The sequence below is a fragment of the Notothenia rossii genome, assembly GCF_949606895.1.
Source record: "Notothenia rossii genome assembly, chromosome: 7".
Lineage (NCBI taxonomy): Eukaryota > Metazoa > Chordata > Actinopteri > Perciformes > Nototheniidae > Notothenia > Notothenia rossii.
Genome location: NC_136905.1, coordinates 62027697 through 62099785, shown reverse-complemented (window position 1 = coordinate 62099785; position 72089 = coordinate 62027697). Strand labels below are relative to the sequence as shown.

The following is a 72089-nucleotide window of genomic DNA, read 5'->3' as shown; positions in this document are numbered from 1 at the left end:
ATAAAGGGAAACAGGCGTAGGAAGTGCCGTACGCTCTTCCCTCGCCGGTACGCAATGTTTTGTGAATCGGAACATTTCGGAACATTTCTGCACATATTTTTTTTCTTTGCACTACGTAAGCAACCTTCCCATGTGAATCCTATGCAAGGCGTTATAAATGAGGCCCCTGAACTGTTGAAACAACATCTGTCAAACTTCTGAACTGTTGAAACAACATCCACAATATTCATCTGGCTGCTACTTAAAAAGTATTTATCTATTTACCTAATATATCATACTTAAATTACTTGAATATACTCTTATTGCACAATTTCACTTTTTAAACTATTTTTCTTCTTGTATTTACTATTTACTTGCACTATATTTTTCTGTTTATCTGTGTTTTGTGTTGCACTGTTGGAGAAGCCTGTGACCCAAGATTTTCATCGACATAACTACACTGTAGCTATGTTCGTTTGACAAATAAAGAACCGAGAAAATGTCCCTATTAATAGAATACCATGAAGCTGGAGGTCAGGATTCAACCTAACCACTCCAGCACCAGCGACCCTTGGACTCCCCTCCACCAGTCGTAGTTTTATACCAGCAGATAAGGTTCCCTGCCAGTCACTTTGACCCCGGGGACATTGTGACATTTGGTGAGTAGAACAATGTCACAGCTGCTTACCTGACCTTTGGAAAAGGCTCATGCAACACCATGTGGAAGAACCGCAGAGATGCTCTTAACTGCATTTTGTGGCGATCTCTATCATGAACTCCATTCGTACGTTTGGTTGAAGATGTAATGATGTACATGAAAGTTTTTTTAACATCCCAGATATTGACTGTCTTAAACACCATCTGTAAAAATTAAAATACATGTGTGGGAGTAATATGAGTGAAGTTGTTAAAAATGTGTATTGAAAACATCTTGTGCCTCACACTTGAACAACATCTAACTATGTTGGGTTTGCTTTTTGTATCAAGGGGGGACGTTCATGTGTGCCTCAGCAGATGACTGAGCAGGAAAAAAAAGAGAATTATACTTTCCTGGAAATGACCAATATTAAAGAAGTCTAAGATACTAAGACAATAATTCTTTTGCTAACACTGCCACCCGGTGCACAGGGACATTACTACACTCATTAACATGAAAGGTAATAGCATTAAATACAAAAAACAGAAATGCTTTAATTATCCTAGGGGGAAATTGGGTTTTTGCAAGTTATTCCACTTAAGAATAACATTTAATTTAAAGAAATCAACATAAGAAGTCAGAATACGCAAAAGAAATGTGAAATAAAGATAGATAAATACATTGAAATGAAATGGTAAAAAAAAAAGAAAATATAGAAAAAAGGGAAAACATTTAATTCAAACACAAGAACTGAAGTGACAGCATTTTAAAAAAGTCAATACAAATAGAGAAATGAAAAAACAACGCAGCTACACTACACACAGTTTCTAAAGAAATAAGCAAGCAAAAAATTAAGTTTTACCTGCATCCAACCAAGCTCGCTCTAAGTTTGCCAGTATTTTTAGTCCAGCAGAGTTTACAGACACTGAATACTAATGGTATTATTGAGATGCAGAGCATGCCAGCAGCACTGTGCTGGGACCTCAGCCTCCATGCAGTGAGCCAGTACAAAGCCCAGAGATGTATGCACAAGCTCTGAACTAATGGCCTACAACATACACACACACACGATTTGTCTTTAAGGTTGTTAGGGCATCTTTAAGCTTAGCTATTCCTTTTATGCTGATTCACCCTGCTCTGAATACCAATAAAGCTCACCTGTTTGTCCTCCCCTTGGTATTTATTTTCATTACCGCTTCCAATCATACACGCAAGTGATTGAACATGTTCCTGTTAATCACTAATTTTCCTCCAATCATCACTTTGACACTCAAGCAATCTGAAAATAATTCTAACTCTCGTGTTATTGCAGATCTTTGATTGTGCTATCTATATGCAAATGACCTGGGACATGACAGAGCAGTCTTTTGTTGGGAAGACTGCATCAACAAACCTTTGTGACTCAACTGTATCTATTAAAAAAAGACAAGACACATATTCAATAAGATATAAAGAAACTTCCCGGGTCAAATAATTGGTTATTTGCACCAGCCTTGTATAACTGTAATAACAATATCCAGTCACAGACACAGTGTGTGTGTGTGTGTGTGTGTGTGTGTGTGTGTGTGTGTGTGTGTGTGTGTGTGTGTGTGTGTGTGTGTGTGTGTGTGTGTGTGTGTGTGTGTGTGTGTGTGTGTGTGTGTGTGTGTGTGTGTGTGTGTGTGTGTGTGTGTGTGTGTGTGTGTGTGTGTGTGTGTGTGTGTGTGTGGCTAAAACATAGCAGCCTTGGTCTCTATTCAGCTGTTCTAATGAAGCTTTGAGTGTTTTACAAATATAAAGCCTCCTATGTATAACTTATACAACCACAGTTGGGGGGAAATAGGTTTTAGATCACTCTCATATGATAGTTTTAGAATTCAAATCTCTGAGATGGTGTACCCTTAATAAATGTTAGAAAATGGGTTTTGCTTTGGACATCATTTGGCCTCCCAAAATGATTTGATTTTGGGACTTATTCTTCTATAATATAAATTACAGGAAATATTTACCGTCTGACATAGGATGTAACTTCCATGCTTCCCATTCATTGTCTATGCAGCTGTGCAATGCATCGTGATAGTGCCACGTAGCATTTCGAGGGATGGGGCATCACTTTGGCGATTTATATTGGTATTGAGTTATTAAGTTATAGGCTAATTTATGCAAAGGAGGCTTAATCCCACATCTGGAAACTCCTGAAAAACCGTACAGCACTTATCAATCAAAATATTTTCGAAACATACAGTAGGAGAAACAAGTATCCAAACGAGCCGCCATGTTGGTCCATTTTTAAACCTGGGACAGTACGATTAATAGTGCCCGTCCAATCAGGTGCATGGTGAAGCGCCAGGAGATGAAAATTCAGGTTTAAGTACATAAAAAAAGAATTGATAGTAATAAAGAACAGCTGTTTAAGCAATGCAAATGCTGCCTCCTCTGTTAAAACTGTAGGTAACTAAATCTTGACACTTCCAAATCCTCACATTTGAGTTAACAATGTTTATGTTTAAACTAATACATGTACCTACATATATATATTGGTGTTCTATCGCGTTTTTTCAGTTTGTGCAATTTTTTCCGCATTCAAATTTCCCAGCAAGCACTTCCTGGAACTCTTTCTCTCAATGGTTCTGGGCGCATCAATTAACTGTCCAATGCTGGTATGTTTCATGAACCCTCACCCCTAAAAGGCCTGTAGCCACGTAGCCTACCATGGGCGGCGCCAGAGATTTTCTGTTGGGGGTGCTGTGGGGTAGCTTGCCGCTTCATAGAGGTTGCTCAAACATGTAGGGTTTCCCATTAAGGTAGCTATATGGGCTACAGTGAAATGTTCCACTGCAACACTCCCCACACGCACATAGAGTAGGCTACACCCGTGACTCAGGGGCGGTTCTAGGGGGGCCAGGGGGGGCCAGTGCCCCCCTAACACTGACCTCTGACCCCCTGTGGCCCCCCTAAAAATGAAAAGTGAAAAAAATGAAAAATGTATGATTTATTACACGATTTATTGAATGGCGAAATAGGCGGAACTAACGTTATTCGTCATTCTAGTCGGACCCATTAGAGCGGTGCACTCAGGACCCATTAGAGCGGTGCACTCACTTTCACTTTCCGGCTGAAGCGCGCGAGAAACAAACACTTTTCATCTCGGATCATCAGAGGCTGTTGCATCCAAGAAAGACTGATTGAAACCTACTTTTCGAGAGACTACCACGATAATTGAAGGTGAGTTAAACTATTGTATCCCTGTAATCGTAGATGTAAAGTAGAGATGTAACTTTTCATTGCCTTTATTTTTATATCAATATGATATGGTGTTAATGCAAAAATTGTACTATAACTTAAGCTGAAGCTAACAGTAATAACTATAAGATATATCTGAAATAAATAAGTGTACTGAAACAAATACCAATAACTGTATTGCATTGTTTTCTTATGCGCAATTACTTCATACTGTCTAGTTCTCTTTTTCGTCCTGCATTTATTGTGCCCCCCTCAGAAAATAACTGGCCCCCCAGTGGCCCCCCCAGTCAAATTGGTCTAGAACCGACTGTTACAATGAAGGCTCGATAATCAGCTCACGGCATATAGGAAGGATGAATTCCTATTTTTTATAAGTGGGGGGCGAACCAGCCTCCTAAATTATTTAAGTTAAAAGCATCAATCTGGTGCACTTTGAGAGCAAAATTAAGAGATCCATGGATACAGCTCTCAACACCCATATGAAACAGAACAAACAGATTTCTTTATGGATATCTTACTAATCACTCCCCTTTTAAACTGTATTCTTATTTTACTATCATATAGTATTTCATAGGCCTACCTGTTTTTCATTTATGCTCTTATTGTTTTATAGCCTAACTATAATGAGCATATGAAGGTGTGCCTCGGAAATAGGCTTCTTGTTTACATTATGGTGATCAAACTGTTTTGAGACCCATTGAGATAACTTAGACTAAAGCTAATATATCTAAACACTGAGAGTCCTTTACCTCACTGAGCTGACGTTATCTGACAGGAGAGGACTTTCCTTTCACTTAGTTGTAGAAACAGCTTCTAATATCCGTTAGTGCAGCAACAACAATCTTGCTCTCTCTCTCTCTCTCTCTCTCTATCTCTCTCTCTCTCTCTCACTCTATCTCTCGCTGACTCGTGCGCTCTTGCCACACACACGGAGCCGAGCTTGAATGAGACACCCAGAAGTAGTCTACTTGTACTGTACTGTAGCATATCAATAATTTTTCAAATTATGAATTTCACATATATGTCTTGGGGTTGCTTAGCAGTTGCTAGGCCAATTGTTGGTGTTGCTGTAGCAACTGCAAGTTACCGCCTGGCGCCGCCCCTGTAGCCTACCAAAAGCTAACATTGAAACATTATGCAGAGATATCTTAATTGTTAATATCCTTGAACGTTGACATATATTCTTTGTTCCGAGCTAGTTGACTGATAGACAAAACGTAGGCCGTGTGCACACTAAAGCACTTGTGACAGTTTGATCCTTCAGTCTGAAATGTAAAATCGGGACAAAAATGACACTTTCTGCTCTATCAAAAAACTCTGGCTTCCCTTCAGCGAAAAAGAAAAAAAAAACACACCCCCAACTCTTATTTTTTACTTTCTCCAACTCTATAATTTGTCTTAAGTTCCTAACAGCTCTAAAGGCTGCTACACACCGGGCCGATTTTCGGCGTCGATAGATCGATAGATGTTTGGCCGTCGATGAGTGTCGTGTCGCCCTACTCAAATTGGTGTGTCCCACACGTCATGTCTTTTCGGCTGTGCCAACACCTTCCGCGGCCGATTCGACATGTTGAAAACGCTTCACTTCTGGAACCTGATGTTTGCAGGAAATAATCTAATAATCAACTAATTAGCATACACATAGAGGCAACCCAGTTTGAATGTTCCCAAGCAGGCAATCAGCAAAAATGAACATCATGAGACTCAGTGTGAGCTACATTGTTAAGAGATGAAAGAGTGTGGGGGCCTGAGGGCACGCAGATAACAAAACCAGAAGCAGCTGATCTGCAGAAGATTAAAGAGTGCGGTATAAGCACGGAGTATAAGATCCCTCTTTTAAATCCTTTCGCATATGGCATATTAATATGATGACAGCACAAGACTGACACACTTTGAAAAACACTGACAAGTATATTATGATTGTAATAACCTGTCTTTTTTTAAATAGCTCACATGATAGAACAAAGGTTTCACTTCCTCTCCATGTACTCAATTACGAACGGATTTTAGCCACTATTGCTTGATGGAGAAAATACACATTGTACTATGATTTTTGTCAGAATCATGAGGTTTCAATTATGTATCCATTAAGTTATTTTCATGTCTCTTCTTCAGGTTCAAATATGATTATAATATAAAGAGTGTATTGCAATGTATTGCCACTGTATTGGAACATGTAGTTCATAAAGGGCATATCAAATTTGTATTCTGTATTGATATGGTCAGAATATCATGGTAAATGGAAAATGTCCTGCAATTAAATTACGCTTTTATAGTCTTTACAACCCCCCAAACCCATTTACATATCAGCATTAACCCATTAACACCCAATTATAAAGAGGCAGAGGCTGTCATATAAGAGGCAACCTGCTCGGGAAACATTGACATGTTGACCGTAGGTGCTTGGGATCAAACCAATGACCTTCCAATTGGAGGACATCCATCTATCCACAAGTTGTGTGTTGACGTCTGAGCAATAAAAAACAACATATCTCCTTTGTGTCTTCCTTAAAAGCTTATGGAATCATCAAAGTCAGCAGAACGTCTTCCCAAATTGGGAAATGTGACCATCGAGGGAGCATGTGGATGAACCATTGGCCTTGGTGGACGTCAGCATTCCATTCATATTGCAGCAGTAAGCAGCGGAAAGCCACTCTGCCCTCCAACAAGTCCTCCGAGAGGGCACCAGCGTTCATTGCAGAGGCTCCTACACACCGTATTAAACCAAAGCATCACTGGGCTTTATACATCTCTGACCATCTTGCTGAGCTGGCCCCAATTCCCTTCATTACACAAAATCTGAGACCAAAGCAAATACACAAGTCCACAGTGTCCCTCTTTATCCTATTTACACAGCCTGACTCCTCCGGCTGGCTTACAGCTACTGAACTCTCTGGTCCAGTGGGGCTGACGGAGAAAACATGACCTACCAGCTGCCATGGATGCCTCTTATCTGGCCCCTCGTGTGCCCAGTGCTGCTCCGAACATGGCAGCTCCCAGATAATACTATCTGATAACCGTCTGGTTCAAATGGCCCCAACCTGAAGGTGAGCTCCAGCTGGGCCACACTCATGCACACATGCAGGAAACATGGCCTCATAGGAGGGCGGAGCATGGCGAGCATTCAGACACTTTTGGCATCTCATCTGCATGCCTGTATCACTGATTCATAGAAGTTAAAAGCATTTCCGTTCATCTCAGCCTTTTTTTATATGTTATGACAAATTGATGCCATAACATATGCTGCTGAAAATGCTGTTGCAGCTTTATGTAAACACATATTGGGAGGAAGTCTCTTAAATAAGCTGGAATACCATGCAGTGCCAACAGGAAGCAGTGATTAAATCAAGACAGCATGAGGCATGTCTGTTTAAGCAGTAATGTCACTAATGATGAAGAGTTGACTGAAAAGCTATTTATGTTCCACTTAGCTGTCAATATGCAAAGAAATCCCAAACTTTAAAAATATTGAAACATGTTCATTCCGCAAATGTAAACTTATGAAAAACTACTTTTAGCTCTGTCTGTATTTATTATTTTGTGAAGAACAATGTATACCATTTACTTCAAGTTTATTATAGAAGGACAAGTTGTTTTTTTCCATAATCCTGCTGACAGACTAAGTTTAAACCATTACCTCATTGGTGGTTGAATAAAAAAGACCTGAGTTATAACGGTTTTGGTCTTAAGGTAGGTAATAGGTTGGAATATTTCAATTAGACTCTTCATGGTTCTTGCCAAATGATGAATCGGCCAAAATAGAGGTTAGTGGAAACGTGCTATTGAATAATGTAACCCAAATTAAATAAATACATCTACATCTAATTCATTTAAACTAGAATTGGTTGATGGACTTTTTCCCTTTTTTTGCCTCAGCCAATCAATGACAAATCACCTACAAGTCTTTAACCCTCCTAATGTCTTCCCCCCCCCCCCCCCTTACTTTGGTGTTCGAGGTCAAATTTGACCGGTCCTGTTTTAACTGCTATTACATTAACACAAAAAACATTAATCATCACCACATTTCATTTAACACCCTTTCAAACTGTAAATATTGTATCAGACTACTGGTATACATGAAAAACTGCAGTAAATATACAAAGGACAGACACTGAACATGTATTGCGTGTGCCAGGTGTGATCCATGTGGGGGGGTGGGCACATAAGAGCGGGAAATGTATCAAATTGTTCTGTGTGTGTTTGTGTGTGTTGGTGTGATTCACATGGGGGATGGGCACATAAGGGGGGGGGGGGGGGGGGGGGGGACATCTAAAGTATGTGTGTGTGTTTTTTATCTGATCTGGCTGTTTACTAATTCATTTTCTTTATGGCGGTCATTTTTGACCGGGAACACCATGGGTGTTACAAAGTTGACTAAATAATCAAAAATTCAATGAAAGTGGTGATCCGCAATTTTATATATTCAAATTTCTACTGTGAAGGATATCATAAAGCCTTAATGCAATCGAATGTAAAACAAAAAATCAACAAATGATTGATGAAAGTAGTAAATCGGTCAGATTTGACCCGAAGACAACAGGAGGGTTAAAGCAAGAGTGATTATTCAAAGGCAGATCTAACATTTTGAAATACATTTCCTTTAAAATTCAGATCAGGATATGTCATATGTGTAATCATTAAGAGGTGAATACAGACCACATAAAGTAAGATACATGGTTCGCAAAGAGAAATATTTTATTGCCAGGAATTCAGAGGTGTTATTCTTTCATGAAGCATTCAGTGGCTGCTACGATACAAATAATGACAACAAATGCAAGGTTTTGGAACCGTGACATCCAATGAAGGACCTGGAGAGCAGGGCAAATGTTGTCCTCACCTCCTGACAGGCTGTGCAAGTATACAATAAAGATGTGGAGCAGGCAATTACGAGAGGAACTCATTCAGTAAATAACACTTTAGCTGCATCTCATTAACAGAGAAACAAACCACAAATAATGAACAACATTATTTTACTCAACATTTACCTCCAGGGATTTAAGCATGCCATATTCCATTTCAGATTTCATAATGGAAGAAGTTTAGATGTGATGGTAAATGAAACTGTTATTTTCGATCTCAAGTCTCAAGTCTTACCCTAAAATTGGAACACGTCAACTGATGGCAATTTGATAGGACCATTAAATAAACTTCACATCTTATTTATGAATGCATAATCAGAAATTCTCCATTGGGTGGACTTCTTTCCAACAACGACCAACAATTTTTCCAATGGGCTGTTTTTACATCAATCAATCAATCAATCAATCAATCAATCAATCAATCAATCAATCAATCAATGTTTATTTATATAGCCCAATATCACAAATGTTACATTTGTCTCAGTGGACTTGACAGTTTGTACAGAATATCAGTATGACAATACGACACCCTCTGTCCTTAGACCCTCACATTGTACAAGGAAAAACTTCCAGAGAAAACCCCACAGTTTAAAGGGAAAAATGGGAGAAACCTCAGGGAGAGCAACAGAGGAGGGATCCCTCTCCCAGGACGGACAGACGTGTAATAGATGACGTGTGTAAATCGAAGAGATAATACATTTTACAGCATAGGTAGAACAAATGTTTGGAAATGCATGTGTCTATAATAAGAAGATGAATCCACGAGGATGTCAACAATCCTGTGGGAGCCAACAGGGAAGTAGTATGATGAGAGTCAGGCAGGACCGTAGCGACAGGTCTACGACTCAAAGACTCATATTCCAGGACTCAAATCCAGAACTCAGGATAGAGGATCCAGGACACAGGATCCAGGACTCAGGATTCAGGGCTCAGATCCAGGACTCAAGATGCAAGATCCAGAACGCAGGACACATGACTCAGGACTCAGGACCACAGCAACAGGATCAGCCACGACTCAGTACCCCGGCGTATAGAGACACCAAAAAGAAATTTGGGGGAATCTTGGTTATTCGGAACATGAGAGTACACAGGTACAGACAGACAGAAGGAAGAGGTAAGGTGTCCCCCAACAGTCTAAGCCTATAGCAGCAAAACTAGGGGCTGAATCTAATCACAAATGTAGGGAGAATATCTCCTGAACTTCTCCACTCAGTCCACCAAGACATGAACAGTTGTGTAGAAGTCAAAGGCAAGGCACGGGCCGGTGCATCTCGGTCAAAGTAATCCCTAGCCATCTGAACTTTGACCCTAGGAGATAGAGGACAGAGGTGGAGAGGTGCAACGTGTCTATGTACTGTACATGCACTCCCTTAGGATAGGTTGAGGTAAAGGGGTAGCATCTAAAAGTAAGGAACAGAGGTGGAGAGGCACAACGTGTCTACATACATGCACTCCCTTAGGATAGGTTGAGGTAAAGGGGTAGCAAGTAAGAAGTAAGGAAACCCCATGAAAGCCCAACCCTAGCCCTAACAACTTCAGATTCAGAAAAAGGTCCAGTTATAGACACTTCAAGTAGTTGTTGGATCCCACTACTTTTTATTTCATATGTCCAGTGGCACTCAATTCCAAAATGCAATGGAGACAAAATACTGAACCTGGAACATGGACCAGAGAATACTGGAAGATCACTAAAAGCTAAAACTACATGCATACATAAGCGTGCTTTTCATTCATCCCTAGTGTTTTCTGGGAAATTATGCATGCAAATTCATCATGTATTTATGAGGCTTGTGGAGAGATTGTTTTTATGTCCGTACAAATAATTCACTACCATCAGAATGTGTTATTACTGTAAATGTCTCATGAGTCCTCAGGAATCAAATAACCTTAACTGGCCATATGAACCTACTTAGCTAAAACAGGACCACTTGGGCTACTTTAACAAATATAAGAACAATGTAAAGAATCAAATCTCGGAGGAATCCATTTAAAAAATATATCTTCATGTTAATGTAGTCATGTCAAAACAAAGTACGACGCACTTTGGCCTCAAGGCTTTGTATCAATTTTCCAGTAATATTTTTGCGCTCCAATAAAGGCACTTTGATGGTTTGAAGATAGATTTCCTTGGAGTTTTCTTTGCTGTTTTTGTGTCTACCCCTACCAAAAAAATGTTGGTGTTAAACTGAAAAGGATAGATGAAATCAAACTAAATTAAATTAAAAAAATATAGAAAAAGTATTGTAACAATACTTCCTCGTCATGAGGATTCTTTTTTTCAGTGTTCAGAATAAACATAACATAAACAATTTCATTAAAATGGAAAATGTAATGTTGTTAAAAAATAATAAATTAAATTTAAAAAATGGCATAAAAGAAACAAATATAAGTATATACAAAAAAGACTATAAATAAAGAAAAGCAAGCAGTTTATCTTAATTTAAAATAGAAGAGCTGTGCAGTTTGAAAAGTGATATTATTATGCTTAAATTAGGAATATTATCAGAGGAATGTTCAATGGTTTATTATATATATTCACACAATTGTGCATCTGTTTATTGCAGTGTATCGGTGGCCCAGGAGAGATTCAGATCATGCAGATGTGTTGCCATCATTACGTTTTCTACATTTGAGCATCAGTGTGTTGTCTGACACATCAGAGAGTGTCTCATGACAGACAGTGAGATTACGCTGCATAGCATTTGCATTCCATTTGCATTCCATCTGTGCATCCCATATCTGTGTTTCCACATGGCTGCAGATGGAGGATGGTGGGAGAGTGGGGGAGTGTGGGGTGAGACACTCCTCTGCTGGAGAACAGTTCTCACTGCAGGCATGTGATGGCTTTGTTACTTAATCAGAATCAGAATCAAGTTAATTGCCAGGTACGTCTACACATACAATACATTTGCTGTGGTGTCTGGTGGTGCAAACATATACAATCTGAGAAAATAAGTTGCAATAGTAGGTCAAAATATAACGATATTATGAATTAACCCGGGGAGAGATAATCCACCAATCACATTACTGCGGCTCATTCACTGTACAGGGCCGTTAGTTAACCGGGCCCTCCTGCAACATCTTGTTCATTTAATAAACTATGAATGTTTTATATCCATGTAACGGGAAGAAACTAATCTAACTGATCTTTTTTTTCTTTTTTTTTTACAATGCTAACGCTGAGCCTCTGAACTAGCAACGAGCGAAAAATGCTAACAGATGACTGCACCGAAATTCACTCACAAAACCTTATTATTTATCTTTGCTGCACATCTAACCCATCGTTTCACAATGTGAAGTGACACAGAATCGAGGGGTACCCTTCATTATCACTCAATTATACGAACTCTCGGAGATAATAATAAGAACAGACATCAAACATATGGCGCTAGGTAGCTAAAAACGCTAACATGGCTCACCTGTGTCGTAGTCTGGTCAAAAGTGGTCTTCAATGGCATTAAAACGATAAAAACGCTGCTGAAGTTAATCCATAGGTTAATCCAATGTGTTTCTGTCCCCTTGAAATGATTTCTGATAATACATAAGCAATAAACCTGCTTTTCGGTTTTGAGATGTCAGACCTAGAGACAGCTTCACTCTGGTGCAAAACTGCGTGCGCGAAGCCCCCACCTTTTTTGTTTTACCATGTGTGTGAGTGAGGAGATTCCCCTTCAATTCTATTGGCTCTAACGGTCAGAAAGAGATGTCAATCACCAAAATCGACCAATGGGTTCCAGAGAAACGGTAAAACCCCCATTTCCACCCAAATCACCTCAGAGGTGGGTTGCGTTCCGATAATCCAAAAATCAGCTCCTAAATTCTAACCCTATCTCCTATTCCTTGACCTCTGAGTGAAACGTCACGGGGTTAAGGGATAGTGGATAGGAGAATTCAAAAGGACTTAGGAGAAGAGACTGCGGTACTTTAGAGAATCCGAATGCACTTTCACTATCTGATGTGTTTATGATGCTCCAGCGGAAGTCATTGTGTGCGTCTGCTGCTGTGGTGAAACTATGGAAACTACAGTGTTCTATACAACGGACTACATGGAGGTTTAATAAGAACGAGGGACTCATCTAGAGACTCTGCACCGTACTCTGATGCTGTTATTTTATGCTTTATGAACTCGGACAACAGAGAAACATATTCTTCATGACCAAAGTTGTAATTGAAATAAAAAAGGAAAGTGACATTTAAATGCTCGTCACCCTCTCCCTCCGGTCCACATTAATACAAATGATCCCAATACGTATGATTGTATGAAAAGATCTTAAAATCAATACAAATGTATTTATTATAAACGTTAGTCCTTAACACCTATCACTGTGTACATCACCATTCAAACATCTTTTAAAAGTTGAACAAACCCCACACAGCTCAGTGAAATGTTGACTTTATTTGATCATTTCAGTAAAAACTAACATTCATATTTCTCTTTTTGATTATAATACCGATGAACGTTCAAAACAAAGAACTTACCACATACGTTTTAAAATGCTTAATAAGCACCGCAACTTTCATGATATAATTTCTCCGTCATAATCATTTGTTTCCGTGAACGGCCACTGTTGTGTGACGCAAATGCTGCGGCTGCAAGGCATTGTGGGGCAGCATTTTCTACTCTCCTTTCGGTAAGGGAGGTCCAGTGGTTCCTAAGCTAAAGGAGGTTATAAAGGAAGTTTGAAACCTCCTTTCCTTTCATTTGGAGAATTGGAACGGCACTTATCATGGCTGCCACTGACGTACTTCCGGGTCATTTCACTTGGTTAGGAAGGTTCCTAAGCTAAATGGACTATTGGAACGCAACCGTGGAGTTTTTTTTGCTAAACCTCTCTAAAAAGGTCAAATGTTACTTGTTTTGCATAAATCTTGATACTTATTATATGTTGTACTTTGGATTCCTAAAGCTTTTAGTCTACCTTACCATCATCCAAGGGTAGTTTTCACTATAAGTAAAAAATAATATTTGGGCGGACACTATAATTTACAGTTTTTTTACAATCTTCAATCTGAATTTTCTTTAAAATAAAAAACATCTATATTGATTCTGACTTTTCTACATCCAACTCACAGGTTTATCATTACTTTGAGAAGAAAGATTATTAATTTAACCCTTTTAGAAGGGAAGATATGGTCATTTGTTCTGGGAATGTCATTTTCGAGCCTGAGACCTGAAAAACAGGCTCAGGGCTAAACTGGTTAAGGGAAAATAAATCCTTTCAAGAGTTCATTTCTTATTTAGTCGGTAATATATTTATAGTAGAAAGTAAAATAACTGAAGTATTGACTGTATTTTTTATAAAAGAAGAACTGAAATTTGTCAGATTATGTTCTGAAATTCTTAAATTAATTAAGATTTACAGAGCAATGAATGTGATCTAATGAATATATTTAGAGATTAAAGAAAACATTTAGAAAATTGAACTACATTTTTAGATCCCTGAAATAAATACACATTCTTTCACGCCGTCTTATAAATGCAACATTCAGGAACTATTAACATCGTTAATCCTGCAAACAAACAGGAGAGGTATCATTCCAGACAGAAGGGTGCAACACAGGCTTTTTGAAAAGAGAGAGCACCTTGGAGCTGCGCTGACTGAGTGTGGAGGCACACACAGCTGCATTATGACTGAGTGCCTGACGGGGTCAAGTCAGTGCAGAGGCTGATAGTTTATATTCATCTCAGTGTTCCCACAGTGGGGATTCATCAATGGGATGATTGAAAGCTGATCATTTGTGCAGCTTTCTTTAGAAGGCTGAACTCAGAAATCAAACACACAAACATCAAATGCAAATTAATCCGAAGTGTCTCAAAGAAAGGTAATGATAGAGAGGATATTATTCTATGCTGGAGAAAGTTTGGACGGAAATGATTGAATTACTGAATTGTTTTAAAATATATATTAGGTGAATATATCATATTACAATGTGCACATTTGAACTACAATTGATATATTTATTGGATTTTTGTTTTCTATTTTTATATCTTTTATTTGACATTTTACTTTAACTTCTTATTAAAGTATTTTTTTGTTCATATCTATATATTTTATGTTTTTATCTGATATCATTTACTTTATTCTATTTTATTTTATTTGATCTCTTTATGGACATTTAATTTTAACTTCTTATGTTTGTATAATTATATTTCTTTGAATGTATCTTTTTATTGCACATTCTTACTTTGACCTCACTGTTGACATAAATATTTATATTATATATATTTTTGTATTCTTTTGTTGGATATTCTTAATTAAAATGATTATGTTTAAATAAATACAGTATGTGTATTTATGCTTTTTCCGTTTATTCTTAAATGGAGCAACTGTTACAAAACCCAAGTTTTTTGGTTCTGATTAAAAGCAACAATAAAATAACAATATCCAACTGCGCATAATAAATGTACTTATTAGTCTGAGGAGTTTCTGTTGTAAAACGCCAAAGTTTAATTTCTGCAGGTTTCCTTTGCCAACATTTATAAATGTGAGATGACTGCTGCAAGCAAAATTGAACTAATACGGGATAGAAATAGGACTTTCAGTTGGTAGCAACAGTACAGAAGGTTACAATTTCAAAAATAATGCTATGCATTCTGAAAGAAACTACATGTATGACCCTGCTGGGAAACAAGTATTATGTATTATTTCCTTTAATCCTTAGATCAAGTGTTATTCAATCACATTAAGTGTTAGGTTGCCAACTGTGTTCTATTGTTGTATTATTTCATTATTGATTAAAATAGTCGGAAGTAAACTGATGATTTATTCAATACAGGAAAAAACAATTGTGCCTGCAGCCTTTTTATAATGCATGATTCTATCAAAAGGCAGAAACAGAAAACATTCCCAGCACTCGGTCACAGGTGCTGGACAGGAAATAATCTCACTTTCAGGTCCTTCATCAGCCTGACACAAGTGGCTGTTATTATTGCAACCAACTTTAAACGATGTCCTAAGAACCATTTTTCATTTTTAATATTTTTTAAAGGATTTGAAGATATTGTTCTGGTACGAAAAAAACGAAGTTAGGACGTTTTTTGTAATGTGTTTTATTTGTATTTTTAAAAAACATTGTAAAAATTCAACATGAAAAATAAATATGGTTAAAAACACATATTGAAATACTGGTTGAGGGTGGCCTTATGTATTGCTTGCCGTGTAGTATATGACCACAGAGACAAATTACTTACTGAACGGATGATTCATCAATCGTGTGATCTTTCTTATAAATGCCACTGCTGTTTTGATTTAGTAATATCTAAATGCCAAAGCTTTATTTATAATGAAGCCAGTTAAAATAGTTCCAAATAATGTAAACATGCAGTTGTGTATAAAACGTTTTCATCTCTTAATACATATAATTCACTGTACAAGAGCAGAATTATGTGCAGAGTGCACACGAATGCATGCAAAGATGCACACCTTTTCACTACACTAGATATAAACAGTGTGAGTGTGTTAGGTGTGGATAGAATTAGCTATTCCTCTCTGCAGTAGCGTAAACAGCGTCTTCTTAAATCCCTGGTTAAACCTACTAATCCATAATCCCACTGGCTCCTTTAGTCTATGTGCAAGGCCTGTCCAACAACACACAGGTCCGGGTGTGATGCAGAGCGCAGTGTAGTTCTGAGGTTTGATTGGCTCCCCCATTGTTCTTCATATCTGGTTTGTTCATCGTCCAGCCTATAAAAATGAATGGAGAATGTTGTCAATAGCAATTAGGGAGGTGGCCAAGGTGAGTTTGTGTCACTTATAAACAGAAAGGGTGCATGACTGGGATTAGCTTGTGAAATGCCTGAAGTCAGTGAGTCACTGTGTTATGTAAGGTGGTGTGAAACTCATTAAAATTAGACACTGTTGGATCTCCTTAAAATAAGACACTTCCGCTTTTATACATTTTGTTGACAAAATCGTTCTTGATATAATCAAAATGTACAATAATGCATTATCGACAGACATGGAAACTGCAAAATCAGTACTGTAAAGAATGAAATGCGGGGACACATCTCTTTTATCCTTGTTCTATCGTCTTTACATTTGAAGACCATGTCATACTTCTGTCTAAATTAAGTACAGCGAAACTGTCCAATGTACTCTTATGTGCATAAAGCTAAAGATAACTTCCACCAGCCCCTTGATCGGCATCAAAAGTTCATGTAGTCATTACAATTACATGTGAACTCTGTGCATCAGAAATGTTTGAGGTAACTCAGCAATGTAACAGTGGGCTAGTGAAATCAACACTTTACCATAAAAAAAGTTAAATAAAACCACTACAAAAGATTGAATGAGAAGTTATATTTAAGGATTTAGGAAGTGTAACATATAAACATAAACACTTACCCCTGTGAGTTTAATGATGGCTCACTCCCACAAGTCTCAGCCACCGAGATGCCTGGGGATCTTGGTGGCTGATTCAGACTTGGCCTTCGGTCCGAATGGCTACGCCGGATAAAGGATCGAGGTCCTTGAGCAGACACAGGAAACCTCCCACGATTCTCAAAAGAACGTGAGAGAAAAGAAACCCTTGTAGAGGTCCACGCTTGAGGGGCATGAGGAACTGGACAAGGCTGGGCCTCAAACAGAGATGGGGATGAAGGGCCGAAGACAGAACGTGCATTACTGAGCATCCGACTACTAGTTAAATCTTCACTGCTGTTCTCCCTTGACCATCTTTGTACTTTTGGCGAAGCTGGTGGAGAAGGTGCTTTGAAAGGGTAGGAGGAGGATGAATTTGATTTGAAAAAGTTCTGCTTTGTTACAGGTGGGCTGGAAAGTCTTCCCTGTGATGATGGTGGTGTATAGAGATTCTTGTTTACAGGTGGGCTTGCTGAAGAAGGTGGAGTAGGTTGTCTTTTGACGTTATGGGGACTGGGAAGTCTTCGATGTACACTGCTTGTTGCAGAAGGTGTGGAGGGTAACATTCGCCCCCTAGACAAGGGTGGTGTTGCTGGTTGTTGGCTCCTTACCACTGTGTAAGGAGGCACTGTAGTGTTAGATTCAGGCACTGAAAGGTTGCCTCCATCTTGTATGTCGGCTGTTTCTTCTTGACTGGAAGATAGGTTTGTTGCTAAATAATTTTTTGACAATCCTTTTGAGTCTGAAGAGTTTCTTAGGTGTACGATCTTCCTCTCTTGCTGGTACAAGGAATCCTTTTCCTTTCCCGGGTCTGCTTCCATTTGGACATCTGGCTGGCTGAACTTTGACAAAGTAGATGCATCGGGTTGATCTGGTCTATCAACTGAAATTACCTTGGAAGTTTGTGGAAGGCCTCCTTTACTTGGCAGCACTGACTGAACAGAGGCCCTCAGTCGTTGTGATACTGGAACCCTTTTTAATAGAGGTGACTTACCGACTTTTGTAGCGCATTCATCGGATACACCAGATGATAGACTCTGGGCATGTTCAAAGGAATTGTCCATTAATACTTCCAGTGGAGGTGGAGGAAGACTATCCAGATCTAAATAATTGTTTTTCTCAAATGACCTGGAATCAGCTCTACAGCTGGTTATTCCGGTGCTCAGCACGGCTTCTACATTTCCTAAACCCGGTAACACAGGAACGCCACACTTCCTTACTCCTATGAGAGGCCCAAGACTTTTAGGAACTTCTAGATCCTCTATTCCTTGACTGAAGGTATCAATCAGTCTTTTCACTGACTTCCTGCCTCTGTAGAGTCCTGAAGGTGGCCGTGGTGATGCAGGAGGGCTAGGGGGTGGGGTGGCTTTTATAGGACCCTTAGATGTTTTCTTGTCCTTCATTTTATCATCTTCCACCGCACTTGTTGCCTCCAGTTTTTTACTGTTGCGCCTTGTAAGGACTGCTTTGTCATCAATTAGTTGGGAATTGCTGTTCTTATGTAGTGAGGGATGTTTGCGAGTTTTTGCTGGAGATTGTGCTGGTGAGGTTCCTTGATTTTGTTTCGGTGGGGCAGTCTTCATCTGTCCTCCTGGCTTGCTTTTACCCATTCTTTGCAACCTCTGATCTAAATCCTTTTGTGTCCTTTCTAGTTCAAGTAGAGTAGGATCTTCCGCTTTGCTCCGCAAGGATTCTTCTGATTGGGAACGTCGCTCTTTAGACACAGGGGTCTTTTTTACCGCTGCCTTCCGAGTAGGTGCTGTGGTTTGAGGCCTCCTCGGAGACCTTTCTTCGTCTGTCCACTGGCGTCTACTGGTTTTTGGGCTGCCAACTACCTTGATTTTGGCTCCAGCATTCTGCGATGGGACAAATTGTATCCTACCACTTATAGCATTTTTCATTCTTAAAGTCATTTCGACATTTTGAGGATTCTCTATTCGCTTTGGGGGTAGACGGCGTGGTTGTAGCTGTTCCCGGTTTAAAGGTGAAGAATTTGATCGCTTTCTAAACCCTACATCTACCATGCAGCTACCTATCTGTTCATCGTCATCATCATCATCATCATCATCATGATCATCATCATTGTCGTCATCCTCTCCAAAATCTAAAGAGACTGAACCTAGCAATGAGTCTCTTTTGTTATTAGCCATTATGGTACAAGCTGAACCCAGTGAGTTAAGTGATGTGAGGGAAACACTTGGACTTATTTGACTTCCAATCTTTTGCCTGGATGCTTCTTGCCTACTGTTCATGGAGCTGTATTCCATTGGGCTGACAGGAGTCATTCTATTTGTCCCGGATGACGCACAACTCTCTCGTCTAAGGCGTCTTTCAGATCCAGCAAGGGATTCACTCTCAGCCCCAATACCACTGTCCTCGCTAAAGAGAGCAGAATCCTCTGGCCCAGGCTTGCGCAGAGAGGCCATTTCAATATGAGACAAGACTCGCATTAGCCTGGTCTCTATTGTACGTTTAACTTTTAGTTTCTCCTCTAAAAGCTCTGAGACAGATGCAAAATATTCCACTGCCTCCTCCAAAGCAGACTCCGCAATACTACCAACAGTCTGGCTTACATTTTGCATTCTCTGTGTGGTGTACTGAAGCAGCTGCTGCAACAAATCCGGTGGGGGCTCAATATTAGCAGAACCAGACTTTGAAGGTGGGGAAGATGACAGGTTTTTAATTTGACTTGGCCAAGAAAGATGCTCTCCATTTTCTTTAAAAACTTGTTCTCCCTCATCTGCCATCTCCTCAAGACCCTGAATTATTTCCTCGTAGCGTAGAGCCATAAAAGCAACCATAGTCTGCACAGAAAGCTGAGTTTGGGTTGCTTCTTCCAAAAGTCCTAGCAGAAGATCATATTTGTTTATGCTAGGATTTAAAAAGGCATAAGCAGCTTGGTGAGCTTTTACCAAAGGTTCTGGGAAGTCCACTTTCTGTTCTGTAGGTGGTTTTTCCTTGTCTTTCTTTTTAAGCCCCTTAACACCTCTGGTATTTTTCTTTTGTTTCCTGGCAGGCTTTTTTTCTGCTGCATCCTGCTTGTCAACATTTTTGTCCTTTTTCTGTGAAACTGTGTTGTTGTCCATTCCTTGACTCCCCGCTTTATCCATGTTTACTGCTTCAGGGGCTGGCTCTGTCACATATCTCTTTTTTTGTGGTGTTATACGAGCTTCTTTCTGAAGTACCTGGGTTTGTCCAGCTGCCTTTCTCTCCTTTGTGTCCACATCTGTTGAACCAGTTGAATAACGCTTCTCTGCATCATCAAAGTGGGAATCTCTGGGGCTTTCTTGAGGTGCAGGGGGAAGCATTCTGCCCTTCCTCATGGGACCCAGAACCCCAAAATGGTTGCCTTTGGATGGTGAGCAGCCCATTTTGGATATCTTCAAATACAAGCCGATTTGTGTGTGTTTGATGAAACACCAACTCCGCACTGAAGTGAATGATGCAAAGAATAGCCAAGGTACTTAGCCACCTGCTGTGTCTGACATTTTCTGATGGCTGAGGTTGTCAAGTCCGACAAGATCCCTCTCCACTAGGATGCTACAAAAAATAAATATTGATACTTCCATTTTACAAATCTCTCCCACCTGTCAAATAGGCAAAATAAATCCAGAGCTCGATGGCCATTTTTATTAAAAAATCCATGAAGCGTGCTCTGAAACTCATCCTTCTCTGTCTTACAAAGGACACACAGCTGAACGGATTAGTGGGGCTTTCTGTGAACTCCTCAGCATGCGCATATGTCACATTATAGCATGTAAAACTCACCTACTGGTAAGACTATAAGCTCATTTGCTTAATTAGAGCTGGCCTCAGGTGGCTTTTTATAGCCTGCAAAACAATATCTCCCTCTTTAGTTCTAGGGCCATGCCAAAATAAATGTGAAAGTGTTTATTTTCAATTGCAGTGATATGCAGAAAACCGTTATGATGTAGAAAAACATATCACTGATGTTGTGTTTGACAATATATCTAAAGACATTTGGTGATGTGTTGGTTTGCTTTTAATTTATATATCTAGCATTTGTTCATCAAAACAGCAAGTAATCTGTAGAAGCTAAAATAAAATAAAATAAAAACATATAGTAACATTTCCTTTTGGGCCTTTTTATTTTTCAATCCCATCACACAAAGGAATTCAAATGAACAGGAAAAAAAGGAACAATTATTAAGAATATGAAAATAATAAAAAGATGTTTCATTGTCTACATTTTGGTTCTTTCTCTCCATGAAATGCATTTTCGTTTAAGGATAACAATAAAAATGTGCTTTCTCCATTTGCAGAGGCTGCTAACTTCTATCAGTGCTCATTAAACATACATTCAAATCCTTACAATTCCATGGCCTCTCTGTCGCTTCATTCTGTGCAGTAATATATCATTTACTGAAATATGAAACAAATATGATCAAATATAGACCAAACTAATCCAACCAAGTGTCAACTGTTAATTAATCTGAATGATTAACATTTCAATTAGAGAAAGATAAATACTGCGTTTTTCAATACACAATTATTGCAAATTATATACATTTGTTATTTTAGTTTTTATCTTCATCTGATTTGTGTCTTTATCTCATTCCTGTATTTTGTTTCATGTTCATTCATTTTAAACTTGTTTATGGGCTTATGGTTGAGGTAGTTTCGCCATTAATTTGACGTAGAAGAAGAAGGAGAGCTACGTGATTGGTTATCACGTCTCCGCGTGCAAGTGTCCTGCTGAACGATTGGCGCGCATCCTGAAGCGCGTTACCAAACTATCATCCTCTCTGGTCCCTTTGACAACTGAGGACCAATTTATTTCTCAGTTTAGCTTTTAAACGTTGTTAGCATATTCTCCTGTTCTCAGGGATATTATCTCTTGGCGCTACTCAGTTCTGCCCCGTTGTGTCACTCACACTGTTGTTAACACAGAAATCCGTCGACTTTTGATTAGTTTTCAAGTCAAGCTGACATAAGTTTATTACTAAAAATCTGCTCCATTCACTGACCCCAAAAGCAATAACCGCGAAGGTAAGGACTTTGATTAGGACATTTTAAGTTGTGTGTTTACCATTGAGACTGTCTTTGCCAAGGTTATTTTCCCAGAGAAAGTTCAGAAATAAAGTTTAACACGAGCTCAAGTTTGAATTAGCTTCCTTCAAGCTGGAAATTGTTAGCTTTTTTGCTAGGTGGCTGACAGCTAGCTTGATATGCATGTGGTGAACCTCGGGACCTTGGTTCAACCTACGTAATAATCAGTGGTGGAAAAAGTACTCTTAAGTCTTTACTTGAGTGAAAGTACTGATATCACACTTTAAAAATACTACATTTAAAGTAAAAGTACTGCATAAAGAGTCTTACTTAGTGAAATTATGTAAATTAAATTAGGAACATGTACTTAAAGTATTACGAGTAAAAGTACTCCAGGCAGGAAAAATACAATATATAATATGTTTATATTTTAAATCAAAAGCAGCCAAATAAATACTAGATTTTCTGTTAACCCACTCATGGCTAGTTACTTAAATATACTATGATGTTGGATGCTTTAATCTATACCAAATAATCATATTTTGAAAGTGTTATATACATTGCTTATCAAAATGTGAATTTGTAAAGTATGTGGTAAATACATCTGTCAAATAAATGTAGTGGAGTAAAAGTTCCAACATTTGCTTCAAAGATTTGGTAGGTATAAAGTACCTTAAACTGATAATACTTTGGTAAAAGTAAACAAAATGTGTACTTTATACAGGACTTGAAGAAATGTACTTTGTACCACTGTACCTAATACATAAAACATATCATAGAGTAAGCAAATAAAATGACAAACATTAAAGGTAAAACAATTTCACACATGTTAAAATGATGTTAAAGGGTGGATATGTTCAGGTGTAGTCTGTAATGACTGCAAAAAACAACAAGCACAATATGTATACTTATTAAAATAAAGAAACCATTTTAAAACATTGTTGTTTAACAGATAGAAGAAACTTTTTTTTGGTTTTTAGCGAAGAACCACTTTCATACTGTTCATTTTCAAATTTGTACCTCACCATAAACACCATACCACAGATGATCTGAACTAAAACATGATGAAGCACACAAGCCATTGGTGCCAGGCTACTCCATCAGTAACTGTCGGAGTCAAACCCAGCAGTACGAACCCTCTCCAAATCAGAAGAGGACTCCGTCTCAAAAGAACCAACGACCATGACGGCCAGGGCCCGCTGGGGAAAAGCCAGCCCAGCCAGCGGCGGGATGCCAACATGGTCATACCCCCAACTATTGTCATCCAACGGCAGGAAATGGCCTCTTTTTTTAAACTTCTTGGTAAATTAGCAGCCCAAATAAAAAACATATATTATTAATTCAGTGTTTTACTTTTAAACTGGAAATAATTAAGAATTGTAGGCATTTCGTATTGTTTTTCATTTTCAATTCTTTTCATTTTTTATATTAAAAAGATTATGATTTTTTTTTTACAGATGACAACGTGATCCATGATTTTCTGTTTATGGACTGTTGCTGTAAAATGGCTGACAAGGTACATTCTCATGTAAAAAAGTGTAAAAGTGACAAAATATCTGTATAGCTTTTAAGAGGCTTACAATTAACTGCCTACAACTTTTCTCCCTAATTCCTCAGTACCTTCTAGCCATGACATTTGTGTACTTCAAACGGGCTCACTTTACCATTCCTGAATACACCAGGAAGAATTTTTTCATTGCACTGTAAGTGTCAAAAGAAAAACCAACACAATTAGTTTTTTGATCTTGTTATTCTCATATAAAAGTGAACACGCTCACATGCTCCTTCTCTAGGTATCTTGCCAACACCATGGAGGAGGATGAAGAGGAGAGTAAATATGAGATTTTTCCATGGGCGCTGGGCAAGAACTGGAGGAAGCAGTTTCCTCGCTTCCTCAAGCAGCGAGACAAGCTGTGGGCTCGCGTGGAGTACAGAGCTGCCGTCAGCAGGCGCTGCTGCGAAGAGGTACACCAGTGTAATTGCCTGAGGAGAATGATAGATGGGCTTTCTCCGGGAATCTTTCAAGGGTCTTGTTTTTGCTGTGCAGTGCCATTTGTATAGCTTTGGTTTAAAGCCAGAAGCTCAATCTCAGTTTTTTCTGATGGAGCTGTATTTATGTTTTTGTGTCTCCCCATCTTTGTCCTTCAGGTGATGGCCATCGTGTCTGCTCACTGTGTGTGGAAGCGTGAGCGGTCAGAGCACCACAGCGGGGCCCAGCGGCAGTACGGGGACCGAGGCCTGACCCGGATCCCCCGCGGGCCCTCCTCCTCCCCGTTCTCCTGTGCCCTCTGTGACCGCAGCGCCAGGTTAGATCCAGGCCCAGGAGCCTCTTCTCCTTTCAAAGCGTCTTCTGCACAGTCCCCAAAGCCCGCCTTATCACACCCATTCACCATGGCTCTGAGTCTGGAGATCACCCCCCCCAGGGCGGCCGGCTCTCGCAGGAAGGCGATGGAGACGAAGGTCCAGGCGCAGCATTCCTTCTGCTGCTGTGCGGAGGAGGTTCCCAGTAGGTATTTATTTTCCCGAAAAGTGAAATGATAAGATAAACTAAAGCTAACCTGTTAAGCCCCAAGGTCCCCGCCGGCGGATTTTTTTTCAGGATACTGTGTCTCAGGGGATCTTAATATTTAAGAACCTATTAATGTGTTACACCAGATTAACGGAAATAATCTCAGCTAACTGACGATATAAACCATTTTTACCAAAACAAAACACAAGTCTCATAAGAAGCATCTAAATGACCCCTGAGCGAAAAATGCTAACGGACATTGGCTCAGAACTCAAGATAAAAGTACCCTTATTACTTATCGTAGCTGCACATACAAGATATCTGATTAAAGCTGAGGTTCCACAGATTATTTAGGTATATAGTATCATCACTGAGTGATCCGAATTTGCGACAGGGGAAGCAAACACTGACATCACAACACGTACCTTTACGTAGCTTCGAGGGAGATCGTCTCACCGTAGCTGTTAATCTGATCAAAAGACGGGTTCAATGGCATTAAAACGAGAAAAAACGCGGCTGAATCGGTTAATCTTTAGGTTGATAAAGTTCCTGGGCAATAATTTGAATTATTTATAATCCATAATTCAATTTTTATGTAAAAATCGCAGAGCAAATGTAGCTGCTAATGGTAGCCACCAGAGTGGCTGCTGCTTCCGGTCTTGGCTATGCAGCAGTATAATAAACACACATGACCAAATCAGGACTATGTGGGAGTTCCCCTCGATTTCATTGGCTCTGACGGTTAGAAAGAGATGTCACATGTCAAAATCCAGCAGGGGGAGCCAGAGATATGAAAAATCCACCCAAATGGCCCCAGAAAATGTTTTTTTTTGCTAAATCTGTCTAAAAATGTCAAATATCACTTGTTTTGCATCAATCTTGATACAGGGTACTTATTATATGTTGTACTTTGGATTCCTAAAGCTTTTAGTCTACTAACCCATCATCCAAGGTTAGTTTTCACTATAAGTACAAAATATTTTTTGGACGGACAATATAATTTACAGTTTTTTACCATGTTCAATCTGAATTTTCTTTAAAATAAAAAACATCGATATTGAATCTGACTTTCTACATCCAACTGACAGGTTTATCATTACTTTGAGAAAAAAGATTATTAATTTAACCCTTTTAGAAGGGAAGATATGGTCATTTGTTCTGGGAATGTTATTTTCGAGCCTGAAACCTGAAAAACAGGCTCGGGGTTTAACAGGCTAAGGATCTCGGGAACATTCTCAAATGTAAGAGTTTTCTCCCAAAATAATTGTACATTAAAAATAATTGCTGATTTTATATGTAATTTTCTAGGGTTTAGAAATTATTTATTTAATGGAGCTTGTGTATTGCATATCTAGACGAGTAAACTTACAATTTCTCAAATGAATCGTTTAAGAATGTAAAAAATAAATGTAAGAGATTACTGGTATACTAACTCACACATTTCAATTTACATGAGGGCTTTGGAGGGACACACATTTTGTGTAGATCACAATAACTAGTTATTCCTGGTGAGTCAATACAGGTGACTTCTCATCCGTCTGCTCTTGTCTCTCTAATTTTGGGAAGAAACGACTTTACACGCATGTGGCACTTCATAATTCTAAGGTAATACATACGTGTGTTTTTAAATAATGTATTAACCTAGACTTAAGTAGCTCATACATGTTTCATCAATCACTTTGCTCATGTTTAAAACGTTATGCAAATCTAAGTGGTCTCTGAAGAATTTAATAAGAATGAACTCATAATATTGCAACAGAAAAGTCAAAATATAGAATAAAGTCTTCATTTAAATAAAGATCGACTGTGGTGAGATATAGAGAATTGGCTGTACGCAGCTCTTTATCAGATGTGGAAAACTAACTATAAACACATAGATCATATTATTTAAACTTTTCACCCCTGACAAATGAAATGTGAGCGAGCTGGAGAAAGTCAAACTGGGAAAGATGGTGATTTAGTACGCACTGTATATACCATTTTATATTGCTTTAACATTGACTCCTAATACAATTTGAGGTTGATTTTGTTTCACTTCCTACCTTCTCTTTATTAGGAGTTGAGTCTTCCACCAACGACACCTCCATGGACTGGATCAGTGAGGAGTAGAGCCTCCGAGCCTCAGCATGCTGACCCTGCGCTTCTGTGTGTTGTTGTCTCTCCTCAATAATACTTTAACAATGAAGTAAAGGTCTAAATACCAAGTGTACCTCTAGTTTGTGTTTCTCTTTGAATGCAAACACTTTTTGAAGTGAAAGAAAGAAAGGAGCTAATGTCATCCCATGGTCACTCTCATGGAAACGTTCAAAAACACTGATGTATTGTAAATATTTGTTAGACCTTCACTGAGCTCTATATCTATATATTTATTTATTTATGTACTAAAGCACTTTGGGATTTTTTTTTGACCACCGCTTGTTTTTTACACAGATGTTAAATTAATTGGCAAAAGGAAAATAAGTGTGACATTTAGGATGAAAGTTAGCCACTGCATTCTGGGATTCTACCGGCTGTGTTTTTACTATTGTTGTGTGCCTGTTCAATAACCCAACACTGCCTCTTGAGTTCTCAATAAAGGCTTCAATTTGATATTTTCTGAGTCTTTATTACAAACTTATTTTATGCTCTAATGTTCAACATCAACGTCTCATAACATTTGTTTAGAAACAATAAAGCTTTTTACCAGTGGTGAGCTCAGTGGCGAATTACCATTTTAAAGCTTGTTTTTCCTCGACAATTCAGATTCAAAAGGTACTTTACACTCCACTGCACGTTTTAAAAACTAGTAATTTTGTAGGATCACACTAATTTAGAAAAAAAATAAACATTATTGTATAATATATTATGTGTTAGATCATCTTTGTTGATCCCTTGGTGGAATTCCCAAGCTACCCGCCTGTGTATAGCAATAAGAAGCTCCTCTAACCATTTTAAAGTGATTTATGATCTATTTTATTCTAACATTGGCCATTGTGCAAAATTAGTACTTTTACCTTTTTGTTATTTATGTGAATTGATGCAAATCCCTTTGTACTTTTATCAAGTGGTGGAAAGTGATTAAGTATATTTACTTAACTACTACTCTTGAAGTAAATCTGCTTTACTATATCCATTTATTTCCATTTTAGGCTACTTCACACTTCTACTCAACTATTTTTTGGCAGCAAATGTGTAATTTTCACTGATGACAACAGTTACTTTTGTAGGTTAATATTAATAATAAAAACATAATTAAACTATAATATGCCATTATTGATGGAGATACCTGATGTGGTATATAATCCTTTACCAGCTGCAAATTAAAATGATGTACACATGAATGCAACACTAATTATTATCCAGTGAAACAAGATACTCCAAAATGGCCACTTTGGATCATGAGTATTTTAAGATTTGGTCCTTACATTTATTTGAAAACTACCAACTTGAATGCAGGACATTTACTTGTAACAGAGTATTTGAACACTGCTGTATTATTATTAAGATCTGAGTACTTCTTCCACCTCTGCTTTTATTTCAGTAACATTTTAAATGCGGGATATATCCTTGTAACGGAATATTTCCGTAATGTGGAAATATGACTCTTACTTCAGTGAGTATTTAACCCATCTCTACATAGTCAGTTACTGTTTGTTTTTCACAGTGTACAGTGCATAATGATGTTCCATATACACACAGCCAATTAAATTTAAAAACATTTATTTTTAATTATGTACAGTTACACATTGGTTGATGTGTAAGGCCTGAGGTTCCTTACAGGCAGAGCAGCTACCGCTCACACTTCCTCAGTTTCACCAGGAAAGCTACAAATAAAAAAGACATTGAGAATTTATTTATATAATCAAACTGTTGGACTCAGACTAGAAATGTGAGTCACTGTGTGGCTGTACCTGTGTGGCTCATCTGTTCAGGATGAGGCCGGGCAATGTAAGGAAAACTCCCAAAGGCTGCTGGTTCCTCTGTGATCGTCTCCTCTGAAATATATCAGTAAAGAAAGGCTGAAAAAGATGATCCTTTATGACGAGCACATTGATCTTTGTGTCATATTATACAAACCTTTTTCTGTCTCCTCCCTCTGCTCTCCCTCCGGGACCGGGGCCTTCCTTACACAGTACTTCCCGTCTTTCTGCAGGGCCGGAGCCACCAGCCATTCTCGGACCGGGACCTCGATGATGCGTTCACAGAGCAGAGGGAGCGCCAAACACCGCAGCCCCTCCAGCAGGTCGATGACCTGAGTGATGCTGAGGTGCAGGGAGCGAACGTCAATGATTGGGAGACCATCATGAAAGGTTCAGGTTGGGTTTCACTGTCGTGTCACTAATCAAATTATTGCAAATTTATTTTTCATTCTGCCTTGAATCATGTCAAATTGAATGTAACTTAAATTAATTTACACATCTTACTTTAAGTAGGTTGTCAAATTGTACATGTTTTGCTATTCTTGTATAGTTAGAAGAGAACAAACACCATGCTCATGTCTGAGAGGAAAATATACATCCAGACTCAGCAGCTAGCTAGCTTAGCTTAGCACAGAGACTTAAAACAGATGGAAACAGCTAGCCTGGCCCTGTCGTCTACAGCGCACTAGTAAACAGCTTATATTTTGTTTTATTTGTAGTAAAGAGTGTAAAAACGACATATTGTGGATGGGTAATTGCATATTTTTACAAAATATATAAAACATTTAACAATATGTTATTGTTAACGGCTTCCAGTGGAGACCAAAACTTGGCAGTTTTACACTTAAAGGAAATGTAAGAGATTTAAAATGTTAGGTAGGGCATTTTACAGAAGCTGGCTGATTATGCTACCTTTGGACAGACTCATACAAGCCTTTTCCAGTCTTTGTGCTAAGCTAATATAACCCCATGGTGGCTGTAACTATATCTTCAGCCATATATTAACTACTATATCCTGTGTTATCAATCTTCTCATCCAACTCTCAGAAAGACAGCAATTCAACATATTTTCAAAAACGTTAAAAACTATTCTTTTACACAAAGAAGCAAATGCACTTTTGCCCTATCTTAGGTCTGGTTTTAAAGGAGAGAGTGAGACACTGGAGATACACACTTGGCGAGGTAGACGGCACACACAGCTCCAGTGTGCAGATGTGGAATCACAGTAGGTAGGACCAGGTGAGGGTTGGCCAAGTCAAGGGCAACCTGCAACAGACACAATGCAGGTGTCACAAAGTCTAATTCCAGGAGTGTTAGTACATATAATCAGGTGTTTCTGTACACTGACCGCATTGAACCCCTGGCCGGCGATGAGCGAGGAGGCTGTGCAGAGGTCGGCTCTGTGAAATTGGACGTTGTTGGGCCACTCCTCCCTTTGCCGCAGACTCCATGCTGTCCTCCAGCGGTTGTAGTTCAGCACCGCTCTCTTGTGGTGGTCCTCCCTGACCTCCACGCTCAGCACGCTGCCCTTATAGCCCACTGGGAGAAACAGAAACAAACAGGGGAAGGTCAATTCTGCTACAGTTCAATATAGCACACAGTGTTCCAGGAATTGCTCAAATAGTTTTCCTATATAATATTAATAATGACGAGTGTTGAGGTTATTCGTCATAGAGATGTCTGCCTTCTCTCCAATATAATGGAACTAGATGGCACTTGGCTTGTGGTGATCAAAGCGCCCAAAAAATACATTTGAAAAACGTAACTTAAATGTCTCTTCCCAGAAATCATGACCAGCTTACTCAAGAATATCCACAGACTTGGGTGAGGGCAGTTTTATATAGGAGCTATTTTCTTTCCCCTACTTAACGTATCACTGTGCAGAACAAACTGACATCTAATCAGCAATCTAAAGTTACACTTCAGCCAAAGATGATGCCATTAGTGTTTATATCTCATGCTCTGTTCCTTCTGTGCTGTAATACATTTAGTAACATGGCAGGTAAGAGGAAAAGTATCTACTTTTGATACTGGTGTGAACTGTCACTTAAAGGTAAGACACGTGCATGTAAATAGGGTCATTCTTTTCACAAATAGACATCATCATGAAACTTAACTTAAAATGTGATGTGTAAATATGCAAATAGGGCATTTTATCATTTGATATGTTCTAATTTCCACACATTTCCAGAACAGGACTTAATTGGAGATATCTGCCTTAGGAAACAACACATTTTGAGAAAACTTCCCTAAAACATATGTATTATAAAATGTTGCCGAACACTAAAGGTAAAAAGGGTAAAGATAACTGATAGATATCACAATGAAACTTGTTGGTAAACTGGTCTAAAAAGAAAAAACATGAATGCAAAATAGCCCAAGCTCTTAAATTAGATGACATGAAAATGTTGCCTGTGAAGTGAGATAAGACAGTATGATGGATGACCTGCTCTGGACAGGAACAGAGACATGGCCCCGGACCCAGATCCTGACTCCAACACGCAGTCTCCTTCTGAGACATCCATCATCATCATCATAGTAGCTGCATCCTGGGGAAAGAGAGAGAAAGAGACAAACCTGTAAGAAGAAAAGGTCAATACCACCTTGAGACACTCTGAAACAGGACTGCTAGGTGTGTACCTTAGGGTAGGCGATGGCAGGCCCCCTCTTCATGCACAGCACATAATCCTCCAGACTGGGCCTCCGTATGAGGAGGGGAATCCCCCTGCCCGTCTTCAGGAAGCGACCCGCGGGCTGCCCGGCTATGTCATCGTGCAGGATCATCCCCCAGTTGCTATTCAGACGTGCCCCCGCCTCAAGGCCAAACATCTTTTTGAACTCCACCCTGCTTTTCTTACGAAACTCGGCCACCAGCAGCTCCCCGAACACCAGCAAGCTCTCCCCAGGGAGGGTGGGTCGTATCGAACCTTTGTCCTCCTCCTGTTCGTCTGTCTCCATAGCTGTATCTGATGAATGATGGGTCTCTGAGTCCTCCTCTTTAGGGATAGCCTCATGTTCCTCTTGTGTGTGGATGTTTGCTTCTTCTTCTGGGTCTTCCTGGTTCTGCTCGTCCCTCAGCTGCATCACCTCGGGGCTCAGGGCTTCGTGGGGCATCAGGCTGCTGATCCTCTCCAGGGGGGACAGGGATCGCCTTTTGGACAATAAGGCTTGCCTGAAGGTCAGGTTGGAGCTCAGGGGTGAGGGGTCCGAGTCGTCTCCCTTGTTCTCGTTACAATTTACAAAGGCAGTTGAAAAAGTCCTTGTTTGCCTCCTGTTACATTTATGCAGTATGAATCTGCTACTGAGTTGTCTTTGACTGCTAATTCTCACCAGTCTGTGCATCAACAGGAGTCCAGCAAAGGGCATTTGCATAGCCATTACTTCAGATTATAGCAAAACCAATGAATCACAAGGAAAGGATATGTCTGGAGATGCCACCTAGAGGCAGATAAACACTAGAAAATGACATATGTAGTTGTTAAATAAATTATAAATGCATAATAAATTATAGATCAAAGTGATCCTGGTTGAAGTGCCACTTACTGCATTTACAGTAGAACCACCAACAATTCGTCTTCATTTATCCTATGCTCGGCTGTGTTTACTGCTCAAGGAGGTCACCATGCCGGAAAAGAAACGTGAAAAAAACGTCATAACTGAGCGACAGGTGTAGTAATTGAATTCCACCAGCAGATGGCGTTATTATACACAATTCATGTTCATAATGGTCCCAAAACTCTAATTGTTATTTCGTGTTCTGTCGTCATAATGGCCTAATGGAGCCACAGAACAGCAACGTCGACTTATTCATTAAACTGCCCAGTTTTAGGGTGTGAACCCGCAAACGGGCAAAAAGTGTAAAAAGGGTTCGTCTACATTAAGGTTGAAAACGTCATATAATGTTGATGCGTTCAAATGCTGTAATAAAAAAAGAAATGCTTGGGTTAAATACAATAACGTTGCAGACAGGGTTTGAAGTGATTAAAAAAATAATCAGAGGCTTGTTTGTATTGCTATCTACCTCGTTGATTTATCCAGAATAGCAATATACAATAAAAAGGTGCCTAGTTAATAAAATGCACTTAATGGACATTGCCATTCAGTAAACACTGAAAGGAACCTGTGGGAGCTTCATCAAAAACGAAACCACATTATTTGAATGTGACTGGTAACTTACATATAATATTAAAAAAATTTATAAATAAACACATCAATTATATTTATCAATTGATTGAGTAATATAATCCAACGTTTAACCATAACTGATAAAAGAGTGATTTATTTGTGTTTAAACTATAGGCCTACGTCGGAATGCAAATTATGGGTCCGGGGCTAAAAGAGCTTGTCAACAAAAACTATTGGTTTGGGATCATTTCAACTGATACAATGCATTTTAACAAAATAGTATCCCACCAGACTAATTAAATAAATATGCAGAGAAGGCATAATTTCCAAACTCTACTATATAATACCCTTTGTTTTATAGTTATTCAAAATCTAACAACTAGAGACCATCTATTATACGAGGAGGACATGAAGGCAGCATGAGTCCTGCTTGTTGTCTGGCAGCAGCCAATGGGAGGGGCGGTCCTTCTGACGTGCTAACGCGCATGTGCGTAGCAGTCCACACGTGGGGTCTGTGTAATCCACGCACGCAGACGCAAGCAGCGGCTCAGAAATGGCGGCCGATGTAGGTAGCTCTTCGCTGCAGTTACCCTGCGTATTTTCACCTAAATCACGACAATACTTAGCGTTGTGTGCCCAGGATGGCAGGCTTCGCATTTGGAACACAGATAGCAAAACACTTCACCAAGAATACGTGCCTTCAGCCCATTTGAGTGCCACCTGTATCTGCATAGCCTGGGGACCATGCCGGACAGTCAAGGTACGTGAGGCCCAAACACTTTCGTGTTAAAGTGCACGCAATAAGACGGGTGAAAGTGTCACTTTAAAAAAAAATATTCTCACAGAAAGCTTTGAACCTTCGCCAATGTGTTAACGCAGACGCATTCATTTTTCTGACACACATATAGCGTCGCCACGTTAGCAGTTAGCTAGCTTCCAACAGCTGCGCAGGACGCACATGTTAGTCCCACATGGTAGTGAAGAAAAGAAGGACAATGTCTTACTTTTTTATTTCAGTGCGAACTAACTCTTAGTAATACTTAAAGCAGCTCCATTAGTCTTACCAATTATTTTCTAAGCATATATAGACCTGTTAGTACTGCAAATAAACTCGTTATTGAAGTTAGCATTAGCCCACCAAAGCTCAGTAGCGTGTGCCACCATGACACTTCTGAGTGGAGAGGTTCACAAAGTGTTGCCTCTGTGGCAATTTATATAACCGTTTCACAAAAGTATATGTGTGTTGTTTATGACTAATAATTTGTATGCCAAGTAATTATGCTTTTTATAATACATGAAATGTGTTTATTGTATCCAGGATGTTTTACTCTAATTATGTCTACTACTCTCACTAGGTTGTTGAGTAACCTCATTTGATAGCACTAGCAGTATTTGCTTTTATCAGCTTTCAATGCATTTTTGATATAATATCAAAACAGTTATTGATGTAACAGACTGAGATTTAAATGCAAGTGAATTAATTTCAACCAAGTGATCCAAGCATGCACTATCTTTTTATAATACAAAATGTTTTGGTTGATGTTTAGGTAGTTATACATTACAATTATGCTGTGTTTTCAGGAGGGACCTCAGAGGAAGAAGAGGAAATCGGAGGCAGTGCAGGAGGAGAAGGCGGATCTGTTGGCTATGGGCACAGCAGCAGGCAGTGTGCTTATCTACAGTACAGCAAAGGGAGCACTGCACTGTACACTGGTGAGTGAGACTTAAAAAACATGTATCATGGCCTGTAAATTACTTTTTATGTTTTCCCCCTACTTTTCCAAGTACAAAAGTGTATTTTATTGCTGAAATGTTGTTGTGGCATGTGAAGGACCTTTTTAATCCAAGAAGTATTTTTTTGTATCAAAATATAGTTCTGTTAAAGCTGTGTTGACTCAAAAACAAAATTGTCATAATTTTCACCATGCCTAAGTGAAAAACAACAAATCAGAGCCAAGGAGACTGTAATGCAGTGCCAATGACTGCTAGTTTTAAAGCTAATCGGCTTTGATCAATTAAGTTAACATCATTTTATTTATCAACATTATGTTACTGCATTTTATTGGTTGAATGTTGACAAATATTTGAGCAAAAACCAAGCACTGGCTGGGGATATTTCTTTATTTAACAGCTTTATTTATTGTTCACTAGAATTTGAGCAATGTTGCTTAGTTTGACCTAGTTTGGCTTTCCTTTGGAGGATATGCATTTTTCAAATGTTACTAGGGATACAGAAGGAGTTAGAGAAAATATATTTTCCATAACTATTCAGGTTTAAGTACTACTGTCAGGATATAATGATAGCAAATCTGAGGCAAGGCTGTCTTTGAAAAAAGTTATCAATTGTAGCTTTTAAGTGAAAGCTATATTTATTCCTTTTATTTGTGTTTAGTTTGATAGGATACCTTGTTAACATCTAGTAACTACTGTTTTCTGTCCCTTGCAGGATGGAGGCCACAGTGGGGGAGTGAACTGTGTCCAGTGGCACCCTGAAGACGGTTTATTATACAGCGGCTCAGATGATACTAACATTGTAGAGTGGGACCTGCAGACGGGCAAGGCAAGAAGGTCAGTATTTGGTTTATAAGAAGATTATAGGAATTAGAAAAGGCCTTTCCTTAACGAAAGCCATTTGTGTGATTTTGCAACTAACCTGAAGGCTGTAATCATCAATTTACATGATTATTTAACTCAATTTGAATTGGCAGAAATGAGCAAATGCATACTAGGGCTGTACCCAAATATTTGTTCTTTGGAGTACTAGTCAGGTTTCAATTTCGTTATTTGTTTTTTCCCCGTTTATTTTTCAAATTGAATTTATTGAAAACTCCAATATCAACGTAAGAGCTTGTGCCTCTTCGGGGGGTGCTAACACTTAACCATAAACGTTATCGTTTACTTTCTCCGTCTTTATATGTATATATTACTTTTCTCCGTCACAAGCAACAACAACTTCCTGTCAACAGCGCGTGTTATTCTCCAAAGTTAATGTAAACTTGAATAATGTACTTCATTTGAATGTAATAATTATGTTGGTTGTTGTTTGTGGAAGCGCATCATGTCTTGAAAAATAAATCCGAACTTTTCGATCCGTTACGATTTATAAACTGAAGCAATATAAAAATGAGCCCCATTAACTGAGTTTTAAACATCACTTTAAATGGAAGATCACCATAGCCCTCACCCGATCGGTATCGGCCGATACTGATTTTGGCGATCGGCCCCAAAATTCCCGATTGGAGCATCCCTAATTATTAGTGATGCTCCAATCCATCGGTCACCGATCGATCAGTGCTCTCTAAACATGCCGATCGCATGACGTAGAATACATGACACTTTTCTCTGCGCGGCAACACAAGCTCGCCAAAATGGCTTCACCGGTCTGGCATTATTTTAAGGTGCCCGAAAAAGACAGTAACATCGCGGTATGCAACGAGTGTGAAGCAGAAATCCTGCAGCTCCGCTCGCTGTGACGGACTGGTGAGCGGAGCAACACACACAAGTGTTAGACCTAACACACTTTGCTATTTTATCTACCTCTGGAACAAGCTAAACTAGTTATAAATATATTTATTCCTCTCTGTCGGGTCACTCATTACTGGATCAGTGAGCTGCATGAGATGCTATCAGGAGAGAGAGAGAGAGAGAGGAAAAGAGCGCTTCCGCTAATTTCTCCCGTGATACTATCCAAAGTTAATGTAAACTTGAATAATGTACATAATTTGAATGTAATAATTATGTTGGTTGTTGTTTGTGGAAGCTCCAGTGAATGAGCCCCATTAACTGAGTTTTAAACATCACTTTAAATGAAAGTGATGTTTATATCTTCCATTTAGGCCCCGCCCACTCGATCGGTATCGGCCGATTCCGGCGATCGGCCCCGAAATTGGCGATCGGAGCATCCCTACTTATTATAATACTGGAGAAACTGTACCAACACCCAAATCAGGTTAAATCCATAGTTAACTGCAAGCTGGAGTTTATTTTCTAAACAGGTCCCTGGTTCACTTAACCAGAGGAGTAAGCTGCCATAATGCTGCATGCATTGTTCTCACATGCACTTTCCCAGTAAAGTTAAGACTCTACCTCATCTATTAGTTTGGCCGCTAGGACTGGGTGAAGTTCCTCTGTCCTGCCTGCCCTTTGCTGATTAAAGTGACGGGGGTTAACCCGGAGGTTAGCAACAACTTTAGCTCAGGCTAACTTAAGGTGGGCTAAACCTCTAGGGTGGACAATCTATTTCCATTTTATTGACAAGAAATTCCGTTTTCTCAGAAGTGAAACGGTTAACCGGTAAAGATGTGTGATGGTTAAACATGGCACTATTATTTTGTCAATGAGGAAAAGTGTTTTTTCAATCACAGGTATGAATATGTGCTGTCCAAAAAGCCAAATCAGAAGAGGCCAAAACTCCATCCCCTCCGTCCATCATGATGCAGAATATTTTATGGTCCCTGTCATGGACTTCTTTTGGGCAAGGACTAGTGTTGGACCGGGACCAGTATATCTTATTTTACCACTAGGTGTCACGCTTAACTTAGCAGCCTCATTCTTATCTTCCAGTGTAAAGTGTTTTTTCTGTTTTGTAGTGGTGATCAAAAATGGCAGAAATCAAAGGTGCAGAGTCCAGAATCTTTAGTTCTCTTTGAGACTAACTTGTAGTCCCCCCTCCCCAAAAAACACATACTTTTTTAGTAAAAAAGCATTATAATTGTAATGACATTGTTTTTACTTTTATCCTGATTCAAGGCAGTTGCTAACACAGGTGTGCATTCAAACAGGACAAAACACTTGCTTTAATGAACTGACTCTTTACTCACAAACTGAAATACACCAACAAGCCGTAACATTGAAGGCCCCACCATCATGCGTTTATCACTGTATTTCATCATAAACACCTTTCCTCTGTGATATAGTGGCAGCCCAGTTAGTGGGTAAAATCATGAGCCGTAATGTCACCATGAATGCTCACGACAGCCCATTTTTGGTCCTCAAAATGCTTTTGGAGAATGGTGGTAGTGTCTTTCCACATTTCTTACTGCAATCAGGTGGAGTGCAGTAGTAAATTGTATGCTGTTGAATGCAGCTGTACGATTTCAGTCCATTCACCTTGATATAAAAAAGAAAAACACAGATTACAAAACTCAATAGAGGATACTGGAGTTCAAAACAGGTGATGTTGATTAAAATAAATGGAATCCCTTAAAGATGCTGTGAGAGTAAAAATAAACACAGGCACCAAGAGTCCTCATGGTGTCTTTATTTGTTTACTCAGCAAGTGGAAGGCGGACCGTGCAGCAGTGACCAGTTTGAGCGTGAGCCCTGATGGAAAACTGCTACTGTCAGCAGGTCAGATCATCAAGATGTGGGACCTGGACACCAAGGAGATTTACAGGGTGAGTGCCAGCTGATCTACTTCATAGTTATTGATTTATTCGACTAGGCTCAAATATTATGGGCTTTCAGAAGTTACTCTTACAATTGAAAAATCCCAACCTAATGTAGTTAAAGTAAAACAATATGATTATAAATAGGAATCCATGGTATCTGTTCATCTTTATTTTCCTTACCTTTATAAATGTCTGGCCTAATCCAATTACATAACAATTTCTTGTAGTGAATTTGCCATTCACTACAAGAAATTGTTATGTGCCATTAAATGTATTATTATTATTATTATTATTATTATTTTTAAACACTGGAAATAACGGATTATAAGGGACAATGAGAAAATCCTACTGGCTGTTGGTACTTAAAATCTGAGGTGGGAAATTGTTTAGGTGCCTCAAGAGGCTTTGGAAAAATGTGCTTATTCAAAGTTAGTGTGATGGGCTTAAAGGCACTTCATAATTTTAAAACTAAATATACTTTTGTTTCCCCTGCACTAAATGTAAATGAAAACAGAAGGACATTGTGATCGGCCATTTTGTTATGAAATGTGTAATCCTAAATCACTAATTATTGGGTCTGGGGTCGGATATTTTCAGCAGGGGTGATTAAATTGTCCTGCTCTGCCATTGTTCCCTCTGCAGAAGTTCACAGGCCACTCCTCTGCGGTGACGACCCTACGTTTTGCCACCACACGACCTCCAGACAGCAACGGTCTCTACTTCCTGTCCGGTGCTGCACACGAACGGCTGCTCAGTGTTTGGTGAGCACTCAAAGAATACCCAGAGCCCTATTTCCATTTTGTAGTCAGTGATGCCGTTTCACCTGACATCTTTTGAAATATATTGCCGTAGTCTGCTTTTGCAGTGTGTATTTCCTCGAACTCACCGGAAGTTGTCTAATTTCAGGCAAGTACGGCAAGATGGAAAGGACAAGAACTCAGTGGTTTCCTTCACACTGACGGACGAGCCGCAACACATCGACCTCGTCCAGTCCAACAACAAGGAAGAGGTCAGAGTGGACAAATAACATTTAATTAATTTGGAAAAATGTATTCTGAAAAGAAGCCTTGCATGAGACGACAGGATAAAGTCTGGACATTGGCTATTAAAAAACATAATTGGTATTGACTAATATGTTAAGTATGTCCAAAAAATACACATTTTATACTTAAGGGAGAAAACATTGGAACTAAAGTTAAAAAAAGAGTTTAGTGCTACAATTAAAACTGGACTAGAGTTGTGAACTAAATCTGAATGATACAATTTGACTAAAACTAATAAGCATGGCCTTCTAAAGAATAAGGCTATATGTGACCCGCTCTATCAAAATCAGTCGAAGTCGCAACGGCTCATTTCAAAATAAATGTGGATTTGTGTAAAAAGATAGTTGTTCGGGTGTTTTGTTTGATTTTTAAACTTTCAGAATATTAAACTTGTTTCGGCAAATTCAGATGATAAAAACAACTTTGAAGCTTGTAATGGCATAATTACAAGCGGAGAACGGAGTGACTTGAAGTCACAACAGGCATAACAACAGCCGGTGTTTCTCGTGAGTGTTTTCCCCGGGAAACAAACGCAATACACATACACACACACTCGCGAGCGTCCCCCAGACCAGTAATCCAAACGGAAATATTTTCCATCCGGACTATTTTTATCATTTGCTCCACTAATAATCAGATCGATGGATTCCAGAGAAGAGGAAACTTTGAAGGCCTTTTTCTCAAAATGATGACTCTGTGACAGTCATTATATAATGTGACATATTTCGCTTAATATATGGAGCACAACAACAATCCTGATATCATTACAAAGCTAGGAATCTCCTCTTTCCAACAGTGTATACAACTCAAAATGTGTCTTCAGGTCAATGCGACTGATTTCGATGGAGCAGGTTATATATATATGCTGCCAAAACTAACGCTGCACTACATGTAGACTAGGATTGTAACCATTACATTTATTTGAAAAGAGCTTGAGATTTATGCTCTTGCTTCAAGCTCTGCTAAAGTGTTCCTCCCTGTGGTGTAATTATGTTGGAGCTATGCAGACACATTTATGGCCTGTTAAGCAACCTATTTACTTTATCCAAATGTTTGTTTATTTGTTCTACACAGGCGGTGAGGCTGGCAGTGGTGTGTAAGGATGGGCAGCTGCATCTGTTTGAGCACTTTTTAAATGGGTAAGCCCTTAAAGCAATGTATACAGAACTAGGCATCATATGGCAGCGCAAGGTAACTGTATGAAACATTCAAGCCCCTAGGAAAGCAATTACCTTTTCGTTTTTTAGAGACATTTTGCATTCTACTCGTACCAACTTTTTTTCTGTCCATACTATAAACCAAACATTTAAATAAAGCAAGCTGGCGCAGTCTAACGCTTTAAACCTGTATATTTTTGATGCACAACCACTTTAAATAATATCTTCACTTGCTCACATTGGGTGTGTTTGCTCCCTAATGGCTGTTCAGGGACATTACGCTGCCAACATGAGTCAGATCAGGAAGCATTTACGTCTCTCCTTCTAAATATGTGTTGAATACAAAATGTAATTGAACAGATTGTAATCAACATCGTATACTAGCCGCACTCAAGGCCTGTTAAACGTCTGTCCCCACAGTCCCTGTAAGAAGCCGCTGTCGCCCTCGTGTTCAGTTCAGATGTCTGACACAAAGGACTCACCTGTGCCAATCCCACTGCTGGCTGCCGCCCTGACCGCCGACAAACTGTCCGTGCAGCTGGCCTACGGGAACCACCTGCAGCCGGTGATGGAGAGAGTGGTGAGCACACAGGAGACTTTGTTTTAATCATCATCATCTTTGGTATCTTCCTAGAAATGTTGGCCGGTCGAACTGTTTGCTTACCTGCCATGCTTTGCCCTCCCAGGAGATCAACACCGCAGAGAGACACATCTGTTTGACCCGGGATGTTCAGACCAGCTTGTCCCTTACCATGGAGACCAGCGTATCCAAGGTAACAATCAAGTCTTCCTTTTCATTATGAGTCAAGAAGACCAAGCTAACCTGGGCATGATCTCCAGACCTTTTAATGGTCTATTTTCAACCCTGTGACTGAAGATGAAAAGCTGAGATTCTGTTTTGTGTTCCAGGTGAAGACCCCTATTGTCAACAACAAGAGCAAAGTGCTGGTGCCAGGGCTCCCTGGCCACCAGGCCCCAGTCAAAGGAACATCAGAGAAGAGGAAAAAAGACACAGACACCAAAGAGGTGGGTCCAGTATTCAGTGCCCCTTTCTCACTCTGCTGGTTTTATGGCTCTGCCTCCAAACAAATAAACACATCACATGTCACTTGTTAGACGCTTTTATCCAAAGCGACTTACATACTCGATACTGTGGACAATCCCCACAGGATTAATTTGGGGTGAAGTGTCTCAGGGACACAACGACATGAAATGGGGTTTGAACCTCAAACACAATTTTTGAACCAAAATACGTCTTAATATGTGACCAAAGGGGCACTGTTTTAACTGTAACATCAGTGTTCTTCGGCACTATGTCTTCATTGGTTCACTCTTTTTCACATCTTGAACATGTTCATTTCTGACTTGTTTTAGTTTTCTTCAAAATGATAGCAAATAAAGTCTCACTCGGACAGTATCAGGATATTATGATGAGGAATTTCAAAATTAAAGTCAAACTTGGCTGTGATCCCTCTATACTCTTATTTGAACAAAAACATCATATTGGAACAATTACACACAATTACGGGTTAAATCAATCCATTATATTTAGGAGAAAATATCAAGACATACATCATAGCCTTAACATATCGATAATCATGATCGCAAAGCACTACCACTTAGTAACAACTCACTCATTCATCCTAAGCATATGGCGCGTTCACACCGCAATACTTTTCCCACTTTAGTTCATGAGAACTCTTTAGTTCTCTTGAACAGAGTACAGATCGCGTTCACACCGGAAATTAATTCCTGGGGGTAGATTAGGCAAATGAAGCCGCTGACGTCACTTTTTCTTCTGCTTTGGGTTTACTGGTCCCAGCAGCTTCCACTGAAGCCTTCCGAGTAAATCGCCAGAACGCCGACACCTCCTCATCTCCACTGCTCCCATGTTTTCTTTTGTGTTGCCATAAGTTAGTCTCTCTGCGTTTCTGCGCTGGGCTAATGCTAATAATGCTAATGCGAGGATAATAAAATGGCGGCTTCACAAAACTTTGGGAGTTTTACGGGGCGTGGTTTGCAATCCGCCCAGCCAATCAGACATAGGAACCTTTTTCTCCCACGAAAGTTCCTGCTCTCTAGCAGGGACTGAAAAGGGGGTCAAAAGGTTCTCATGAACTAATTTAGTTCCTGCATGGGCTTTTTGGTGTCAACGCAAATATATCGTAGTTCTTGTGAACTATTGTGGGAAAAGTACTCCGGTGTGAACGCGGCTATAGTATTTTATTTCTGCATGTTTTCAACTAGTATTGTGTTGTTGGTGTTAAACCTGGGAAAGTCAATACATTAAGCGTGTGTTGAGATTCCTGTTAATCTAATACATCTCTGTTCTCCTACAGATTTCAATAGTAGAGCGACTCGGTGAGATCGATCTGTCTACAGTCCCCAGCGAGAAGGGGGCCCCTAAAGGGACGGCCTCTCTACAGACAGACAACTTTGCAGTGCTGCTGGTGCAGGGCCTGGAGAGCAACGACGCCAGCATCCTAAATGTAAGAGTCTGAAGTCAAACACGGGTTTTGAGAAATGGAAATACCAAAGTGAATGCCTTATGTTGTTTTCCCCTCAGATTTGTCCTCATTTGCCTTTCAGAAGGTTATAGAGACCATCTGTACCACCAACGCTAAGATGATTTGAATTTGGAATTTGTTTAACTCGATCACAAATAGATATTTTTACACCAAGGCTGATTGTTTAGTATTCAGAGTTCAAACTTGTACAAGCTTCTACAATTTCCTGGATGTTCAGCTCATCTCCGTTCAAACACAAGCCTCTACTTTAAATGTGTCAAATCTTCTTTCCTCTACCACAGAAAGTTTTTCAGACTCGTAAAGAGATGGTGATCAAGAAAACGGTTGCTCGGTTACCCCTCCCTGCTGTTTTACCCTTGGTGGAGGAGGTGAGGTTTAATTTTCTTTCACATTCCTTTTTGACACATGCCAAGGCTTTTTTATCCTGTCTTCAGCCTTAACCTGCCCAGATCTTCTGTCCCCATCACCATTTTTTAAGTGGAGCTGTTAACTCTGCTATGATTCACTGCAGTTTTTATAATCGGCTCTGTATCTCCTCTCCTGTAGCTCACAAAGAGGCTCCAAGGGCACCCTTTCACGTAAGTTGGCGCCTGACAGATCAACTGTCAGCATTTAATTGGTTTCAGTTGACAGTGTTTGACCAATGCAAACCTCGCTGTTTGTGCTGCTGCTTTTTAACTTATCCATAAAAAACAATGAGCCCCATCATGTGGATATACACAATCATGCAGTTCTGGGCCCCACTTGACAGCTTATGAATGTGTTCCTTCCTATAGGGCCGTTCTAATGGTGCGGTGGCTCAAGGCTGTGCTCATGCACCACACATCATACCTGGCATCGGTGAGTCCGCTTTCCTGGCATCACATTATGTCTGTAATGCTTATGTGCAGCCACCAGGCCCAAGATTGTTGCGTTTTCTTTGGTGCAGGGATGCGTACCTTTTTGAAAAACAACCCAGGAATTAGCATTGCAGGGCTCCCTCGATAAAAAGCCAATCAAATATTTGTATTGGAATATAGCAGAAAATGAGCTCCTTGACTAACAAACGTTTATTATAACCAGGGGTGCACATATCTGGTACGCATGCGCGGCAAACATCTGAAATGCGTACCGTCACTTGTGTCACTAAGGGCATTTGCGTACCGGCGGACTTGTGAAGCATTTCCAGAAGGCGCTTCGATCACTGGAAGACAGAGCCGGTCACCGTGCGCACAGACGGGGCTGGTGTTAACGTCGGTGTGTACAACAGAATTGTGCTACAAATTCCACTAGTGCCCACCTCCCGTCGACGTTCAATACATAACACACTTAAGGCTTTCCCCCACCTGATCACTGCATAATGTGACTCCCTTTAACCTGTTTAGCCCGAGAGCCCCCTGTACAGGGGGCGGCGGTGTCTTTTTTCACGACACTGTGTCTCAGGGCTTCTTAATATTTATAAACCTATTAATGTTTCATTAACTCAGCTAACTGACAATACCAATCATTTTTACCGAAACAAAACACAAGTCTCACAAGAAGCGTCTAAATTAGCCCTGAGCGGAAAAATGCTGTCGCACTTAGCACAGAACTCAAGGTAAAAATACCCTTATTACTTACCGTAACTGCACATACAAGATATCGGATTAAAGATGAGATTCCACAGATTATATAGGTATTGGTATCATCACCGAGCATTACGGAGCATTCACGGGGGATCGTCTCACCGTATCTATTATTCTGATCAAAAGTCGTGTTCAATGGCATTAAAACGATAAAAAACACTGCTGAAGGTTAATCCAATGTGTCTTTGTCACTTTGAAATGATTACTGATAATCCATCATTCCATTTTTTTGTCAAACTGAGATTTCATATTAGCTGCTAATGGTAGCCACCAGAGTATCACAGCTTCTTGTTCCGGGGCATTCTGGCTGCGCATCACTCTATTCACCAATGGGTAATGTTTAGATGGATTTTAGGAACTTCCCCTCGATTCTATTGGCTCCAACTGTGAAAAAGAGGTGTCAATCATCAAAATCGAACGAGGGGGGGCCAGAGATGTAGAAAATGCACCCAAATGACCCCAGAAGTGTTTTTTTCTAAATCTCTCTAAAAAGGTCAAATATCACTTGTTTTGCATCAATCTTGATACAGGGCACTCATTATATGTTGTAGTTTGGATTCCTAAAGCTTTTAGTCTACTATCCCATCATTCAAGGGTGGTTTTCACTATAGGTAATGTTTTATTTCTTTTGGACGGACACTATAATTTACTTTTTATTTTACTATGTTCAATCTGAATTTACTTTAAAATAAAAAAAAATCTTTATTGATTCTGACTTTTCTACATTCAACTCACAGGTTATCATTGCTTTGAGAAAAAAGATTATTAATTTACCCCTTTTTAGAAGGGAAGATATGGTCATTTGTTCTGGGTAGGGATGCTCCGATCGATATCGGCCGATATTCACTCTCGGTCAATCGATCGGTGCTCTCTATAAATGCCGATCACATGGCGTAAAATACATGACACTTTTCTCTGTGCGCGGCAACACAAGCTCGCCAAAATGGCTTCACCGGTCTGGCATTATTTTAAGGTGTCCGAAAAAGACAATAAAATAGCGGTATGCAACGAGTGTGAAGCAGAAATCCTGCAGCTCCGCCCGCTGTGACGGACCGGTGAGCGGAGCAACACACACAAGAGTTAGACCTAACACACTTAGCTATTTTATCTACCTCTGGAACAAGCTAAACTAGTTATAAATATATTTATTCATCACTGTCGGGTCACTCATTACTGGATCAGTGAGCTGCATGAGATACTGACAGGCTGTCAGGGGAGAGAGAGAGAGAGAGGGATAGAGAGCGCTTCTGCTCATTTCTCCCGTGTTATGATTAAAGTTAATGTAAACTTGAATAATGTACTTCATTTGAATGTAATAATTATGTTGGTTGTTTGTGGAAGCGCCAGTGAATGAGCCCCATTAACTGAGTTTTAAACATCACTTCAAATGGAAGATCCCCATAGCCCCCACCCACCCCCTCGATCAGATCGGCGATCGTTATCGGCCGATTCTGGCGATCGCCCCCAAAATTAGCGATCGGAGCATCTCTAGTTCTGGGAATGTCATTTTCGAGCCTGAGACCTGAACAACAGGCTGAGGGCTTAACAGGTTAAAAGTTTGATGTAGGAGTTGAGCTCGACACATCACACGGTTCTTGTTGAGTTTTCTGCTGCCGAAATGTTTTTAACTGACTGGTCCATCTGTTATCCCAACAGCTGCCAGACCTGGTTACCCAGCTTGGAGTGCTTTATCACATGATCGAGAGCAGAGTGAAGATGTTCCACAAGCTGACCAAGCTGCACGGGAAACTCTATCTCCTCATGACACAGGTAGGTGTCGACATTTACAGAGACAACAGCCGTTTCTTTGCTTTTAAATGACTCAGGGATGTTTAAGGTGTGAATTCAGAGGTAGGGAAGGCTTTGATTCCCTTTTCGATGATAATGTAGTTCCCAGTATCAGAACTCAACTCCACAGTCTGATGTCCTGTTAGAGACCCCTGATCAAAACATTTAGACCTCGCCCAATAACGATTGAGTGCCGACTAACCAATGCACCTTCTCCTTCCTCCCCTTAGGGGAAATTAACAGGGTCATTGTCCCATGTATAAAGTTCGACCAACAAGCTTGACAAATGTTACAAAATCTACGCATATTATTGGACTTTCTATCGACCCTTTGCACAAGGTTTATTTCAATATATAACTGACTCAAGGTATTTATTTCTAACCTCGAGTTAAGACTTGTGCTTCCACCCCAGCACTCTGGTGCCTCAGTCCCACAAGGACAATAACTTTGAAAATGCAAAGTTGATTCTGTAGCCTTGTGCTAAAAGTTTTTCAGTGCCCATTGCCTGGACTGGAACAATCTGTTGATGAAAGTGGACAGGATTATTTTTCTATGCCCCTTACATCTGCATCACAACCAAAATGCACCTGTGGATTTTACAAAGACGAGAACCTACAGGGATTATTATCAGTTTGCATAATGCATGGTTGACAGCGTCTGACCTTGTTGAGAAGGCAGGTGAAAAGTCATGCTTCATTAGAAACACACAATGATTCAAGGACATTTGGATGTATATTGTATTGTCACTGTCCAATTCCATAATATACACTGAGCTGCAGTGCTGGGTAAAGGTGCATTCTAACACATCTTGAAAACAAAGTGCATTTTGCACTAGTGCTGAGTAAAAAAAAAGGTCTACAATTCTTTGAATCTCTAATGGCAATCTTCCCTTTTACCACTAGGTGGCGACAAGTGACAGCAGCAACACAGTGACAGAGGTTGACCACACAGCTAAGCTGGTGTATGAAGAAGGTGAGTGTTTCTGTTGTGTCCCTTGTTCTCTTCACTCTTGACTTGTGTTCCCAGCAGCCCTTGGTCTTTAAAACCTTCCTTAAGCCTCAGTCAATGATGCTTCAGTGTGACTGAAATGAAAGGATCATCTAATTTAAGAGTGGCTTTCAGATGCAAAGTGACTACTTAAAACTTGATGCAGAGCAATAGGTCAAAAATAATGGCCAGTGTTTCCCACACATAGACTATACTTGGGTGGGCCGCCCAGTAGGGGGGTGCAACCACTAATCGACTTAATCGATTAAAATCGATTACCAAATGAGTTGCCAACTAATTCAGTCGTCGATTCGTTGGTGACGTCATCACGTGTTTTATGCGCCGTTAAGCTCCAACGTTATTGGTGTTTTTATCGGTATTGGAGACATTTAAAAAATATATGTCATGTATTATTGCTACAAAAATATTATATCGCAGTCTTAGTGTCGCCAACTCGTTTATAATATGCAAAAAGACAAACAAATGCGTCTGTGCGTCCTGTCTGTGTGGTAGGGGGCGGGGCTTTTGATGTGACAGTGTTTCCCCTAGGTTTACTGCCTTGGAAGGGTGCTGCTCGGGTACCTCCCCAAAAAATATTTCAAGGCACCCCAATTTTTTTTATCCTCTGGAGCAGAGAGGAGCTGTGGATTATTGATATCGTACAGTAACAAAGTATTTGTACATTACAAAGTAATAAAGTACAGTGTTACACTGTGCTGTATTACTTTTATTCAAACTGTATTCCCTTCGTATCATGTAGCCTACACTTCTTCCTTTCATTGATACATTTAAAGAGCAACTTGCAGGTTAGAGACACCTGTGAATACATTTGTAGGAAAATGATGAATACACTAGATTTTCCCAAAAATATACAGAAATATACACTACAGTGACATCTGGCGTCGTTTTAGTAAGACATTTTCACTTCCGCATAAAAAAGCCCCCATGTTGCGAGAGCGGCCGGTCTAACGTATGAATAAACATGGATCACAATGCTAGTTTTGACACAGAAGAGGTTGAAAATATATATTCGAATGCATATGATTATAATTATGAGCCTGCTAGGCGACCAAGAGACCAGGAGCAGCCAAGGATTAGAACAAATAACGGCCATCGGAGAGAAATGGAGCTTTGGTGTGTGGAGAACCAGTGGAGAACAGAGCAACTGTCTTGGTGAGTGACCGGCGTTAGCATGTTAGCTAACGTCAGTCACATCACAACATTGTAAAGGGAGAGAGATGTAATACGGTTTCTTGATAAAGCTGTGGAGACTGAGTATGTGCTGCAGGGAGGTGGATGCACAACGCACCCAGGAACGAACGCTAGCTCCGGTCCTTCTCCCGTGAGGGAAACTGTGCACTCGATGCCCTGACAGGCTTGTGTTTGTGCAACCTGCACAAACAAAAGCTCACCATGATTACAAATGGTGAAATGCAATGTAAAATTACCGAAAAAATACCAGCTCACTAAATCACAACCGCTCAAATCAACTACAAACTACTACCGCGGATTGGGCAGAGAACGAGTCCGAGAAAGTTAACTCCTCCATGTGACGTAATATGACGCGTTTGACGTATGACGTAAAAAAAAAAGCAGTTTTTAGTAGCAGAGCTCAAAACGGCTCCTTTGCCTCTGAATTCCTGCCCTTATGTCTTGTAAAACATATCAAATCCTGCATTAACATTTTTAATGGTAATTTTCAGGCAAGGTTAAGCATAAATGTAGTAAAAAAACAAAACCTGCAAGTTGCTCTTTAAATCACCTGACTACAGCATATAACATACCTGCTGCAACCCTGTGCTGCTGCTGCTTCTCTCTGCCTCATCCTCTATTGCTGGAGGCAGCTCCACCTCATCTGATCTCTGATATGAAAGCAATCGTGTTATGATCATATTGAGCTATTGGTGTGAGTCTAACATTAAACAAGCAGTCTGCTTGTCATACATTGCTGACGATACATTTTAAGAGGCAATTTGTTGAGTCACTGCCGCTAAATGCCGGTAGCATCAAGCTATCAAATCCTGCATTAGCCTCACATCAACAGGTGTAGACAGAACATCCAATTATCCTGAGCTAATTTACTGAATAAACCAACTCACATCTCCTGTCTTTTTTTTCACCCAACTCATTAGACTATTCTTCTGCTGGCGTTTCATTGTTGTTTTCTGTCAAATTCAATACCTTAGTTCAAACCGCGGTACCTGCTCACAATCTGTGAGCTATTTTTAGAATGCGCACGCTACGTTTGTTGTCACGTTCGTGCGCGTCCACCTGGGCAGGCTGGTGTTTCCTTCTCCCGTGACGATAACGGCTTGCGGTTAAAAAATTATAATAAAGGAATTTGAAACTGGGGGGGGGGGGGGTGCAGACACAAGCGGGCAGACAGCAGAGCTTGGGGCAATAATGCAGAAGGAGAATGTGAATACGCAAAGCAGTGGACACTGAAACATGCACATTGGATAAATAACATAGGCGTTTAGTTTATTTAATAAAAGAGCACATGTGAAAAGTGACCGTAGATAGATTACTTCAGTTGCAATTTGGTGCTATATATTGTTTTTTTTAAATAAAAAAACAAACAAAAAAACACCTTGAATTTCAGGCAGGGCGCAGCGCCCCGCCAAGACAATGGAAGGGGAAACACTGTGTGAAATATTATTTATTTAATTTAAATAAAAAGCAATGTTAATTTTGTTCAAAAATGTGTTTAGTTAATTTAATAATATATGTATTTTTGAATCAAGTATTCATCTTTATTGTCTTCATTGTTAGTTTCCACATGCCTAAAACAACCTCAAGCTAAATCTAAAAGTTGATGGCTAAATAAGAGCGTTTGAGAAATTGTGCAAGGCATACGGTAATAGTCCGAATAATCCATTAATCGTTTCATTAATCGATAGATTAATCGATTATCAAATTATTCGTTTGTTGCAGCCCTACCGCCCAGGTATATTAACGGCTGCCCAAGTATATTTCGCAACCCATTTATTTTAATTTTTTTAATTCGTCCGTGACCAAGACGTCATCTGCGATCGATTAACTTGTGGACAATGATCCCTCGCTCTACGCCTCCTGTACCCACTCCCGGACTGGCCATCGGGAGGACCGGGGGGTTGCCGATGGCCTGGCCTGTTAAGTGGCCTGCCTCACACAGGGTGACTGGCTGTCTGCATGATGTGGTCTGCCGACATGGCCACTGTCATACAGATCATAAATCAAAGCCTTAATTGGTCTCTGTGTGTCATTCAAGCTCGGGATAACCTCAGGTGAGGCAAAGGACTCTCTGAGTGCCTAGTTAACTTAGTCAAAGTTCTCAGTGGGTCTCAAACGGTTTGGTCACCATTTATGTAAGCACATATTTCCATTTGAGAGGGTAGTGATTAGTAAAATATGCATAAATAAAAAGTTAACTAGGTGAAAAAAGGTAAGATACACTTTAAAAACTTGTTGAGAGCTAAAACTAGTCTTTGCTGCTGCCTCAAAGAGGAGCAGGGAGGAGACGAGAGAGACAGGAGAGGCTGGTTCAGGAGCGCATACACACTCACGACTATAAATGAACCAAAAATAAATAAACAAGTTTCGGTGTTTTTTCATATTTGAAATGGGATGTTATGGCCATGATTTTATGATAATGTATACATTTCTGTTTCAAATAGGTGTTTCTCTTTATTTCACCCTCAAAATGCACCAGATTGATGCATTTAACTCCCAACATTTAAATAAAATCTTACCAGGGGAGCATGCCCCCTGCCCCCCCTAGAAGATTTGAGGTCCACCCCCACTTAAAATCACATTGATAGGTTCCTAAATACATTTACAATTTTTTTTTAAATAGTAACCTATGTTTATGTGTGTGTAGTAGATTTAAACTATAGGGCTATCACTACGGGCCCTGCCTGTACCTGTTGGCTCTGCCATCGCGTGAAGGGTCTTCTAACAAGCGACCAACAGAAAGGTTAATGTTGTTGCACGTCACCTCAACCCCCCCCCCGCTACCACCGACCCCCCAAGTATATTTCAGATCTGTGGGAAACACTGATGGCACACTTAGTTTTATGATTATTTTTGGCCTGTATCATTTTGTAACCGAAGCAGACGTTAGCCAGTCGCTCTTGCTGATGCACCGCACGCAAACATGACTACTGTTGCCTGGCAACCCGACCTGCAGCGTTTCCGACCCCCCCCCTTGAGCGGAACAACAAGGCCCTGCTCTGTTCACTCTCATTTCTCATTACCGCACTGTATAAGACGCTTTATGGACCACGTCGACAATTGGCTTTCATGAAATTAAGCCACGCTTTGAGGTCCAATACTCCTGTCAGCGGGCCAGGATGTAAAGGTTTCAACAAAAAAAGTTCATGGAAGGAGCTGATGAACATGAGGCTGCTGCTGGGCTTATCGCGGGTCCAGTGAGGGAATCTGACAGGGAGTTGTCAGTATAGTCAGTCAATGAGTGTGATTTAAATTCAGGTACAAACAACACTTAATGCGCTCTAATAGTACAGGTTGTTGCATGTGTAGGTAGCATGATTCTCACACTGATGTGCCATGCATGAGCCGGAACAATTAGAGTAGCTGCGGAAACATCTGTCTGAATACAGGATTAGAATTAGGCCTCAAAGCTAATGGGGCTCCCAGATAGGAAATTGGACATGTTACAGAGAAACTAATTGTCTGCGAGTGCTCGTAAAGCCTTGCTACTCATTATGAAAATTCTCCGTGTGTCAAGCTTGGTCCTTTTTAAATTTGACGGAACAGCGCCTGAAAAGTCTTGAATTTGATGTTTAAGGAGCATGCTGCAACGCCTCTTTTTTTTTTACTCCAAATCTCATTAAGTTGATGGGTATCTTACAATAAAGGAAAAGGCTCTACGGTTGACATGTTTCATCCCTATTGTAGTCCTGCCACTTGACTTTGAAATGAAAGTCTGTACATTTTATGTTGGTGAAATGCATCTTGAATTGTCAATTAGCCAGCTTGATGTAATTTCTAAGGAAGAAAAAAAGAAGAAAAAAATCTCAACTGCTTTGAGTGTTCACATAAGCGAGCGGTCTCTGTTCATTATGTAGTGTTCAGCTTTATTCTCCATGTCCTCTTGCATGCGTAAACTAAAATCTTGTTTTGTATATTTATTATTAAACAATTTCATTGAATAAACAACAATTTAATGCTATCAAATGTTTCTTAGCCTGGAAGATAACGTTTAAGACTAACAAGAGTCAAACACAACCACTGACTGTTGGTACTCAAAATCTTCTCATTGAGTTGTAAGGTGTAGGCTTCAGAAGCTTTTTCTTTTTTTTGTAAGTATTTGATATGCATTTCTGCAAATTGAGTAATTGTGAAGGGTGGAAAAAAAGTGTTCTTTAAAATAAAGTGTATTTGCATGTTTTTTTTTTTTTTGCTGGCACAAAAAGTGAACAAATACCATCTGCACATTGGCATCAGAATTGATGTCCCCGTTATTGTATTCAAATGCAAATATCTGCCATCTCTCGCATGATATTTATATACAAGTGAAAGCCCATAAGGCTTTTTGTTTTCTCATGTTGAGGTTGTACCAGCCTTGATGTAGTGAAGACAGTTTTACAGCAAATGGATTTGTTTCTTTACAGAATCATCTGACGAGGATGAGGCCTCTGGTGACGAAGCTCTTCGTGATGACGAGGACTCTGATGTAAGTCACTCAGATCTTACAAGTGTCTATAAAGACTGTTAATGTTCACACCCAAACTGCAGCAGTTATCAGGCTATGCATTTTAAAATGAGCACTAAGCACTAATTTGTTGTGGTCCTTCTCAGAACTGGGAAGAGGACGAGGTGCTGGAGCAGAAGATGGAGGAGGAACAAGTAGACGAGGAAGAGGGCGACCCCGACATCAGGAGAGACTCCAAAGAGAACGGAGAGGAAGACATGGAGCACGGGAACGAGAGCGAAGAGGAGTGAGGCGCGGAACAAGAAACACACGATCATACACAAACGGACCTGAAAGCGTTATATATATACTTTCATTTTATTTTCTTCGATTTTATTATCTGAACCAAATGTGGTTTTACAAAAAATAAATCAAGGGACACGTGGGGTTGCAACGTGGGTGGCCCAGACCCCCAGCCCCCTTCCACCTCCCTGTCTTTTCATCAGAGGAACAGATGCAGCAGAAACATTCTGCAGAATGATAATTGATGAGTTCCCTCAGTCTGCATCCCAGCTCTGACACCTTAGCGTTCATAGAGACGGAAAATATGACTTGCTGGCGTTCCATTTTGCCTAAACTGCATTCCAAATTTTATGTTATGTATTAAATAGTTATTAGAGTATATTGTATGAGCAGCTTTACAGTAGAAAAGACGGATGTGTTGATTCTAAGAACTCTGGAACCCGCCTTACTGACTCGAATACAGCGCAAGGTGCAGCTGGGATGCAGGCTGTTTGTTGCACAGAAGACTGCTACATCTGTATGTACAGTGAAGTGTTTGTACGAGCTCTTCCCTCTACACTTAACCCCCCTCCCCAGAAATGCTTGGGATTAAATGAACTCCTGTAAAGTCTCTTGTTTATTTTTTTAATTCCGGATTTGTTGCAGCATCTTGTTTTAAATGTGTTCTGTTTGTACGTATGATACCCGGGCATGTCCACTGCCCTGGACCCTTAGTCAGAGACGGCAAAGTAAAAGAAAATGTGAACGTGTGCAAATAAATAGGTGAATAAATGGGTTTTCAAATGGCTCGCTCTGTCTGATGAAGGTGGGGTGGCTTCAGTGAGAGGTAAGAGAAGGCTCTATTCTCATTTTCTGGGGGTTTTAACTTTCTCCAGTGTGTTTTATAGGTTTTTGCATTTAAATGGTTTGCAAAGTTTTGAATCCCAAAGTTCCCTCCAGAGGGAAACTTCTCCATTGGAACCTAGTGACGTCACACTCGGGCTTATATTGGCTAGAGTGATAGGCTAAGTGGCCGGAAACCTAAAAGCAGTTGACCAATCACAACAGCCGTTCAGCCAACCAATCTGAGCAGACTGGGCTCTGGTTTCAGACAGGTTGGAAAGAGGTGCTGCAGGACAGGCAGTATGAGACAAATAAAGAGCTTTTTGAACATTAAAGCATGAAGACATGTCACAGTAGAGACACTACATACTGATATGAACCTGAAAATTAGCAAAGTAGGGCCCTTTTAAAAGTAATTCAGTCTGCCTGTTAAATGCGTAGGAATAACCAAGTGAAATTGCTGGCTTTTATTCACATGCAGTAGGTGATATGGATACATACACATCTAGTGTAATTTAATTGTATTGATATATTTTGTGGCAGTATATTTTCCGAATATTAAATTTATAAACTACTGGAGAATGTTTTTGGCTTATCCAGTCAAATATTGCATTGATGTTAAAATCAAATAATGCACACGCACCTAATGGTACCCAGTAAATTACAGGGATTAACGGTTGATACCTTTATATTGTCTCACAGTATATTGTCCAAGCTTGCTAAGACTCCCATAAGATTTCAATAACAATTTTTCCTGAGCTGTAAACATGCAGCAAGAACATGAGACTTGCCTCAGTTGGGAACAATCTGTTGTCTTCCATTGAAGTATTTTCTTTGTAAACCCCAAAAGAAACAGTGGGAACTACAATTGCCCAAGTAAATTACTTCAAATTATTTGAAATGAGCGTCAGTGTAATCAGCACTGCTGTGTTAAACATTGCTCTTTAAATTGAAGCATCAAAATGTCTGCTTTGAAAAAAGTCCATTATTGGTGGGAGTAGAAAAAGAGTATTACATACAGGGGTTTAAGATGAGACTCTACAGGCAAAGACATTGCTTTTTATGTAATGGTACATTTTGAGACGGGCTATTTTGCTTTAATAACTTGTCTTCTTTCAGACTAGTGAAAAGAGAACGCCCAAAATACACTTGGAGGGGTTTAATTATACACTTTGGTTTCGTGTGGCTGTAGATTTCTCAAAAAATGACCAAAAGTTAGAATTCAATTCCTAGTTCAAATAATATGTAATAAAATGATTGTCTTGATGTAAGTAATAAACTGGGGAAGTTTTATAGTGGTCTATTAGTTATATTTTTGCTATTCCTCTGGCGTCTTGTAGAATGTATGGAACTGTACAATACACCTGCAGAACAGTAGAGGCTGGTTTCCTCATAAGGAGAAATCTACACATCAGTAGCACTTGGACCAAATTCATTTTCTGGAATTTTTATTTTTATTTTGAAAAGGCTTCTGACGTTATTTTCAGATTTATGGGGTGATAAAAAGAGGTAAATCCAAAATTACCTCTGGAAAAACCTTTGACTCTAAAATCTCAACAAAACATGTCTTTATCCAACGTTCAGATTTCCGTACTGGAAATGCACATAAATACAACTCCTCGTTTAATTATTAAACAATAAATTGAGAAGTAATGAAGGATAATTTTCTTAATGTAAGGGTAACTTCAAATCATCATTTTGTTGTAGTTGACTGTTTGTGTTCACGCCTGCCTTATAATTTTACCTCGTAAGTTCTTGTTAACGTACCTGTCTGTACAATATCAGAATTTAATTTGGAAAATTGAGTGAATTAATGCCTGGTAGGGGAAGAGGACATTGTTCAGTCCTGCAGCACCACTTTGTCATTAAGCTTGACAAGACAGGTGGGAAGCTCTGCATGCCAAGCAAAGTGCCTCTCCGGTTCTGTCCATTGTATACAGTGTAGGACGACTATCCTACATGCACTCACCTGCTGATCCTAGTTCTTCTCTTGAGGAGCCTGGGCTGCATACCAACCATCCATCAAAGGACATGAGTGCTACACAGAATACGGGAAAGTGCACTAGTGTCTTGGACATCTTTTCCGCGTTCAGTAGCACTTGTTTACTCAGAAAGCTATCTTGGACATGAGTGAAGGGCATGTATGATTGAGCTTTGATTTAAATAGAAAATAGCTGTTTCTCTGCTGCTCACATCCAGGCTTTCTACAGTGCACACAGCATCATCCATGATGGAGGCATATGTTCTTACTACTAGTGGAGGTCCACAACTGTGAGAAAAAGACCTTTTGTTCAGTTAATAATGATCTACTCACTTCTAACAATAGTAGAGATCAGGGTTATTTCCATTACATTCAGTTTAATAAAGTAAGGTTGGCAATTACACAAAGGAGTAGGTCTTGTTCAATATGGACAGACAATTACCCAACAATAGCAGAGACAGAAAAACAGGGAAATCAGGGTTTTTTCTATTAAATTCAGTTTAATTGAAAAAGGTTGGCATTTACACAAAGGAGTAGGTCTTGTTCAAAATGGATAACAACGGTGTCAGCAATGATAATAATGAATAATTCCGCATAAATTACTGGACTGTTTTTGCCTTGAACATTTCCTAAATGTTGCATCCCTATGTTACTTCTTGTTAAATATGTTTTAGCAACTACCAAGATAATTCATATTGCTAATTACATGACATATCATTGCTTGACGTGAACACAAACACGGCACATTTTATGTATCAGTGAGTTTTCTTCACTCATCAGCTATCGGTTTAACGGTGATAAGCCTCTGGGCGCAACGGCTAATATTTTGGGGTTTTCCGGTGTAGCTAGCAGATATACAGGTTTAGTTTTTTTTTCTGTACACTCATTGTTCAGAGTCCTTTTAGCAACTAGAGTTTTGATTAGTGGAGTTGAGAGGCAAAGTCAACTACCAGATTTTCACAAGTAGCCAGTATCTATAGCTTTAGCTAATATGGCGCTATTAAAAACCATTGCAAATGTGCACTTCCTCTTCTCGATATTGGCTGTTTAGCAGCATACAACCATAGCTTGCTCAAACATGACCTGTAGGACTATGAAAACATGAATGCTTCGTTATAAAAGTATTGTTGTCATCCATTTACAAGCTAATTTGGCGCAAATTATAAAGGTAGATCTTCATCAAACAAAATACGATGAGTTTCCTATAATACGTTCCGGCCAATGCGTTTTTACTTTTCTGCTCTCAACATGGGCAGTTTAGCTGCATACAACCAAAACCTGCTCAAACGTGATCAATACTTCTCAGTCAGACTACAAAACAGGTTGCTTCGAATACTAAAATCATGTCTTGTTGCACATACATTCTGTGTTCCTATGCAGAGATTATCTTCACTTTGAATCAACGTATTTCTGATACAACCCACTGGTCAATTTCACCTAGATTCGTCCTGCATCCGTAAACCCCTCACTGGCATTTGTTAAACCTAATTTGGATAAGATGGCATTTCATCTCGGTGCAAATCACCATGGGACTTGACAGATTTACTGGGTAGTTGCCACATTTTCTTTGACCTTGGACACACCCCGGGGGTCTCTAAGATCAGGGGAGCTTTACAATGTATTGATTAAAGCACCCAAGAGAGACGTTACCCTGTCATGCTATTCACCACCTCCTGGCCTGTATAACTGTATAGATAGAGAGAAGAGATGTTGGCTCATTAACAGGGCTCCCGGGTTAAACTGAGGTTAGACAAGTTCAGCCGAGGGAAGCAAAAGATTGTCGCTTTTCTCCAAATGATCTGGGATGAATGTTTGCCCGGAGTCACCAGGATCTGTGATTAACCATTCATGAACTCTTGTATAAAATGTCAGTGTTCCACTAAAGTAATTGTTTTAAACAACATCAGACTTTTTGCACATTGAATAATGCATTTATGGGTGTGAATGCATAATGAACGGCATGTATAATTAAATGCGCGACTACAATAGTTCAAACTTTTCAACAGTCCAATGTTTTAAAGCAGGCACGATTTGTCATCACATTTTACCTCAGTGTTACAGAGCTGAGCGGGACATCTTGACCTGAAACTGAGGGTATGTATAGAAAGTAAAAACAGTATAATTCCAAACAATCTGGATGAATTAAATCCAGGAACCTTTGAACAAAGCAACGGATGGTTATTCTTACAGTTGAGCTGACACATTGCATGCAGGTATCGCAATAAAGAGTGAGACTAATATATTAGAAAACATTTAGAAAAGGATAGAAAGTTTGAGTATATGAAAAGAAACCAAACTGAATTGATGAATATAAATATTTTTAAACTTTGATTTTGGTGGGGAAATGTGTGGCAATGCTCTCTATACTTCAATTAAATTGCACTGTGATGATGGTGGTTGATAATTCAGATCACATGGATGGATTCAACAGCAAGGGGGCCTCAAATAACAATCAGTTTATGTGCTTCTACCAAACATGTTTCTGATCCAATCCACAATGTGTACCATTTTTCTATTTATGACTCAGAGGAACAAAGCTATAGCCTACAATCTTTTATTACATTTTTTGCCATCACGTCTTTACTCATACACAACTGCTTTTGGTATTGTTTTGTTACAAGGACCTTTGATGCATTGAACATTGGCTTAGAGCAGCGGTTCCCAACCTTTTTCAACTCAGGGCCCACATTCAACCATAAACAATACAGAGGCTAAATAACGGTTGGTCAATTCAGAACATGTGACACGTTGTAAATCCAGTAGAACAGACCACTGTCATGGACTGGCCATCCAGTTATTTTAGCCGGGCTGGCTAAAATGATTGGTCGTGCTTTTTACAGTGCTACGGCTTCCACATATGACATTTTTTAATGGATTTTTTGTCAAAACACTTCAGATATTCATTGCTATCGGGATGTTAAGAGCATTCCATGGAATATAACAAAAAGTGTATCTCGAGCCGGTTTCTCAAACTTACCTACCCCACCTTTAAGGTGTTTGAAGAGTAGATTAAAAATACTATTTATTTTGGAAAAATGATTGCCAAAAAAAATCAAAGGGTGGCTCAACACGCCATGAAATGGGAAATAATTAGCTCTAATGAAGAATGGGATTAAGGGAACAATAAATATGCTTGACATGTGTTTTTGGTGATTTTTGGTTGTCACCCTATTTTTGTTTGTGAAATGTTGAAGTGATCCTACTGACTGTATCTTTATTACTTCAGTTTTTTTTTGTTTTTGTCTGAGATGGGAATGTCATCTCCTATGTTATTGTTGTGTCCATGTTTGTGTCTTTAGCCTGTATAAAATTAAACATTTTAATTAAATATTTTTTTATTTGGCGGACCACTTGCAAGGCCCACAGGCTGGGAACCACTCGCTTAGAGTTTCACACCACTTCAGGGTTACCTGTTCATTGTGTTGTGTCATTGTTTTTCTTCAATCCGGTGGGCGATGGCCGAACAGCAAGCTTTTGCGTGAGTATCCCTTTCCACTAAATGCTGCGCTCTAGATTTGAATGATTTAAACTTTGACCTTGGTTGTTGCTAACCATTGAAAAGGCAGCTGTGTGCGATGTAGCTATGTAGCTAAGTCTAATGCTGTAAGGAAAAACACCTGCAACCAGCCATTAAGACCATGCATGTAATGCGGGTAATATATTAGGTGAAAAGTATGGTCATTTTCTATATAGACAAATAATTCCAGTTTAAGTCACTTCCCATTGGATTCCCTTTTCAGACACAGATGATGCTCCCTGATTTGCGTGTCTCTTACTGCTTTAAGTGGTCTTCTTTAAAACCTGAAGTGCACCTTTTATCTTACTGACTCTGCACTCAAGATGATATATGGCCTCTGTTATTTCATATTTGCTTTTCATCTTTTTAGGTGGCAGCAGTTGATACATTTTGTGAAATGCAGGTAAGAAAGAAAAAAACAGAGCTCAATTAATTTGAGAGCTGGGTTCAGTGTAGGCACAATAAATATAAAGAGTGGTGTGCACACTAGAGATGGCATAATCTGTTTCTGGTCATAGTGTGTGAAAACCCCTTTATGTACATTGCAGTAAATACTTCCAACTTTTACTTAATATATTTGTGCTTTGGTTTCACGGCTTATCTTAAATCAAAACGCTAGGAGTCTCTGTCCGCAGTACAGTATGTGCTTCAATTTTCCTCAACAACCGTTAATCCGATCGACTTTGCACTTGGTGGTTGTATTGCTGAAGAAAAGCATTGTCGAGTGTGAGCCCTTGAGATATGGGATATATGTGTATTTGTAGTGTGTAATGTTCACTATGTTCAAGTTGTGTATTGAACTCTCTTTCTGTCCCACACTACAATAGAATGCTGCAGGACAGTCGTTTTTTTCGTATAGAGCAACAGCAAATAAAGACTTTATGATACTTACCCGTTTTGTTTGGCAATATCATTTTCACAAATGATTCTCGGAGGCGTTTATTTAATAACCAGAAGTGAAAAGCTAGCGTTAATTTATAAACAAACAAAACCACGGTCGCTCGTCACCACCGAGCTAATGACTAAGCTAAAGGCTGAGGCACTGGTGTTCGGCGTTTGATGAAGAAATCGGAAACAATACCGAAGGGGAAAAAAACTCCTGCGCTATTCTTTTTTTGTGTGCTCTTTTCTTATTGTATTTTTTTTCAGAAAAATAAAAACATACATACATACTGCTAAATGTATCACATATCAAAATACCACAACAAACCAGACACCAGAGACAGAACAAGAACAGAAAAGACGGACCAAGGGAACATCACAGAGGTAGAGCATCATCCATGGTATACACAATATACGCGGTATGCAAACATTCCTGCACATACTATAATAACACATTATCAAATACGTAGTACATCACATTGTAACTTTATTTTTGATTTCAATTATTTGAAAGGGTGGAGCTCTCCAGTACTTCAAGTCACCGCCACAAAAGGGCCCCATATTTCCATGTAGATATCTATTCTATCCATCATTTTATAACATAATCTTTCATAGGAGGATATTTTGGCTATTTCGTCCATCCATTCCTTAAAGTGGACCTATCATGCTTTATTTGAATAATATAGTGTAGCACCATACCTATAAAAGGCATATTTGTACTTTTTATTTTTCAAAATACCAAACAGATCATGCATTTTAGCCATTCCTCATTTCGCTCAATTTAACACGGTCTTTGGATGGGCTGATTCTGTGAGAACAGCACCATCTACAGGCCTGGCATATGTACTACAGCTTCTCCAGCGCTATCAAATGGCAATGTCCGTGGCTGTCTCCTCCTGATTGGTGGAGTTGGCCCAATAGCCGTAGCGCCACTTCTGTGACGTCAGAGAAGTGTTCAAATCTGGATCAGTCTGTATCAGATCTGTTGCAGCCCCTTTTTAAGAGATTTGGGTATGGAGGAAAATAGAGAGGGTTGTGTTTTCTGACACTTGGTGAGTTTCCTGGAACACCGAGGACACATATTCATGTATAAAATACGTACAAAAGTGCATTTTGCATGATAGGTCACCTTTAAGGGATATATCCCCTTTAGTTTTCCAATGTCACAACACTATCCTACATCCAGTAATAAGTGCTATTCTGCACCATGATCTGGTGGGCATAATCTTCAACCATAAGATATCTATTATGGGGCATGAATACAACATGTGCAGTAGAGTGCCAAGTGTTGTCTCCGACGCTGTACTCCTGCGCTATTCTTATTAAAAAGTCATTCCTATTGAAACATGAATCCATACATTAACGGCTATAATATTTAACTCCTTCATCTTCTGTATGCTAAATGGAAGCATGAAAACGTTTTAACAAGCTGATTTCAAATACTATTATCTTCACGATTTCACCTCCTGTGTAAATGTATGTTATACGGTGCTCCACCAGTCTCCAGAGGCGAGCTCCGTTTCACTATACCATGACACATCTGTCAAAAACCCCTGGATGTGGCTCCTCCAGAGTTCCCCCCGTGAATTTCTATAAGCCCCTGCGAGCGTTGTCCCATTTCAGCTGAGCAAACCACAGGAGATGAAGGGGGCAGAGGGCACCACTGGATGTGCTTCAACTGCCAATGAGAAATGTCAGTCCCTCTCACAGACGAGGAATAACAAATAGCCTCTTGAGAAGCAAGAAACTTCAGCGGCTGTCCACGGAGAATTATGCGCGTCATCAGAAAGAGCAGCCTCCTGGGAAAGGAATTTATCTCGTCTAGTGCTTGAAGACATTTCTGACAAGAGTATCTTACATATTTCATCTAATTTATCTGGTAATGCAGAGAAGTACCAACATCAAGTCATGAATAAGAGCAGTTTGACAATATTTACTTTCATTCCGAACATTGGCTTAATATTTATGTCACAGGCAGCGCTCGGAAGAGAGGTGAAGCTTTCTTATATAATTCAACATTTTAGTCACACAGCATACTCACAGTTTAGTTTTCACTCAAAACTCTCCCAGCCCAATTTTTTTCCGTTTTTTTAGCTAAATTTAGCAAAAAAAAGGGGAAATAAATTGGACTGGGACTAAAACTGTGAGTAGGCTGTGTGACTACAATGTTTCCAAAAGTCATTTCCTGCACTTTCAAAAGTGTTTATGGGCACACATAAAGCCAGTTCAAGTGAAACCTTCAGTGATGCCCATTGACATTCTACGTTGGAGCATCTTTGTGACACTAAAATTACATTGGTTTTACACCTCAGCCCACACTGTTACCACACTCTTCTTTTCAACGTTTGTCACCGCCAACTTCTGCCTGGAAGCCTTGGAAAAAATGTATTTAAAAAGATAAAAATATAAATGTAAGCTGAAATTGGAGAATCAAGAATGTGGCCGTCCTGCAATACCAACCATCATTTTGTGAGAAGTTAACATTACCTCCTTGTATCCGGATATATTTTTGAACTTGAATTGTCACTTGGTTCCTGAACATTCTGTTTTCCCATTCAAAATGAAGGAAACATATTATCTTAGTCAGAGCTTTCTTTTACATATATATTAATACAAAAAAAATTGCCTTTTATGAATTTCGGCCCCTGCTGCTCTAAAGTCCTCTGCACATTCCTACTCCCATCATCCTCAGCTGTTTTTAGGATTAGGGTTAGTGTTTCAAGGAACCTGCAGCTGCATGAGTGGATGTAACAGTCTAAACATGGCTGGACTTGAAGTCGGGAAAGGTTAAAGGTGTCAGCAGGAAGGCTTTGATGACAAGCTATCATCTGTCCAGTCTGTGTGTTTGTTGTATTCTTGCCCATATGCTAACATTAGCTTGATATCATGCTAAACTAAAATGCAGCAAACAATATACCTGCTCAAATATAGAATGTTAGACTTGGGGCTAACATTCTTGGGGCTTAAAGTCACGAACATGGTGGTAGACTCTTACTGTTTTAGTGTTGTTTATATCTGCTGATTATATGTTTCAACATGCCACTGTTATAACGTGTGAATATGTTTATATATATGTCATAAGAATAATTACTTAGATTATGATGTTTTTTATTTCAATTAGTTTCATTTTCTTTTATTATCAAAATGCTGTAGGTATACATTACAGGCTTTATTTCACACCTCAAACTGTTCAGCCATAAGACTTTATGTAACCCTTTTGTTGCTGTTTGTTTTTCACATTTTCTGTAATAGCATATTTCTAATTCACTTCTAATAAGATACATAAATTCCAAGAACTGTGATGTGATATTTGAGGGAAATCCTCTAAACTGTATTCAACAGTACATTCATTAGGTTGAAACCACTAGATGTCAATATTGCTCAGGCTTTAAATGTGTAAAATGTGTCTGGGGTTGTAACAATGCAGAGTTTAAATAAATAATTCTTAACAATTATTTTCGTGCAACATTGTGTGCCAGTCACACCATAATACCCAGGGCCATTTCCCCCCCGGAAAATACCAGCTGCCACAATACAGAAGGTCAAGTTACACAGTGACCAGAATGAAAAGATTCTCTGAACAGCTCCAAGGACAGCTCCAGCAACATGTCACTCTTTTGATGTGAACATGGGGGAGTGTGAGTGTTGAGAGAGGCTTTCAATAACCTGCCTTGCTCTTGCTGGGACTTTCTATTAGTTCTGCTCATCGCCTAAAGACAGTCTATGGTTATATCTGCATGAATTTGATGCTGAGCGTCAGTGCCTTGCAGTAATGCTGATTGAAACAACTCTTACCAAGCTTCAATTGCCTTCATTTTTTTGCATAAACTGCTGAAGCATGATAGAAATGTACAAGCTAAGCAAGAAGGCACTCAATAGAATGCAGACCTGCGCCAAGGTCTAATCATCGCCTCAACTGTTACTATCACACACAACATTATGCTCGGCAGCGGATAATATTTATACAGGGGTAGATGAAGTTTGGCCTCAGGGTTGCGTTACAAGGAAAAATCTCATTTTTTTCTTCTTGTTGGCACCATAAACGTGCACAGCATTTTGCATTTATACTAACACAATCTGGAGTGTTTACACATGAATAACATGTGGGGATGTCAAAAAAATGTCTTTGATATGCAACATGGACCAAGAAAAACATGGAATTGACAGTGACAGTAGCATGATCTGTGTTTGTGTCAAATATAGGGGTACAAAATACGCCATAACAAGGAATTAGTTGTATCATTTATGAAAGAATGAGGAAGCAGATGGGTGTGTTTGATGTTCCCTTCACTCTCCCACAGGAGATGGAGACAGAAGACAGACGTGGAGGTGGAGTGTAAATAAATCAAACGCAGACTCATTTAGATGTAGATCAATTAGGTAGGCGGTGTACCAGTAACTTTTGTATGATGAACTTGAGTTATGAAAATACCATTTAGAACTGTCATCTCAAATCTCTCACAGCTGGACAGATGTTGTCAACCAGGATAACAGAAAATTGGATTTTTACTTATACAAACACATCTCATAGGCAGAGCTGTCGGGTGTCCAAAATTGGTTCAGTAAAACGTCTCTTGGCAGAGGTCCCTTCTTTTAAGTCAGCCAGTAAGGATGTCAAAGAAACACTAAAATAAAAATGATACATATGGCGTTGTATTGTAATAGCATCCAAAGACTTGCTCATGTCTTTATCAGCAGGCTACAGCCCTGTGGTTCACAACTTGTTCTGTCAGACGCTCCCAGTCATGTTTGCCCTTTACCGACACCACCTTTCATGTTCCCAATGTGTTATCATCAATTCCATTCCATTCCCAACACAGTTTTTTTTAAAAAACCAAATGCTTTTTAACAAGGCATTTTGAAAAATATATTGTATTTCCACTTCTCTGCACGCTTGCTTATTAGCACTTTTATAAAACTTATAAATGGCAATTGTTTATGTTTTGCAGCTGCTTGATATTGTAAAAATCATTACACTGAAGAGCAGCATCACACTAATTTCCAAGTTATGATTTTACAATGACTTCCTTTTTTATTAAATTGTAATTTCTGTAGTTTTTTTATTAGGTAAACCAATTGCAGGCTGTTTTCATTCACTGTTTATATGTACTCCAACGAGAAGCATCAGAAATCCGCTGTGGGGAAAAGTTCTCCATTAATAGCAAAGATACAAGGCAACATTAAAGAGGTAAGCACACTTCAACATGCTATAATATGTATCCCATGTGATAGCAAACCAGTATGTGTTCAGCAGCTTCTAAGTTCATGTAGCATAAAGAGCGAAAAGTAAGCTCAGGGTGGATGTCAAGCTAGATGGATAATGTCAAAACACAGGACTTTTTCTGCACTTCACATAAATTGCTTATGTTGCTGGGCATTTGTCTGAGAACTCAACAAGAACAACAAAGTTGTACGAGAATACGTTGCCACTTGACAATCTTTTATAGTACAACTGGTCATAATAATATTATAATAATCATCCCGAACTTTAATGATATGACAGTCTGTTTAATACTTGTTGATAGTGGTGGACATACTGACAGATTGAGTGACAGTTCCATCAGAGTCGTGAGGCAATCATGACTAAAACAATACCTGATTGACAAGCACAACAACAAGATGAGCTGGAGGCAGCAGGATGTGCGAACAGTTGATTAGGTGTATTGTAATAAAACACACTTAGTTATTGGATCCTTCATAGGGAGTTTTGGCTTATTGGCTGGGTGATTCAATCCAATATGGATTTGACTAATTCGATGATAGAAGAAAACAGGAAGGAGAAAAAGAGCTTGAGGCGAAAGTAATAAGGGAACATACAAGTAAAAGTGAGAAGGTAAACGGAACTTAACTAGGCTCCATTAGAGAACTTTCCTTCAAAGTGTTTCTTATTCTTTAACAACCACACATGAGGTAGATTCAGCTTAGAAGACTGACAAAGGATTTTTCCATTGCATTAGACTGATGGAGGACTGTCAGAAAATGCTAAATGTATCCTTTTAAAGCTACAATTTGATTCTAGTAGCTGGTGTGTTTTTTAAAGCTAAAGTGCAGCCTTCACATCATGAGAGTATTTGTAGTCCCGCCTTCCTCACTCTCTGTTGGTCACATTAACACCTTAGGCGCGTTCACACCGGAGTACTTTTCCCCGTACTTTTTCCGTTTAGTTCCATTAGTACCCCTTATGTTGCGTTCACACCAAAAAGTGAACTTAGTGCCTGGAACTGTTACCCCCATTTTTAGTGCCTGCTAGAGAGGTGGTACCAAAAAAGTACCAATTTCTATTGGCTGGGCGAATTGCAAACCACGCCCTGTAAAACTCTGAAAAGTTTTGTGACGCCGCCATTGTATTTGTGGCATTAGCATTATTAGCATTAGCCCCGCGCACCAACGGAGAGAGAATAACTTATGGCAACACAAAAAAAAACATGGAGCGGTGGAGTGATGAGGAGGTGTCGGCGTTCTGGCGATTTACTCGGAAGGCTTCAGTACGGGGACTTCCGGTCGGGGACTTTGGGTGGCAGTATACGCCGTGAAGCTGTTTGCAGCCTGCCAGTAAACCCATAGCAGAAGAAGACGAAGTGACGTCAGCGGCTCATTTGCGTAATCTTCCCTCAGGGAACTTATTCCGGCGTGAACGCGATCTGTACTTAGTGCCCTGGGGTACTAAGTGCCGGGGCACTAAGTGCCGACACTAAGTACGGCAAAGTACTTGGTGTGAACGCGGCTCTTGTCTTGATGAGCTGCCTGCAAAATTTAAATGGCATTCTGCCTCAGGCTGAGATATCCAGAATCCATAAAGTCAAAACAGAGAAAAAGTAACAGATGGTGAATACAGCCAATGTGCAATAAAAACAACAATGATGGCGTTTGTCGTATTTTGGGTGAATTCTATCCTCTTCTCATTTAACACTACTCTTCCATTTGTTTGCTACTCTTATCCTCTGATGTTGTTGTTTCTCTGACTTCCTCATACAACTTACCCACTACAAACGCCCACGTCAAATGGTTTACAGCCCAGAACTTTCCAACTAAGTACATACCTAAGGCATACATACTTAACATTTAAATTCAAATATTTTACGGCAAAAGTAGCAAATAGAGTTGTCCATAATAACTGAGGTTGTTCCGCTCATCCGGAGCCAGTAAAACTGCACTTGTGATTGGGTATATGTTGTAGAACTTGCATGATAAGCAAAGATCAGGCCCAATGTGTTTGAAAAAGGTTGTGAGAATCAGGAGTCTCTAAGGCCTTTGAAGATTTCGGTAAAGAGGGTTAAGTCAAAAGGATCCACAAGTGTTGTAAAAATACCACAAAGCCCTTCCTTAAGCACTGAATTAGCCAAGAGAGGGCCTTCAGAGGGTACCAATCGGAGCTGGATAACTTTCATTTAAATTAATTATTGTTTAACCTGCAGTTGCTATTTCGGATACAAGTGTTAAATTGTTTGCACATTAAAGCCACCAATTGTCAGACAAAGTCGCAGGAATAGTTTGCTATGCAGGGTTTGCACAAGTTAAGGGGACTCACATGTAAACAATGCTCAATAGCACTGTAACTGGGCAAAACTCTAGAGAAAAACTTTAAATGAAGATTTGGTTACCGTATGTTCGGATGTCCGATAACACATTGTTTCTTGAAGTGGGGTATGGAGAGCCCCAGGGGCAATGGCACTCTGCTGGGGTCGATGAAAATGTTTCAATCGTTATATCGTTTTCGTTTCGTTTCACAAGATGCTTCAGGTAAACGAAGGTTTCAAAATAATATTAGGTAACACAATCAGTAACAAAAGAATATGCTTGATACATGTCTAATATATTTTAAAATACATTTCTCTTGTGTTGGGCTAAGGCCATATAGAAGTGAAGAAAATGGGCTATTCCAAATTATTCCAAACCTTGTGGGCATTCTCAATCTTGTGAGTTGCCCACAGCTGATAATACAATGTCGTAACAAGTTTAGAAATAAATCAACTCTTTCTCTTCTCAAGAACAGAAAACGTTTTATAACTTCATATTTTATAGTCAATATTTATATGCATTCATGCAGTCTATCAAGTCAAGAACCTTTACATTAGCAAACTCATACACCATCACATCATATTATCCATTTCGACGCATTTAAGACCAACATTTAACTCTGAGCAGCTTTATAAATACAGGCCCAGAAAATAAGAAATGAAGAGCACTCTCTAGTGTTGTGTGTCTTTGTATACACGACTCAATGTTTCCCACACAATGTGATTCTATTCACCCCCCCCCCCCCGGCAAGAAAAGCCAAAGGCCCCTTAACCTATTCGGGTGGCCCACTTATCCAACCCCCCTCAAATAACAACATGCGAGTTCATGGCTACAGTAGCAGATAACGTTCTTGTTGCTCTGTGTTGCGTTGTTAATGAGTGAGACACACCAGAGTTGAGGATCTGTGGGGTTTATTCTCCCAAAAATATAATATAAAATGTAGGCATTTAGCAGACGCCTTATTCCAAAGCGACTTACAATGAACAATTACAGGGACATTCTCCCTGGAGTAATTGCGGCCCGCCACAAATGAATCAATGTATGGGAAGCACTGCTATGAAGGGCCGTGTAGGCCAAAATTCAAACTCACCTTGCACCCACACTACTGAAAACATCTGGCCTTGCACACACACACTGAAATACTGAAAATTAACCTCACGCACACACAACTGAAAATGAACCTCAGACAAACACAACTGAAAATTAACATGGTCTTTCACGTAGGCCCAGAACATAAGCTCGAATCAAATACCATTAGAATGGAAGTAGTTTTGCGAATACGTCCCATTGAAACGTGGCCCAGATTAGACTCCAGCTCTGGTGACTGTTTCATATCACATTAACAGCGGTGCAGCGATGGCGTAACTGCTGATTAGAACGGCGTCTTTCCACATGAGCGCGGCGGGAAGCACGCCTGGCACTTTTTCTAATCACTCTGTGCACCGTCGCGTGGGATTACAGGGGATGAACTATTTGCTCCAGATGAAAATTGAGGTAAATCAATTTTCCATTTTCTTTTAGGACTTCACTTCTATCTGGTGTCAAGCTAATGACAGCACGAGCCATTGGGACAGGAGTCATTCATCAAAGGCGTTTAAAAGCAGACGCCGGGCCGACTCCCTTCTCTCCGCTCATTAGTTCAAACAAAATTACTTCTGCGGAGAGCGGCTCGCAGCCATCACGCTCTGCATGTACAGGGGAGTGGGAGATATATGAACGAACACAAAGACAGTAGTCTAATGGCTTGATATAACGATGATCTTTTTCATGATTGGCTCAAAGCAAACAAAGTCAACAGTCAATCTTGCCAGCTTTGATGTGGCAGGGGGGTGTGTGTGGTTAAATATAGATGTCACTTCTGCTTTTCATGTCAAACATTGAAGACAATGAAGTAAAAACTAAATAAGGCCTCTCCCGAACAAACATATTGAATTAAACATCACTTTATTGATTAAAAATGGTTGGATTCTTATGATTGCATTTTAAACTCTTTAATTTTATCGCATATTGACTCGTTCTTGTTCTTTATTTCTTTCCAAAGCTTCTCCACAATTATAAATATTCAAAGATATTCTGTAGTGTTTTCTGATTCTTTATTTTTTACAGATTGCTAAGGCTGAACATGGTCCTTAATCAGAGGGACTTGCATTAGTCTGCAACAATTGACCAATCAGAAGAAAGTATTCACTAAGCTTTTTTATAACCTTGCCAGCCTTTACTAAACCATGACAAATCAGATAGGGAATAATTCTGCAGATATTTCAGTTAAAAAAGAGACCAAACTTTGCAATGGATTTCAGTTTTTAAACACTACAAAGACCGACATGTGCTTTAGAGTGCTTAGGACTTGTTTTTGGCCCATTGGCAGAAATGCCTCTCGCTACAACAGCAGTTGTTTATCACTTGTTACCCTCTACGTGAGTCAAGTGTTCCTAGTTGTTTTGTTCCGTTTTATTTTCAAATGCATTTTCTCCGTTTGTCTATGCTTTTTTTAATTTCCTGTCTTTGTGTTTTCCCGCCTGTGTGATTATCTGATTGTGTTCACCTGCTGGCTGCTGCCCTTGTGTTTCTGCCTGTCCTCTCCAGCTGTGTCTTGTCTTTGTGATTTGTCCTGTATACCATGTATTCCCTTGTGTTCTTTGCCAGTTCGTTGCCAATGTTTCCCTGGTGCGGTTCGTCTGATTCCTGAGTTTCCTCACCTCGCTTTTTGTTATATAACCAGTTGAGCCTGCTTTCCTCCTTTTACTGTGTTCGAGTCCTTCTTGCTCCCATCCCCACTGTGACAACCTGCTGGTAAATAGCAGCAAGGAGTCAGCGTTCAATGACAATATAAAACTCCCAAAAAATAGATGAGCAAAAATTGCCAAATAACTGCAGCATTCGGTTTGATTAATTTACACAAGACAATTGCATGATAGGACAGCACACACGCACACTTATACACAGTCACAGAATTGTCCGCAGGACCCCCCCCAGAATTGAACATACCGTAGATAAAAAAAAAAAAAAAAAATCACAATTTCTTAAAAAAGACAATGAAAATCAGCAACACCTCACAAATATAAAGCTGGAATATGAATGAATGAATGCAGTATTTGCTCTTACAATTACTTCACAACATTTTTTTTATTGAGAAGTCAGCAAATTGCTCTGGCTATGATACATTTATTGGGTCCAATTCCAAAATCCGTGCAGGCTACACACCCCCCAAAGCAGAGACTCATAACACAATACAAAACATTTGATAAACAGAGGCAAAACTCATTAAATAAGCAACACGGTATAGTGTGGGGGTCTATGGTAAGAGGCAGATGTAATGAATAGATGTATCTTACGAGACCTTGGACAGATTTATGGACGGACGGCAGTAGTTTAAACTCTAGTTTATAAAACAGTAGTGTGATACTTTCTGTTTTCTTTGTGAGGATATAACAGCAGCGTTTTGAATAAGCTGGAGTTGCCTGAGGGCTTTTGTGGAGACAGGAGAATAGGTTGTTACGGAAGTCTGCCTTAAAATGAATATTCTGATTCTACTACGTTTTTAAGATGCAAACCGGGAGACTTTGTTATTGATTTGTAGCAACTCACTTTTGTTTGCCCTTAAGCTTCTCACAACCTTTTTTTTTGTGTTTCTTGGCAGCTCTACCACAATTTGAAAAACAAATCAGTGCACATTTTTTCAAGAAAGGCTTTTAGCCAAGGTAAAGGCCAAGAGCCCTCCCAAAGATCTTGAGAAAGTTGATCATATCTTTATTACCTCTCTGTTAGACTACTGTTTGTATGTGCATGAAAAACATTTGTCTCTGTTGTTAGCAGTTAGTTGCCAATGTAGCCACTCTATACTTAATTGAAGAATAAAAGTGGCCTTCCTCAACTGGCTACCTATCCGTTTAAGGCCCGGACACACCAAGCCGATTTTGGACGTCAATGGGCGTCAGGCTGACAATGAGCGTCGACACGCCCTACTCAGATTGGTGTGTCCCGCACCGTCGTGTCTTTTCAGCCGTGCCGACACCTTTTCGGCAGTTGGCCAAAGGCTGTCGGCAAACGAAATCACTAGCGAATCAGTGCATGAGAAGCGAAACGGAAAGGGACCCAAACAAACTATTAAGAAGGCAAATCTGAGATTTCATTTAACTCCAGCTCTCGACACAGGTTTGGGAAAGCCCCATGAGCTTCTCGCTGTAGAGTGAAAATGGAACGCACTCGCTATTTGTTGTTTTTTTATATCACGCAGTCTGTTCTTCTTCTCTCTGTGTATCACGCAGTCTGTCTTCCGGTTGTTGGCTCTTTTGAATGACGAATACACACTACCGCCGCCTGCTGGTAAGGAA

At 39.7% G+C, this 72089-nt stretch overlaps 4 protein-coding genes across 5 annotated transcripts; 2 read left to right on the top strand and 2 right to left on the bottom strand.

Annotated features, from left to right (window-relative positions):
• Positions 1–16258: 16258 nt before the first annotated feature.
• pcare1 (photoreceptor cilium actin regulator 1) lies at positions 16259–20428 on the bottom strand (the record flags this gene model as incomplete). Its single annotated transcript, XM_079691180.1, has 2 exons — positions 16259–16382; positions 17043–20428. The coding sequence occupies 2 exons, from the start codon at positions 20426–20428 to the stop codon at positions 16259–16261; spliced, it is 3510 nt and encodes a 1169-aa protein (XP_079547306.1).
• A 1319-nt stretch (positions 20429–21747) lies between these two features.
• On the top strand, positions 21748–27165 carry spdya (speedy/RINGO cell cycle regulator family member A). Of its 2 annotated transcripts, none has more exons than XM_079694091.1 (7): positions 21748–22067; positions 23112–23369; positions 23525–23583; positions 23685–23770; positions 23861–24032; positions 24216–24577; positions 26633–27165. In XM_079694091.1, exons 2-7 carry the CDS (start codon positions 23129–23131, stop codon positions 26637–26639), a joined length of 927 nt encoding a protein of 308 aa, XP_079550217.1. In that variant the 5' UTR covers positions 21748–22067; positions 23112–23128; the 3' UTR covers positions 26640–27165. The 2 variants fall into 2 exon arrangements, with proteins under 2 accessions (XP_079550217.1, XP_079550216.1); XM_079694090.1 differs by having other exon boundaries at positions 21749–22067; positions 24216–24573.
• Positions 27166–28258: 1093 nt separating this feature from the next.
• Positions 28259–32930, bottom strand: trmt61b (tRNA methyltransferase 61B). Its single transcript, XM_079693764.1, has 7 exons — positions 31116–32930; positions 30922–31024; positions 29824–30014; positions 29650–29741; positions 28633–28817; positions 28467–28550; positions 28259–28379 (listed from the first exon to the last, which is right to left on the bottom strand). Exons 1-7 carry the CDS (start codon positions 31851–31853, stop codon positions 28345–28347), a joined length of 1428 nt encoding a protein of 475 aa, XP_079549890.1. The 5' UTR covers positions 31854–32930; the 3' UTR covers positions 28259–28344.
• Positions 32931–33072: 142 nt separating this feature from the next.
• On the top strand, positions 33073–53645 carry wdr43 (WD repeat domain 43). The gene is made up of 18 exons (XM_079693763.1): positions 33073–33360; positions 34182–34313; positions 35047–35168; positions 37876–37996; positions 38633–38751; positions 38897–38999; positions 40108–40172; positions 40611–40770; positions 40877–40963; positions 41100–41216; positions 42530–42679; positions 43000–43086; positions 43265–43296; positions 43495–43558; positions 45979–46092; positions 47013–47082; positions 52713–52774; positions 52900–53645. Exons 1-18 carry the CDS (start codon positions 33154–33156, stop codon positions 53041–53043), a joined length of 1956 nt encoding a protein of 651 aa, XP_079549889.1. The 5' UTR covers positions 33073–33153; the 3' UTR covers positions 53044–53645.
• The last annotated feature ends 18444 nt before the right edge of the window (positions 53646–72089 follow it).

Bases quoted from the DNA above. Each gene is read 5' to 3' on its own strand.
- trmt61b (XM_079693764.1), bottom strand. From the start codon at position 31,853: ATGGCTATGCAAATGCCCTTTGCTGGACTCCTGTTGATGCACAGACTG. The intron at 30,015-30,921 runs GTCATCCATCAT...TGTTTCTCCCAG, and splicing joins TCTGTTCCTGTCCAGAGCAG to TGGGCTATAAGGGCAGCGTG. The intron at 28,380-28,466 runs GTACAGCCACAC...TTTTATTTGTAG, and splicing joins TGAACAGATGAGCCACACAG to CTTTCCTGGTGAAACTGAGG.
- spdya (XM_079694090.1), top strand. From the start codon at position 23,129: ATGATGAAGCACACAAGCCATTGGTGCCAGGCTACTCCATCAGTAACT. The intron at 23,370-23,524 runs GTAAATTAGCAG...TTTTTTTTACAG, and splicing joins CTCTTTTTTTAAACTTCTTG to ATGACAACGTGATCCATGAT. The intron at 23,584-23,684 runs GTACATTCTCAT...CTAATTCCTCAG, and splicing joins GCTGTAAAATGGCTGACAAG to TACCTTCTAGCCATGACATT.
- wdr43 (XM_079693763.1), top strand. From the start codon at position 33,154: ATGGCGGCCGATGTAGGTAGCTCTTCGCTGCAGTTACCCTGCGTATTT. The intron at 40,964-41,099 runs GTAACAATCAAG...TTTGTGTTCCAG, and splicing joins TGGAGACCAGCGTATCCAAG to GTGAAGACCCCTATTGTCAA. The intron at 47,083-52,712 runs GTGAGTGTTTCT...GTTTCTTTACAG, and splicing joins TAAGCTGGTGTATGAAGAAG to AATCATCTGACGAGGATGAG.